This window comes from Lutjanus erythropterus, chromosome 11 (genome assembly GCF_056507025.1).
Source record: "Lutjanus erythropterus isolate fLutEry1 chromosome 11, fLutEry1.hap2, whole genome shotgun sequence".
NCBI lineage: Eukaryota > Metazoa > Chordata > Actinopteri > Lutjaniformes > Lutjanidae > Lutjanus > Lutjanus erythropterus.
In genome coordinates, this window is record NC_139327.1 from 31,867,696 (window position 1) to 31,932,500 (window position 64,805).

At 38.7% G+C, this 64,805-nt stretch overlaps 10 protein-coding genes, 1 long non-coding RNA gene and 2 pseudogenes across 11 annotated transcripts in view; 8 read left to right on the top strand and 5 right to left on the bottom strand.

Annotated features, from left to right (window-relative positions):
* Positions 1-6,143: 6,143 nt before the first annotated feature.
* On the bottom strand, positions 6,144-25,822 carry nipal4 (NIPA like domain containing 4). The gene is made up of 11 exons (XM_084729973.1): positions 25,347-25,822; positions 21,671-21,772; positions 18,348-18,485; positions 16,870-16,926; positions 16,210-16,300; positions 15,776-15,936; positions 15,459-15,626; positions 14,738-14,817; positions 13,467-13,679; positions 12,863-13,106; positions 6,144-6,269 (listed from the first exon to the last, which is right to left on the bottom strand). Exons 1-10 carry the CDS (start codon positions 25,384-25,386, stop codon positions 12,891-12,893), a joined length of 1,266 nt encoding a protein of 421 aa, XP_084586099.1. The 5' UTR covers positions 25,387-25,822; the 3' UTR covers positions 6,144-6,269; positions 12,863-12,890.
* LOC146319365 (uncharacterized) lies at positions 10,272-11,017 on the top strand. The gene is made up of 2 exons (XR_014771543.1): positions 10,272-10,366; positions 10,455-11,017. It is a non-coding gene; the product is annotated as an uncharacterized LOC146319365 (long non-coding RNA).
* A 1,562-nt stretch (positions 25,823-27,384) lies between the features above and the next one.
* Positions 27,385-29,036, bottom strand: ins (preproinsulin). Its single transcript, XM_084729981.1, has 3 exons — positions 28,889-29,036; positions 27,851-28,046; positions 27,385-27,763 (listed from the first exon to the last, which is right to left on the bottom strand). The coding sequence occupies exons 2-3, from the start codon at positions 28,032-28,034 to the stop codon at positions 27,597-27,599; spliced, it is 351 nt and encodes a 116-aa protein (XP_084586107.1). The 5' UTR covers positions 28,035-28,046; positions 28,889-29,036; the 3' UTR covers positions 27,385-27,596.
* Positions 29,037-31,239: 2,203 nt separating this feature from the next.
* On the bottom strand, positions 31,240-35,366 carry LOC146319367 (E3 ubiquitin-protein ligase RNF26-like). The gene is made up of 2 exons (XM_084729974.1): positions 35,126-35,366; positions 31,240-33,156 (listed from the first exon to the last, which is right to left on the bottom strand). Exon 2 carries the CDS (start codon positions 33,148-33,150, stop codon positions 31,903-31,905), a length of 1,248 nt encoding a protein of 415 aa, XP_084586100.1. The 5' UTR covers positions 33,151-33,156; positions 35,126-35,366; the 3' UTR covers positions 31,240-31,902.
* Positions 35,367-36,472: 1,106 nt separating this feature from the next.
* LOC146319368 (histone H2B-like) lies at positions 36,473-36,984 on the top strand. Its single transcript, XM_084729984.1, has one exon. It carries the CDS (start codon positions 36,513-36,515, stop codon positions 36,882-36,884), a length of 372 nt encoding a protein of 123 aa, XP_084586110.1. The 5' UTR covers positions 36,473-36,512; the 3' UTR covers positions 36,885-36,984.
* A 1,249-nt stretch (positions 36,985-38,233) lies between these two features.
* On the top strand, positions 38,234-38,597 carry LOC146319369 (histone H4). Its single transcript, XM_084729983.1, has one exon. The coding sequence runs from the start codon at positions 38,234-38,236 to the stop codon at positions 38,543-38,545; it is 312 nt and encodes a 103-aa protein (XP_084586109.1). The 3' UTR covers positions 38,546-38,597.
* A 3,008-nt stretch (positions 38,598-41,605) lies between these two features.
* LOC146319370 (histone H1 pseudogene) lies at positions 41,606-42,570 on the top strand (annotated as a pseudogene).
* A 2,943-nt stretch (positions 42,571-45,513) lies between these two features.
* On the bottom strand, positions 45,514-46,384 carry LOC146319371 (histone H3). The gene has a single exon (XM_084729978.1). It carries the CDS (start codon positions 45,980-45,982, stop codon positions 45,572-45,574), a length of 411 nt encoding a protein of 136 aa, XP_084586104.1. The 5' UTR covers positions 45,983-46,384; the 3' UTR covers positions 45,514-45,571.
* Positions 46,385-48,575: 2,191 nt separating this feature from the next.
* LOC146319372 (histone H2B 1/2-like) lies at positions 48,576-48,991 on the top strand. Its single transcript, XM_084729980.1, has one exon. It carries the CDS (start codon positions 48,576-48,578, stop codon positions 48,945-48,947), a length of 372 nt encoding a protein of 123 aa, XP_084586106.1. The 3' UTR covers positions 48,948-48,991.
* A 1,175-nt stretch (positions 48,992-50,166) lies between these two features.
* LOC146319373 (histone H4) lies at positions 50,167-50,533 on the top strand. Its single transcript, XM_084729982.1, has one exon. The coding sequence runs from the start codon at positions 50,173-50,175 to the stop codon at positions 50,482-50,484; it is 312 nt and encodes a 103-aa protein (XP_084586108.1). The 5' UTR covers positions 50,167-50,172; the 3' UTR covers positions 50,485-50,533.
* A 2,713-nt stretch (positions 50,534-53,246) lies between these two features.
* On the top strand, positions 53,247-53,678 carry LOC146319374 (histone H2B 1/2-like). Its single transcript, XM_084729979.1, has one exon. The coding sequence runs from the start codon at positions 53,260-53,262 to the stop codon at positions 53,632-53,634; it is 375 nt and encodes a 124-aa protein (XP_084586105.1). The 5' UTR covers positions 53,247-53,259; the 3' UTR covers positions 53,635-53,678.
* Positions 53,679-58,443: 4,765 nt separating this feature from the next.
* Positions 58,444-59,506, top strand: LOC146319375 (uncharacterized; annotated as a pseudogene).
* A 4,746-nt stretch (positions 59,507-64,252) lies between these two features.
* The window catches only part of LOC146319376 (aquaporin-11-like), a 3,619-nt gene continuing 3,066 nt past the window's right edge, over positions 64,253-64,805 (bottom strand). Inside the window, exon 3 of the mRNA XM_084729975.1 lies at positions 64,253-64,397. Within this exon, the coding sequence (XP_084586101.1) occupies positions 64,291-64,397 (107 nt within the window). The 3' untranslated portion in view covers positions 64,253-64,290. The remainder of the gene's footprint in view (positions 64,398-64,805) is intronic.

Consider the following 64,805-nt stretch of genomic DNA (forward strand, 5'->3'; position numbering starts at 1 on the left):
TAAGCTTGATTTATATCTGCATTCAGTCACATAAGTGCACATAAGACAAATAAAATGCATATATTTAGGACACAATGTCTTTTCTGTTCATACAGTTAATACGTCTGTAGAGTTCAGTCAGTCACAGTATGATGGAGAGAGAGACACGTTCAGCTCATCTGACGCTGATATTACAAAATATATTTTAAAAACTCAAATACTCAGTCATCGTCTTAAGGCCCTATGTTAATGCAGAGAGTCGTCCCTGATAACAGACAGAAAGACGGCCTGCAGCTAAGCTGTTAAGAGGGACAGACTCCCTGAAATATTCTGCAGAAGTGAACCTTCCTGACCCTCTTTCTGAAACACTCAATCTTCTCTTCAACAGTTGATGTTTTTGTTCTTTATTTATGAAAGTCCCCCCAAAGCGGCGTCTGTGTACGTTCAAGTGACAAAGACCTCTAGTGGTGAAACAGATCGTGACTCTTCATGGCTCCGTCTGGAGCAAAGGAGGAAATAATGTAACGTTATTATAAAGCCACAAAGTTTTTTGAAGGAGGAGGAGGTTTGTTTCCTGTTTTCCACCCACAGTAAACTTAAGTTTCTTTTAACCACACTGTTTCCCAAACCTGGACCAGGTTATTTTAATGTCTCCCTAACCGACCATACCATTTCTTGTGCCTAAACTTAACCAAACCTTAACCCTCACCAGAAAAAAAACAACAGTATATGTCATCTGTGCAAGCAGCTTATTAGGACCCATATTTATGTTTATTGTTTGGTGGTACTAATTATGACGGGAGCAAAGGAGGAAGTCCGGTGAAAAGAGCAACTAAGTTCATGCCACATCCAAAACTCATAAAATGCACAAGACTAAACAGTATGAATACACAATGGAAAAGCTTAAAATGTGTAGACATGAGGTGTAATATACTTAAAAGTGGCTTGCTATTTATTCGCCATCTAATAAGATCATGTTGTTCCCATTGTATAGCTGTAAGTTAGCTTGTGGCTAACTTCAAACTGGGCATTTTAAAATGTAAGTCTGGTGACATTAAGTATTTTTCTTGAAAAAAAATCCCAACAAATCTCAGACTCAGTCCCACATGGCCCAAAACACTGACAAGCCAACCAAATGTGTCTTGTCCACTGTTTAAAATAGTCCCCAACAAATGCATTATTCCCTTTGTTAGTGTAATGTGTGTTCCATGTAATTTTTTAGGATATTTTGGTGTTAATAAAGCTTTATGTCTTCAGTAGGAAAAATTGGGTTTAGAGATGAGAGACAGAGACAGAGAGACAGACAGGCATGTTGTTGGTTTTTGACTTTTTTAATGAGATTTATTGACTGAAAATCTAAAATAACATTATTTAGAATATTCTTATCCTTTAATGAGACACTGTTGTGCTTGAGTATCTCTGAGACAAATCTTGAGTTCCACTGATCTCTCGTACATATTGACACAGAAAAGAAACAAACGTAATAACAATGATAACACTATAAATCTATTTAATCATTTTATCTCCTCACTCTTCGTCTCCATCTTCCTCCATCGGCCTACTTCTCCTGCAGAGTTAACAGCCCAGGGTTATAGGAGAGACATCTAAAGGAATCTGATTAATGTAAGGTGGATTTTCAATTAAAAATAACACAGCACACCCCGGAGAAACTCCTCATTCCTCCCCCACCGTCTCCCTCCACGAGTGGCTCTGTCTGCCTCGTAGTGGGGCGTTTATAGCAGGCTTACAGACACATTACACCCTCTCAATCCAGGATCTCTGTCAGTTTTTAGGGGCTTCCGTCACAGTCTGCCTGCTGGGGAAATAACGGCTATGCTCAAATCAAAACAGCCCCTGCCTCCCCGTGGCTTTTAAATAGGCGGATATGCAGCTATAAATGGAGCCAAACCGGTCTCCTCCTACCTTTCATTCTCCCCGTGGCGTGCAATTGTAAAAGACACACAGGGATGTTGTCGCTCCGTGGTCCTGGAGGACACAGTGTGACATGATAGAGACAAAAGGTGTAATGAAAGACAAAAGGATAAAAGATAAGAGTTATTTAAACATGTTTCAGCCTGAACATTTATCGTTATAGTCAATATTCTGCCTAATATACTAATATACTGCCCTACTGTCATGTACAGTTTCTTTGAGCTAAACAAAATGCTAACGTCAAAATGCTAAGATACTCACAATGTCAGTGCCAACAATAACAAAAAAAACCCATCCTGTCACCGTCCTCAAACATGTCTGAACATGTCCAATAAAGCCGCTAGATGGAGCGTCCATGTTTCAGGTTGCCACTTTTTAATCATTCAGATTTGGCTGGATGGTTAATGATAGATTTCTGTGGTGTGACAAAGTCAAAACACACATTTATAGCTGCTTTACAGTATCTTTAAAATTCATCCTGAGGGAAACACACGTCTGGAGATAATCAATCCGATAGTTGTTGAGATTTTTCACTGGGATTCCATAGTTTTAGTAACTCGTAAGCCGGGTTTCCATCCACATTTTCACAGAATTTGGACAAAGTCAGCAAAAGAAAATGCAAATTAACTCTCGTTTCCATCGCCATTGTTATAAGCAATTATTAGGAGTTGGTTTATTGAAATAAGCAGTGGTGGCGCCAAATATAGAGTCAGGTGTGATTTTACCTTTCCAGAAGAAGAGGACACAACAAGACAAAGTCATTTAAAAAGCTACCTACTCAGCGTTTAATTTCCAGTAAATTCTTCACAATAAAATCCCCCATTATGTTATTTAAAAGCTTTTGTTATGAAGCAGCAAAATCATCAAATGTTGAGTTCTCATCGGCCCCATCTTAAAATGACTCTTATAAAGATGAACGTGAGCATGAAACAATAAAATAAGGCAGATACCTTAAAGCAGTGGTTCCCAAACTGGAGCACACGACCAGGTGAGAAATAAAGAGTTATACAAAGTTGAATGAATATGAATTATGTAGGGGGAATAAACAAACCAGTGTTTGCTGTTGCTATGCTGCTGACTTTTATTTCATTAAAATTGAAATTTTGAATCCTTTTTTATCAGCTACTTCCCCAATTATTGTTAATGACTGATCATAATTGTGAGGTGGGGGGTGCCTGAAAACATTTGGGAACCACTGCCGTAAAGTATGAACATCAATGCAGGAGAGAAACTGAACTTCAAACCACAGAGATTCAGTTAGAAGCCACAAACGTACTGGGACCTGAACACAGACGTGTCTTCCTCTCTACTCTCCTGCACATCAGAAAAAAAGCAAACACATCTACAGGCAATGGGAAAAGGTTCAATCACATATTTCTGGCATGTTTAGTCATGATTAAAAATCTTGCATAAACATGCAAATTTAGGTGCAAAGACAGTATAACAGCATCCAGGTCTCTGATCCCCTGTGTGAGTTGCATCCTGATCTCTCACCATCTCAACCTCTCTTTTCTGTAGCAACAAAGGGTGGTCAGAAACCAGGATACGGTGTTTACATGAGTGTGAGCATATCCAGGTTTCTCCAGAGGATGTTCACATGTGAAAAACATATGGATTTAAACACACTCTTTTTTTGTTCTTTACCAATAGCGTACTTCATTCATGTTCTTTTTTTTTCCTTTTTCATGTTCTTGTGTGTCTAGGAGGAACACAGTGGACCAGAAATCAGTCGTCATCATAATACACACTTACATAACCACATTAACACACATTTAACAAGACACACATACATACAAGCGCACACACACAGACGCAACAGTGTGATGGAGCTCTGCTTTGTACTGAGGGATTAGAAAAATCACACATGACACAACATAATGACGAGTCGTGGAAGCAGATTTACGAAGGAATTACGGAGGAACATCTGTTGAAAACTGTCAGATAAGAAGAAAAGTGAAGCTGTCGCACTGCCACAGGAAGGAGAGAGAGAAAAAAAATCAGCTTTTTGTGTTGGCGTCGGCGAGGCAGCCGGTTCAAACTCTCAGAGAGGATTATGGGGGGTTTAAAATGACCATCAAACATGGACGCAAGTTGAGCAGCCTAGACACAGGAACCGAGCTGATTGGCTGTCAGGGAATTAAGGAAAGCCAATCAAAGCGTGCAAAATGTAATTATGGCTTTTGGTTTACGGTGACTTGTTCCAGCGGAGAGTGGTTATCAGCAGCAGCAGATAGAGCTGTGATTATTATTATCATCGTGCGCTGAATAACTCGAATTATTGAGCTGCAGAGATGACAGGAGGAACTGATCATCATGAAACCTGCAGCGGACTCTTTACTGAACATTTCAGACAAAAATGCACGAAATGTACAAAACGAAGCTCTTATTACATCTTAAAATTAAATGATAAGTCTGCTGCTGTTCCATATTTTTTGTTAGCATGAACAAATTTCATTAGAAGACCAAAAGAACCTTGTGAGACGACTTGTAGTGGAGATTCAGACTCAACACAGTGCAGAGGTTTGTGTTGTAAAAGGTACAAATGAGTCAAGACATAAGATTGTTGCATTTTAATGAGATTCAACAATTAATCTGACCCAAACGTCAGTATTCGACGACCTGGGAATGATGTTTTGATTTGGAAGCTGGCTCTGATTGGTTGTTTTTATTTGGGAGTTGTGGATTCTTGCAAATGTCATTAGGAGGAACCAGGAGAACCCGATTTTTCACATATCTGTCTGGTGTACTGTTGTCAGGATATAGTGACAGTTTCAGCAACCATGGCAAAAAAAATAGTTTTATAGAACTTACTGTAGCTTCAGTTAATCAATAATTATAATCAAGTCATATATATACTAATCTGCAATGGGTCATTTTACTTTTTGGTACTTTTAAGTATATTCTACTAACAACTGCTGTTGTTGTTTTCTGTTTTCTCTGCAGATGAATAAGTTACGTGTCTAAGTTGTTTATTCATAAACAGAGTAATTCTTAGTCTTAGCCTGTTTCTATACAGTTAAAAGACAGTTTACTTACTTGTAAGTCCCAACAGTTTCCTTCAAACCTCGTCTTTTTTAGGATAACTTTTTTTTTTTTTTTAAGTACTGTGAATCATATACAATAGAGGTTGTAAATTAGTCTCTCATCGACCATGTTGACTGCTGACTGGAGGAGAATAGAAACAGACAGAATTTCAGTGTCGATTTTGAACAAAGAATGTAGGTTGGAGGTGAAGCAAGAGTGTGAAACTTTACAAAAATAGTACCGAGGTGAGAGGTTTTTCAAACAAGCGACATGCCGCTTAGCCTGTTCGCTGACGTATGAAGCAGGTTAGGATTTCTTAACTGAGAAAAACTGAAACAATCTCACATCCGTCTTTCTCTTATCTGTTTTTATTACCTCGTTTTTGTCTTGTTACATCACTTCCATGTTATATATACCGAGGATACACCAAGGAATCGTCTTTTCTGTGTCCATTTAGGCTGAAATTGGTCTTGATGTTGGCTAGGTAGCATGCAAGGATGCAAATTAAAAATGATCAATAATTCCTCTCAGATGCATTAAAACTACAGTTTTTTCTAAAGTCTGTTTTTAAAATGTAGGGAGAACATATAGATATCTGTGTTGAAATGTAGAATAAAATCTGTCAGAAAAAAAAAAAACTGTAATGAAGTACAAATGCCTGAAAAACCTACCAAACTACAATAACAAAGTATTTGTGCTTTGTTATTTCCAACCTCTGGAAGCATCTCTTCCAGACACTAAAGGGCACCTTGTGCATCAGTATGAGGCACAGAGGAAGAAGATCCTGACATTCAAACAAACAGTGCAGAGTATTGTTTAAAATATTACGATACCAGCACCAATACCAGTACCCTTAAAGTAATACTGATACCAATAGCGTACTTCATTCAATACCTTTTTTTTTTTTGAAGATTCTCCTTAATGAAGAACACTCGTGATGATTGGCTGTGAGCAAAACCATATAAACAGTCTGTTGACCACTACAAAGACCTTCCTGGGGATGCTGGGATTCCTTATGAACAGCCTGATGAATATTCAGGTCACTGTTCCCACTGCTCATGTCCACTGATGAGGTGAGTCCAGGTAAAAACACATTTTCCCTTTTCTGCAGTTCTGAATACCAATTACCACACAGCAGGAGATAAAGACTTGCAGACCAGACAGGTGGAGGGTTTCGAGCTTTAAGGTATCTACAGGTTTTTAATGAAGCTGTGTGTTTGATATTTTATACATGCAGTGTGATTAAAGGTAATGGCGGGAGCCCACCTCGTCACGCTCGCCTGTCAGTGGTTGATGTCTTGTATCACAGTGACACCAAGTGGACGTCTGGAGAACTGACAAAAAAAAAAAGAAACTTGACCCACAACAAACTGATTGATTTTGACGTGTTATAGCAGAAAAAGCACAGGTGTGAATAATAGAACGATTAATTCCATTCAGCTGTTTCAGTTTCATTTTTTTTACTACAGTAAAATGTATAAATATAACACTGTTATAAGTAAAAGTCCTGCACTGGAAATGTTAGTTCAGTAAAAATGTGTACAATGAGGAAGATGTACTTAAAGCATCCAAAATGAAAGTACAATGTCATCTGCGACTGTTCTACATATGATCTCATTAAATTATTCTCACTTGTGCATTAATGTAAAAGCAAGATTTGCATGCTGTGGTTGGTTGAGGTGGAACTCATCATGAAGCATTTTGTATTGTACTGTAACCAACGATTATTGTCATTTTGGATTCATCTGCTGATTATTTGCTCCATTAATCAATTCATTATTGATTAAAAAAAATAGTGAGAAATGTTGTCTCAATGAGCCAGAGCCCAAAGTGACACCTTCACAATGTTTGTTTTGCCAGCTAACTTCATTATCTCAATGTAGTACATTTGAGCGTTAAAAAAATAAATAAAGTTGAGAGTTGCAGGCTGCACGGCTGAGTTTGCTTTCAAAATGGATAAAGGAAAAACAATTACTTTATTATTTATATTATCTTAGTTTCAAAACTCAAAAAATATAAATATTAGCACATCAGATAAATATTATAGCTACATGAACTGGAATGAACTTAATTTGATTTTCTATTCAGGGAGATTAAAGCACCGATGTCACTCATTTTGAGTTTAATCTCAGAATTTGTGTACATTTTTCACATGTGGCCCAAATCCTCTTCTATACTCATCCGAGCTGGTGATTCACACCAAACACTACTGAGCTTGACAAAAAGTGCATTTACACTGAAGGTATAGTAAAGGATTTTTTTAAAGTGAGGTACTTGTTGATTGTTAGAGTATTACCTATAGTAGGTGGTGGTCGACACATCCCTTATTTGGAGAATCAGAGAGGAGTAACAGCATGGAAGCAAAATGTATTTAACCACTAAAAAAAAGCCTATCTAAAAATATCAACATCAGTTTAAGCGTATGCTATATTTAGAATATTTTCCTTTTTTTATCTTGCTGTCAGACAGTCTTTTCTGAGAGGTAGCTGCTTTTATAAAGCTATGTAGCCTCCGTTAACCTCCATTAACTTGTGTACAAACATTAAAACAAATCTAGACTATTTTTGTTTTCATACAAAAGTTGTGTTATTTGTACACAGATTGAAGAGACAGGGCTGATCCAAAACACCTCTTTATCTTTGTCAGTTTGTCCAAACTCCTGCAGAGTTAAACTGGAAGTGAAGGTCGCTCTTGTGGAAAAAAAAAAAAAAAAAAAACATACAGTAGTTTATGCTCACGACTCTGTCCTCACTGAATCTCTGTCTGGCACTTGTAAATCTGTTTATGACATGTGGAGTAATTATGATTCAGATTTGTTTTTAGTGAGTACTTTTATAGTTAACAAGCTGTGGGTGTGGCGTTCACTGACTGGCTCAGGCTGCGGTGCTGCTGGATGTCATTCTGTAGTTTGCAATCCAAATTCCTCTGCAGCGCCAGAGTAAAAGTTAGAGGAGAGTGAGGAGGAACATCGAGAGACTCTGTCTCACAAACTACAGTTGAGTTTTCTGTCTGACACTCAGTCTGTCTCCCGATGATTCTGCTGCTGGATAATTAGTCCGCTGAGGTTTCTGACGAAACACCTCGCTCCTCTGTGAGACAATATTCCCCCACAGGAGACGCGGGAGAGTCGGAACAGTGTGTAATGATCAGCACTGCTCAACAAGCAGAGAACATCATCGTATGGAAAAGTAAATAAAGAAAAATGACAAAACTAATGCTGTAATTATTCATCTGTGAACAGCACTTCTTCCATCACGTCTGACTGTATTGATTTGTAGTGGCTCAGATTTTGTTATGCGCAAATTTAATCATCCTGCCTGACTGAAAATGTGAAAGCTAAATAAACAAGAGTCTACAGTCAGGCTAACAACTCTCTGAAGCTGCACTTGGGCAGATTTATGACCTCAGTAAACAGTTTCCTAATGAGTTTATTATCTCAATTATTAGTTTCAAGTCTCTTTCTACATAGGACAATACTCGTTTAGTACTTTATGGTCCCATTTAGAGTAAAACAGACCATAAATCAGGGTGTGTTTTAGGGCGTGGACACCTTGTGATTGACAATCAGATCCAGTCAGGATATCTCTCCTGCTCCATCCTCTGAAATACGGTCACTTTTGGCTCCAGAAGAACAGGATTCTTGATTTTATCGCTCCATATTTTGTGATTTTGAACACAAACTATTTTTATATACTGTGTCGTATGTCTCTTATTCCCTCTGTCTCTTTCTATTTTCCTCTTCCTGTAAATCACTTCGTAACTTTTGTTTAAAAGTGCTGAATAAGTTCGGTTGCTTTACCTTTTAAGTACTTGCTTTAACTTTTATAACTGTTTACTTGCTTGACTTTTATATTGACAGTTGAACAGTTTGAAGACTCAGTTTTGACTCTAGTAATCTCATTTGTCATTATGTTTGACATATTTTTCCATCAAAATAATAACTGATTAAAAGAGGTACTTATCCTCGGAGAGGACCAAAACAATAGAATAAACAACAATAAATAGAACCTGGTCATAGGTTTTTATTGAAATGTTCTGCATGCGTTAAAAATATAAACAGATATGTACAAACAGGAAATAAAAGGTTTAAGGCATCAGAATCATGCAACTATAAATAAAAGCAAACCACAGTTTTTGTATTTTGTTTGAGTGGTCTAACTTCATATCACACACACTTTACATAAATGCTGCTCTATTTCAATAAACAAATGACATCGGAGAGTAGAAACCTGCAGCAGAGAGATTTAAAAATACAAATCAATGAACATCATGAGTTATTTTATGGACGTTCTGACAATTAAATATGAAGCTACAGCCAGCAGCCACTTAGCTGAGCTTAGCTTAGCATAAAGAATGGAAACTTTTCTAATGCAAACTATGTAATGTTTGTTAAATCAGCTGAAACCTGAAAAAAAAAAAAAAAAAACTGTGGTATGTTCCTTCAAGCAGTTTGTAGCAGCAGAACACTGAGTTTGTAATCAGTTTGGTTTGTTTGTTCGTCTGAGCTTCATAAACAGAAGAGTCTTCAGCTGCAGACACACACACACACACACACACACTGTTCACTACTGAGCATCATTCAGTGTTTATACACAACTTGTCAGCTTCACAAATTATCCAGGGTTGAGGCAAAATTCTCTTGAAATAAAACCAAAATGTAAAATACTGAAGCAATAAAATTATTTTTTAAGTGATGTTATTATCCTAAATGCTAAGTGACCACACCCATAGTTTTCTGTAACTAAACTTTTTTTTTTTTACTTATTTTGATTTACAGGCTACTGGTGTCGGTATCTTTGACTTTTTGCACGAGCTGTCAACCACTGTGTTCCCACCATCATGTACAGGTGAGGTTTACATACCGTTTTACATCTCTTTGCGGTGCTGGTCTGTCTCTTTTAGAGATGCACTGACTGCTTGGCTGATTCCAGCGTCGAGTTTCCACAGTCTGACCTGCCGATTCCGATTTATTTTTTCTTTCCAAGAACTACTCTGACAGAATACACAAACATTTTTGTAACTTTTATTTAGTGGAATATTACACCAGAGGGAGCACGATCTCACATGGTCTCATGGGGAAGCAGATCTAAATAAAACAGAGGCCGACATGGTGCAACAGTTTGCTGTAGTGACGCTTTACAGTGAGAAAAAAATTAAAGCAGACGGCTTAATGAGTCTGGATGAGAAAACGTTGTCGTTTATTCTTCAGCCACAACTTGAGGTGAAATTTTAACTACTACTACAGTCTATGAACAGTAGCATGCTGCTAGCTAACATTAGCCCAAAGAGCTAGAAACTTGCAGCCATTTCCAGTCTTTGGCCGGACGATTGGCATGAACCTTAGTCTCTTTGCAGTAGTTTCATGTCTCTCTGCGGGTGTTTTCTGTCTCTATGCGGCCATTTTAATTCTCTCACTAGTCGGCAGTGCAAGGTTGTCTGGTGAAAAGGTTGAACCAGGCTCAACTTCGGTGACCAATCACGTTCACCAGCTTAAAAAAAGTCCACAAATTTCTGCTTAGGTAAACCAAAGTTAAAGCTGACAGTCATACTAAACACTGAATGATGGCCCGTATGTATCACAGAAACAGTTTGCGTAGTCTGGCCGCGTCATAGACTTCAGTCATCAGCTGAGACGAGAACGGTAACAATCGAAACACGAGCGTTAAAATCAGACTCAGACAGAAACGTCCACTAACAGAAGAAGAAGAGGCACTCTGCTCTCATTTCAAGACAACACAGCAAACAAAAGACTCCTCTAAAAACAAGGTTGAGCTCCTGATATGTTATTTTTCTTTCAAATAAATCAAACTCATCTCATCTGTTTGCCTTCAGGGCCTCAAGTTTGACGCTCTTCGCCCAGGTGGTGCTGAAGTATTTCATTAGTGGTCTAAGTTTTAACAAATATGTGAGAAAAACTCACTGCATAAAAAATATAGAAATGTACAAGGTAGACATACAACACTGAGTGAAAGAGAACTTCCATCAGTTACTATGGAAATAATTAACATTTTTACAATAAGCAGAAATAAGATCATTTATATAATTAATTATTAATAACTCAAAGTAAAGTCAAGAGATAGGCCTATGGCAAAAATCCAAAGAAATGAATAAAGTGCTATCTCGGAAATCTTGCATTTGTTTATAATGTTTTCCACCAAACTTTTTTCTTTAAATGTGAAATATACACAACACCCTAGCATTCAAAAAGTGGTACTTTCAAAATATCAGAGCGAGTTGATCAGCTGGTTATAACTCTGTCAGTTGTCTTAATGATTTCTCACAGCTCATAAACAAACATTCGGCATTAATTTTAGCTCCATGTAAAGTGAATAAACAATAAATCCTGTAGCACTGTCGTCGGAGAAGCCAGTATTTCAATTTATCACGTATCTCTAATCTCTGATGACACATCATGATCTACCTTACATATGTTTGCTTTCAAGTATAAGTCTATATTTTTTTTACAGTCAACAAATTCATGAAAATATCAAAAACAACAGTGAATTGATTGATTAAAGCGATTAAGTTACGTTACTGTCGGTCGGTCCTGAATATCTGGTGGTTCAGAGTCACACTTTTGTCACAAAGTCTTCACTGACTCGAGTAAATCGTGACCACAGAGCTGAAGACTCTGCTCTCAAGTTACACAACTGCCCTGTCTGTGTGTGTGTGACCTAAAAATACTGTAGGCCATTAATTATTCAGAACTGATCCCCATTCAGAAAAGGGTTTCAAGTGGCATGCCTTAATCGCAGCTACTCTAAATACTTTACACACATTATCAGATGTGATTATCAGCTGCAGTGTTGAGGCGTTTAAGAAACACAGACCAGGAAAACAACTCTACCCGTTTTACTGCCGTGTGCAGTTTTGTTTTTTTCATGAGATTTGTTGACAATAAGAAATCGTGACCACCTCCAGCCTCCTTTAAATCCTGAATAAAAGATTTAGGGTACCGTTTAGATAAAGAAAGCTGGTTATTAAGGTCACTGATGGTGAAATGTGAACCGTGAAATCTATGCTTTCATTTATAAGACATTTTTTTTGCATTATAGAACACATCTCTCCTCAGAGAGAAAAGAAACAGTAGATAGGAAAATCTGAAGATGTAGCAGAACACCTCCTTATATTTTTAAAATGACAACAGACAGTTTACGCTTGCCATTTCAAATATCTCATATCTGGAACCAGGCGTCATTTAATGCACCTTTATTTATGCCAAACGACTTAACATCTCTGTAGTTATTTTTGTCTCTTTGTACTCATATTGTGTATCCTTGTACTTATTTTACATCTCTTTGTAGTTCTTTTGCATTTATTTGTAGTTATCCTATGTCACTGAAGTAATTTTGCATCTTGTTGTAGTTGTTTTGCCTGTTTTGCCTCTGTTTGTAGTCATTTTACATCTCTTTGTAGCTATTTTGTCTCTGTAGTTGTTTTGTATCTCTCTGTAAGAGTTTTTTATTCTCTTTGTAGTCCTTTGAATGTCAATTTAAATGTCTCTGTATTAATTTTGCATCTCTGTAGTTATGTTGTCTCTTTGTAGTCATATTGTTTATTTCTGTATTCCTTTGGCATCTGTACTTATTTTCTCTTTGCAGTTGTTTTGCATCTCTTTGTAGTTATTTTATGTCCCTTTGTAATTATTTGGAATCTGTGTAGTTGCTTTGCATATCTTGGTAGTCGTTTTGCATCACTGTGTAATCATTTTGTAGTCATTTTCATTCTTTTTTGATATCCCATAATTATCCAATCATTTGATGCATGAACTGATGAAGTGTAAATGTGTTCATGTGAAAGCTGGTAGACCTCAGTGGTGAAGTCGAATGCCGTCAAACTAGAGACCGGGACCTTTAAAAAGTGCACAAGATTTATAAAATCAGTCAGAACAAGTCTGAACTACAATGCCCAGACAGGAAACACAAACCTGTGTCTCTGTTCTTCTTCTGTCTCTTTCAGCTGATGATGAAGACTCTCGGTCCGTCCTCTCTCATAGGAGGGAGACTCTCTATCACCATGTTGTCCATCAGTCCGTATTTATCCTCTTTTTTATTCCTCCTTCCTCCGTCGCCTCCGCTTCCTTCTGTTCGTCCAGTGGCTGAAATCTGCTCCTCGAGCCCCGCCCTCTCCACTGGCTGAGAAAGCTGACTGGTCAACTCCTTCATTGTCACCTGCAAGACATCAAACCAGGTTTTAGTCCCGTATCACATCTACGTGTTTTACTTCGTAGCCCTACAACCTGCACCAAATATAGATTGTCACAATTTCTTTATGTGAATTTTGATAAACTATACTCTGCAAAAGCATAGACCTGTGTGGAGACCAACTGATCTGATACAGTCATACGTGATGTTGAGGATGTCATTAAACTAATCAGCTGCGATACTTCGCTGTCTGAATATCCATTATCCAGATATTCATTGGCTACACTGTAAGTGCCAAAATATTGGCTATTGCTACTGTCATCACTTTGAGTGAAGCTAAATTTAAGCCACAAAATTACATTAATGTGGAGGGGTGGGACCACCAACCTGCAGCTCTCTGAATAGGTGGAGCATGGCCACGCCCACCACAATGACCAGGAAGGCTCCCAGCGTTGTGACAATGTCCACAGACGCCATACTCCTCCACTCCTGGAAAAGGATGATGGAGGTGGACAGAACCACAGAGGTGAAGAAGACGTAGTAGATGGGGTAGACCAGCAGGGTGGTGAAGGTGTCCAGAGACTTGTTCAGGTAGTTCACCTGCGAGAGCAAGAAAAACACTTTTGTGAGATTAGTGAACAACTTCCTGTCATATTCCACTGAATGGTACGGCTCGGCTGGACTCGACTTCCAGTTTCAAGTAAGGTGAGCCAATGCTAAACGATGGAGTGCAGACCACTGATTGGTTAGAGCGAATCATCATTTATGCAACGCAGACATCCTCCACACTGACTGGAAGTTGTGGAGGTGTGATTTGATGCTACGGTGATGTTTTTTTTAGATGGAGAACATGAGCAGGGTGGCTGGTGTCCTTAATGATGTTTTGGGATTCCAGTTTGCAGAGAGTGGTGTAAATGTTGTGAAGCTGTGGTAGTTCTGTGCCAGTGATTTTTGCTGCTGCTGTCTTTACAGTCCTTTGAAGCAGCCTCCAGTGACTCCTGAGCAGTCAGGCTGCTGAACGGCACTGTAATGCAGCCTGTCAAGACACTCTCAACGGTGCTACGATAAAAATTCACAAGAGCTTTGGTTCTCATTCCAAACTTCTCGAGGCACATCGGAAAATACAGTCTCCGCTGTGTTTTCTTGAGGATGCAGCTGTTGTTGAGAGACCAGATGAGGGTGTCTGTGATGTGTAAACCAAGAAATCTAAAACTTCAGTGGATGACCCGCTGACTTGCTTTGATTTTTCTAAAGTTAATGATGATTTCTCTTGCCTTGTTGACATTTAGAGAGTGGCTGTTACACAGCACCATCTGGTTAAATCTTCCACTTCCCGTCTACAGGCCCTTTCATCATTTGTCCAATCAACTTTGGTGACATCTGCAAATTTTATGATGCTTTTGTTATATTTAGCAACACAGTCATGTGCAAACAGACTGCACAATAGGGGACTGAGGCGGCAGCCCTGAGGACTGAGAATAAATGTAGAGGAGTGTGTTGTACCTGTTCTCACAGTCTGGAGCCTGCCTATCAAAAACATCAAACCAGCAAGCTGCAGATAGAGTTGCCCCAGACCAAGACCTCTGAGGTTTCAAGACCAGTTTGGCGAGTTTGGTTTCTTTGCATAAGACCAGGATGTAAAGAACTTTACAGCTCACCTGTGTTATTATGGAAGCGATGAGAGTGAACAGCAGGATCCAGGTGAGAGGACTAGCAAGCACTGAAATGTCATAAAACACTAGATAGAGAGAAGAAAGAGAGGATCATAAGTATTAAAAGAGTCCTCCACAGATTTATTGTTTCACTTCTGTAACACTGCCAGACAACAAAGGACAGTTAAAAAACAAAAAAAATCAAAATCGATGCAGATTGGGGTGTAGTTTGCTAGTTTCGAGGCGCAGCTGCAGAGGTCTGCTCAGCTCACTTCTTTCTAACTCCACACCGATAGACTGGTTTGTTTTCAAACTTTTACGCCCAATTTACACCTGGCATTAAAATGTGATCTGTATCCAGATAAATTATCCAGATGAGCGAAGTTCAGAATGTGATCAGATCTGCCTTAACACATCTGGATCATCTGTTATGATCTTAGGCAGGTGTAAACACAATCCGTGCAACAATCTGGATAATGTATGCAGGTACCGATCAGATTTTAACAACAGGTGTAAATGACGTCACTTGAGTACATTTATAAAACTCTCTAACTGGAAACTCAAAGCTTTATGCCACTTTTTTCACTCATGCAGTAGAACTCAACAACACCTGGAAACACACACTAATGCTTGGCTTTTGTTTAATTAATTAATTAATCAATTAAACAATTAAAAGATATTCTGTTTTTTTATGTGTAAAAACACAGTAATGTATTTGGTCTCTCACCAGTGTTGATGGCGATGGCGAGGCCCTTCACGGAGGAGACTGTGAAGGCTCCGAGCAGCGAGCAGATGCTGATGTAGACCAGGATGTTAGAGTGACCGAACCGAGGAGAGACATACAGTACGAGAACCACACACAGAACCAACAACATTGACATGTATACCAGGAAACCTAATACACACACACACACACACACACACACACACACACACACACACACGCACACACACACAGTTATTAATAAAAACATGAGAAAACTAAACATCCAATTTAAGTGAAATAAAAAATATGAATCTACAGTTTATTTATACAATACTCACCAGGTTCCAGCAATTTGTTGGTCATGTCCTGTAGTGATGTCACTTCCTGTTCCTGTGGGGCGTGGATCACCAACAAGATGCTTCCGAGCACGCACAGCACACAGCCGAGCTTCCCCACTATGTTCAACACCTCCCCCAACAAGTGGGACGACAGAACTGCACTGAAACACACACACACACACACACACACACACACACACACACACACACACACACACACACACACACACACACACACACACACACACACACACAAACAGTCAATTTTAAACTAAACTAAAATATCTTATTATTCGTTCGTTTTGGCTCCAGAATAAAGTATCTGTCTGTCTGTGCGATCTGCAACAGTTTTTGTATTTACCTTGAATTTCCAATACTTTAGCGCTGATAAAGTGCAGTTAAACTGAAGCTAGAATTGAACTGAGTACCCCTACCTGATGAGGACACTCAGAGCGCCCAGCGGAGTCACCAGCGTGGCCGGAGCAAACATGTAGGCGGCAAAGTTACAGGCCTCTCCTGCTCCCACTGCGGAGACAAAGAGCAGTGACTCTGCTGAGCAATGAAGTCATTTCAACCCTGATAACATCTGTAATGACGTTACACCACAAACAAACTTTCTGGAAAACACAGTATGCTTGTTTTCTCCAGAGTCAGATGATAAGAAGGCCTCATAAGTCCGGGTACATGTTCAGCCTAACTTAGCACAGAGACTGGGAGCAAGGGTGAAACTGTTAGCCTACAGTTCACAAAACCCAGCTGCCTTTTGGAGCTGAAAGCAGAGATAAAACATGAAAATCAGGCAGCTTTGGAGAAGTTAGAAGGTATGATCTAATTTAAGGAATTCTGGATCGTGCAAAAAGTTTTGCAAAAAGCATTTTCCCACTTTTGATGGGGATGACGTAGCCGTTTCTCTAGTCTCTAGTCTTTGTGCTTAGCTTAGCTAAACAGGTTCTGGACCTACAAACTGAGATGAAAGTGATATCCATTGACCCTGTTTAATCTATAAACAGACATCTGCATATAAATGTAGAATCTGTTGGCAAAGCAAAGAATAATAAAGCAAACGAAACAGCAAAATAAAATAAAATCCTTACTGGTTAACAAGCCTCCCCACCACAACCAGTCCTTCAGGTAGCCATGACCTCCATCACCTACAAACACAGACACACACAGAGTCATATTTTACATGTTAACACATTACGCTACTTTATTGTTTCATTAAGTGACAGTAAAACTTATCTTCAGGTTCAGAGATAATTCCTGATCATAAGTTAAACAATGAATATTAGAAATATAAAAGCATATTTAAAAAGATTAGGTAATTAAGGTTTGATCTTGAGACAAAGATCGCCATGGCCGTTTGTAATCCATGATTTTAGCTTTCATTTCCTGTAAGGCAGCTGCTCTCGGTCAAGTGGAAAAAAAAAAAATCAAACTGTAAAAGCTGGTTTGTCCAAGTTGAGCAACTCTCTATTTGACCACTTGTTTCATAACACACAGAGGCTGAAATCATGAGTCCAAACAGGTTTTATCTCTAACTTTTCTTCTCTCCGGGACATTTACATCACAGTCTTATCATTCAGTTGTAGAACTCTAACATCCATAACAATGTGTGCACACATGTTACTGAGGTGACAATTTCAGACAGTTATTATAAGATGACATTTAAAGCTACAACAAAGAGTTTAACTGCTCCTGAAACATTCTCAGTTTAATACTGATGTCTCTATATGACCTACATACGCAAATGAGACCATCCGTGAGAAGTCTGGCTATTTCTTTATAGTTACTCTTAACGAAAGCCATCGGGTCAGATGCTCCTTAAAATCAGACATAACGGGACTGTGTTTACATTGTCCCATGCAAAGTTACAGTTAGAGTTACATAAGTTAATTGAAATGAAGCAGATTTGTTTAGATAATTTCATTTTTTGAGTTATATTGTGTTTTATTCTCCCTAGCAAATTGAAGCCTTTTTTTTCTGTTTAGCCTCATTGATAAGTGGTTTTCTTAAAGCTACAGTTGTTTAATCCCAATCCCTTGAATTCTCTTCATATTGTGTGGAAGTGCTCTTACTTCACTATTTAACATAGCTGTCAGTCCCACTGTTGATTTTTTACAATTTGATTTTACAAAACGTTAAATATTATCAATATAAATATAATGTTAATATTAATTTATTGACATAAATGGCACCCCATAGTTACTTCCAGGCATCTGTCATTCATTACAATTTATTCATTTATTTATTTATGAAACTCAACATGCAGAGGCCTGAGCCTTCCTGTGGATAAATGATGAACATTTTGCCACTTTCCTTTTTTGTCAATGATACGTACAGAGGATACAGCTGTTGAAACACTGATGCAATTAAGGACACACTGCCAAACAAAATATTGATGACAAAATGCACATCATCCTTTTCTAATGTTTCATGAGTTTGATTTGTGAAATAAGTGTGGGACTTTTACACCACAGCTAAATATGTCTTTAAGGAGTGAGACCAGTTGAAAGCGCACACACAAAAAAAAAAAAAGAAAGAAAAAGCGATCAAGACATCGAGTTCTCCTTACCTGCTCTGGTGTGACCGGTGCTGGCCAATCGGAGCAGAGCTTTCTTCTTCAGAATGACGCTCCCACCAATCAGGAAGGCGGACAGCAGGGCCAGAGCGAAGCCCAGCCACACGTTGTAGGTACTGTTTGTCTGCAGATCTGGACACAAACATTCAGTCAGCTAAGTGTGTGTTCACGAGGGTGTGTACCTGCAGTCTGTGTGTTTAACAACTTTATCAGAGCTGAACAAAAAACTAAGAATTTACTGAATGAGATCTCCTGATAACAAGACGCTGTGTTTGCTTTAATTTACATGTGAAATTTCTCATGTGATTGCTGGCTATGAAGTCTGAAGTGTACACTGGAGTGATTATAGTATTTTGATTAGTAAACTCCAACCAGTCAGGTCCGCAACTAATGATTATTTTCATTATAGATTAATAAGTAGATCTTGATGAATCGGTTACTGATTGTTTGGTCTATAACTGAGGGTTTGAAACTATGAGGCACTGTGGGGGTCAAAGCAACAGAGGGATGCTGGTGACTCAGAGGATCTTAGTTATTGTAGTTTGGCTGTTGATTTAGCCGCTCCCCTACAGACACGGTCAGCAGTCACAGCTCAGAGAGGTGAATAATGTGGTTTATAACACTTTGAATCATAACTCGCATTCCTTCTTGGAGTCATAAATGAGTCAAATCTGGTGTTTCTGTGCAACGTTCAGCTCTAACTCTCCTGTCTGTTTTATGACAATGTTTAATACAATAAGGAAGTATTTGTACTTCGTTACTTCCCACCTCTGAAAAGTAATGTTTTTAAAATAGTAAAATATCCATTAATCTATAGTATGAAAAGTACTGATGCTCTAAAAATTATGTAAGTGCTCATTCAAAACCTCAGTTCGGTCTTACTTGATTGATCTTGCCTGAAACGCGGCTTGCAGCAGCAAAACCAGACAGTGATCAGTGATTTTCAGATCAGAGCTCTTGCTGTTGCTGCATGCATGCTGGACTTTAATGTTTAGGGAAACTACGAATGGCCTCGGGACAAAAGGACAAACCTCTGGTGAACTTAATATCATACATGATCTGCCCTCCAGATATGATAAATAAAGGGTTCCTCTGAGAGTCACATTTGCATTCTTCTTTACATAATAAAACCCTGAAACCCACTCCTGATGTTATCGCAAGGGATTGTCGTCACTCCGTTTCCTCTTTACTGGAACACAGCACAGTACAGACTACAGAACTGGCACAAAAGCAACATGAAGACTAATTTTCCAACTTTTTTGAGATATAAAACACTTTCACACTCATCCTGTGTGTGAAGTTTCCTTGAAATAATATAAAAACAATAAATAATATCAGTCTGTGGAGAAGAGAGTCCTTATCTTTGAATCCTTTCACTATTACAAAAAGTGAAGCATTAAATTCTTCCATTAAAACAAAGTGCAAATCCCAAATTTAGGTAGCTTTTCCAACATTGTTTTCAGGTGCAGCTACTGGTTCATTCTCTCCTCTCTTCTGTATGTAACTTTCATTAAATCCTTGTTATTAAAAGGTTCACCCCATAATGAAAATTCCGACTGAAGGTCAGGTTTAGTTTTTTAGTCCACAAAACGCTGCTGCAGTTTCACAGGAAAAGTGTGTTGCGGAATGTCCCAAACAATTTAAGTGGATGGTGACCAGCTTTCAAACGGAAAAAACAACCAAAAAATAAAAATAAAAACAGGAAATGCCTCTATACTGCTTGTCTGTAAGCAAATATACCAGTCAGATCAGCCCCAGGAGTCTGGATGAATTAGTTAAATAATCCACTCAATATAATACTTTACTAAGTTAGCCAGCTAGCAATTCGTCCGCAAAACACGTGAAAGATAGTTTAGTTGGCAAATGTTAGCTAATGTTAGCAAGCAAGTTAACATCCCAACATTCACATGCTTTTTAATATTTGCTTTGACTTTGGACTTGAAGTTGGACTAATGTTATAGTTGCACACTGTTGGTGCTGTAGGGAAGCTGTGGAAAGGCAGGGCACTGAGGAGTGCACATAAACATCATATACTTTGGCTTGTCGTGGAAAAACAGTCACAAGTCCTTCACAAGTTAAAGCAGATTGGCAATACAAAGTCATTAATACATAATTAAAAAAAAAAAAAAAAGATTTTGGCCATTTCCAATTTTCAGTCTTTCTAAGAACTATAACTGACAGCATTCACAAACAGTTTTGCAAACTTTCTTGTAAGTTTCATAATTTCATAATAAGACACTGACTATTAAATAACTTGTACATTTTCTCCAAAAGTCCTCCAGGTTACAGCCAGGCCTTATTATATTATTATATTAAGATTATGTACTAGAGGGAGCACGATCTCACGAGGTATGATCTCGTGAGGAAGCAGATGCAAACAAACCAGAGGCTGACATGGTGCAACAGTTTGCTGTAGTTAAGCTTTGCAGTGAGAAAAACAAAAAGAAGAGTTAAATGAGAAAATGAGTGTGTGTGGCTGTGACCAGTGACAGTCTGTGTTGCTGCGTGCATGACGCGATCATCGCGCAGAGCATGTGTGTGAATTTCAATGTGGTTTCAGTCTCTGGCCGGTCGATCGGTGAATCCCTAGTGACAGCAGTGAATTTTTGACAGATGATGCGATTTGTCTGTTTCTACAGACTGACAGAGATGTTCCAACAATACGCATGACGTGTTAAAACTAACTCATCTGTGTCTGCTTGGATTTGGATCCTCACTTCAGCCTAATTTCTTGCCACCTGTGACGCAACAGGCTCTGACTCTGAGGTATAATATAAACAACGACCGTTCAACTGTGGTAGAAACTGCTGCAGTATACTGTAAATAGCGGAGCGCTGGTTGACTCTAGAACCAGTTTGTGTCTCTCGGGTGCGTCTGCAGTCAAAATAACAATGAAATATCACAGTCACCTCATTAAACCTCATTGTTTTATTTAAAATTCAGTCTACTTGATGAAAACAATGTGTCATTGTTCTTCTTCTTTCTGACTGCATTGTGCCTGTTGAGGAAGTATGAAGAGGGCTCGATTTTCCACCACAACAAAAAACAAAAACACATGAATTCTCTTTGTTAGCACCTTTGTTCTCGTGACACGGGGATCCACTTAGTATTCAGTCTGCCGACACTGTTTCAGCTTTATGTTTAAAGATCCAATCAGTTGTTTTCAGGCTGTTAGTATTATTCGTTTTATTTCATATCACACAGACAAACACAGAGACGTAGATTTAGATTAGATCCTAAAACATCACAAAAACAAAGACGTTTACACACACGCATTAACACAGATATGGAAGAGGTGTGTGTGTGTGTGTGTATACCTGTTAGGTGAGTGTTGTTGCCCAAGGGTGTGTAGAGCAGCGTCTGGTCTCCAAACACACACACTGCAGACTGAGACCTGCACCACAGCCTGACCACAGAGCCTGCAGAGACACATCAGACCATCAGAGCCAGTCAGCTGTGATATTCTGGGACAGTTTGCTCAGATGCTAAAAGTAAACAGGAAAGAGTTAGAAGAAGAGTTACGGAAAATATAAAAAAAAACATAAATTACGGCACAAACAAACATTGTTGCTGCAATAAGGCAGGAGAAGAAGCGATCGACTGAATGAGACCTTAATGCCTAATGTTTTTACTGACATGACGACTGCACATTAAACAGTTAACCTTCATAAAGCAGATTTAAACACGATGCTGTCAGTCTGACACTGTCCCATGATGACAGAGACGTGGAGATCGCTTCAGTTTTTGGCCAAATCAAAGCTTCATTTGGTGATATTACAAACGTACGGCTCAGCAACTTTTCATTTTTAACGTCTTCCCTCAGTTAACGATCTTTGTTGCTCATAAAGAACTTTTGTTAGGGAAAGAATTGACCCAAGAGTGGCGCTTCTTACAGCCAAAACTCAGAACATAACCTGCACCTGACCAGGTTATGAGTTCAGCATCAGTTACCATGGAGATCTGGCCAGGTTAACAGAGAACCACCTTCGTGACACTGAAAACTCTGACTTCAAACTCAACATACCTTGCTAACACATTAACCTTACTTCTTAGTACATCCCTCTGAGCTCATACAACGTGTTATTGAGTACAAAAAAAAGACAAAAAAAAAACATAACGTACGGTTTATTTTGACTATAACAAACACACAGATGAAACATTTTGTGCTATTTATCACAGAATACTCCGTGTCAAAGTTTAACAAGGACATTTGCTATGAAACCATTTCAAATTAATGTTTCTCCTGTGTTCCCAGGCAAAACTGACCAGTATGATTTTAACAGTAAAGAAATGACATTGGCCCAAAACTCAACATTAAGCTAGGTCTACTCAAGAAATGCTGCTTCAACCTCAGGCAGACAACAAAAAATTTCTGACCAGACAGAAATACAAACAACCAATAATCTGCGAGTCAGCTCATTGATCGATTAGGTGATTAACCAGACGTAATGACCTCAAACTGAAAGTCAAACAACAACTAAAACCGTCAGAAATCGAGCCGGATTATCCAATTAATCGACAAGTTCCAAATTAAAATCAGGCTTTATGTGCCCAACCCACCCATCAGATTTTAACAAACCGGAACAGTCATTCTAAGCGGGAACTACATCACTGATGGAAAAGTTTCCTGAGTGTTTGCCGAGTGCGTTTCTGCTGTCTTTGAACCCGTTCATGTGGCTGGCGGAGGGTTGAGTAATACTGGTTTGACCGCTACAGATTAGAGTAACATGAGGAGAGGAGACAGAACAGTCCAATATTTACCCTGTCAACACTGAGGCCCCAGTATACACAGGCTATGGTAACACTGACGGAGCAGCAGTCTGGATTACTCTTCACTAAAATAACAAATTAAGGTGTTAACACTTTAGCTAATATCGACTGAGGAAAGTTAAATATCTTGAGAAGCTAAAACATACAGGTGAAATACAAGAGATCAACTCAGCCTCGCAAATTATAAGAACAAAAAAAAAAAAAGTTTCTTTATTTCTGATGCTTTTTAAAGCTAAATCTGCCTAATATGTCTGTTTCCTGTAATGAGCTAAATCACTTCTGGGCGCCCTGGTGACGCACACACCCCACTAGGGAGGTGGAGTCCTCTGGAGCAGCTGAGGGTTTGATTCCCACCTGTGGCCCTTTGCTGCATAGCACTCTCTTCTTCAGCTTCAACTTCAGCTGTCCTATTAATTAAAGGCATAAAAGCTTACCAAAATATTATAAAATATATAAAATAATAGAAAAAAAGAACTAAATCATGTAGCACCAAGTTCAGAGCAGGTCAGCTGAACATGCAAACATGTGACACTTGTTTGCAGGCAACAGAGCTGGGTATCGGTACTCGATGCCTTTAAGGTATCGACGGAAATAACCCAGTACCAAGAAGGGTTGGGTAAATGTACGATACCTTTAAAATATATCTGTATTTCTATAGTTGTAATTTATACACACCCAAAAGTAAAAAAAAATACAATAAAAAATAAATAAAAATCATAATATTCCTACCTCCATTAACTTGTTAATTGATTTTTAAATCTATTTAGTGTATTGCATATTTTAATTTCTTTTCCAAAAATTAACTCCTTCAACTGTTATAAATCTGGTCATTTTTCATGAGTTTTAATCTTTGATTTTGTATTGACTATAAAGTCTGGATGTATTTATATTTTATACATTAACTGTAGAGTTTTGAAGTACATAAAATCTCTAAATTTGAGAGACTGAGTTTATAAATAATACATTAGTTGGTTCATGATAATCACCTTTTTTTTTTTTTTTTTTTTTTTACAATTCTTATAGCTCTTTTCTGTAATATGAAAATCAGGTAACCTTGTCATGTCATTTATACATACCTTAAATATACATATGCACATTAAATCATCCATCTTATCTCACTGCATCATAGCCTTTCTTACCATCAGGTGTGCATAAACTACAGGTTACATGAATTTGTTTTTAAAATACAAACATTGTGAATGGGACCGATCCAATTCAAATATCTGTATCTGGGCCTGATATAGACATGGATATCACACATTGTAAATTCTATGCTGAGCAGTGCAAATAATAAGTTGAATAGAACTTTTAACTCCTGTTCTGTATTAGCCTATAATGCTAGGGTAACACGTGTTACATTATACAAACTAAACATACTTTCCAGATGGTGAAACTGGATGGACATCAACATCGACTGACATGTAACTTTTGACTACTGAACAAGTTCCGTTTCAGCCTCATGTAATCTTACTACTATTACAAATATTGCAACAACTACTATTATGACTACTGCTACTACTATTAATATTGATAATAATGATAATAATAAGAAAATAGATCTGTTATCAGTATAGTATAGGTATTGGAAGATATCCAGATTAAGAGAAGAGACTCTTATCCCAATTGAAAAAAGTGGATCAATGCATTTCGAGTGAAATTATCTTATTGGTATCGGTCATTAGAAACATGTGGGCTAAACAGCCAATCAGTTATTGTCTTCACCGAAAACAATCCATATTATGGATCCTTAGAAGTGGTGGTACAAGTATTTTAAAAGTGTTCTTTCGTACTCTACTTAAATGAAAATGTATAATGTAAATGTAATGATTAAATGCAGGCCTCGACTAATTACTTTCCACCGTTGTCCCCTACAGCTGTCAGGTAAACATATAGTGGAAAAAAGAATTGTTGCTGAAATGTAGTGAAGTAGATGAATAAAGTACTTAAGTAATGACCTGCATTAAAAAAAAATACCTAATTTAATGCTTTTTGTTCCTAAAAGCGGCACTTGGTCCTGATACTTCTAGGCCTAGACTCTATTGAGCCCAGGGGACAATTCCTTTCCACGGCACTGCACACATTTCACAAACAGTCTAAGACAGAGATAGAGAGACCGATACAAAGATGATAAGATCGATATGAGATCGATAGATAGCTGTGGAGCACTGAAATCTCGCACCTTGTAGGTGAATTATTGTGAAGTTTATTAAAAATCCTTCTTACCGTTCCTGCACGTCTCATTATTAAGCTGAACATCTCGCATCCTGTTGCTTTGTTGAGGAAACAATCCACAGAAACAAAGCACCGAAACTCAAACAACAAAACAAAACAAAAAAAAAAAAAAAAAAGTCCAGAAAGTCTAGAAACCGAGCAGCACTTTGTCCCGCAGGTACATCGGGCCGCTTGTGACCACGAGCAACGGTTCCGCCGACAGTAATTCACCTGGTGGGAGCATCGAAACGAAGCCGTCTTCTCTGAGGGTTTAACGGCTCAGCATGACTTCACCAACAACGCCGACTACCTGAACCCACGGCGCGGAGGTGCAGGAGGAAGGGGGTAAACAAAGCGACACCTGACCCCGCCCCGCCCAGCAGCGCCCCGCCGGGCCAAGCCGGTGTCACACAGCATGTGTATCACCTTTCCCTCCCAGCGGCACAAACACAGGAAGTACAAGTGGAAAAATATCTGATATACATATTTAAAAAAAACACTTTCTGGGTTCCTTCTCTGATTTGTTTTTTAAAGCCTGGCACTTATACAGAAAGTTTTACTTTATTCTCAGTATTTATCCTTATTTTCTATATTTCAAGTAAAAAATGCAAAAAAAAAAAAAAAGTTAAGACCTTATGTCTACTTAAGAAACGCACTTAAAGGGATAGTTCACCCTTAAAGACTTACCTGTAGGTTATTTATCCATGTAGATAGTTTTGGTGTGAGTTGATGAGTTTTGGAGATATTAGGTTTGTTTGAGATCAACTGCATCTCGCCTGGAGAGTAGCTTTCAGTGTCAAATCTCCAGGATACGTCTAGGTTCACCAGAGTTATTAAAATACTTCACTATTTACAGTTCAGTATTGTTAACAGTTTACACTTTGTATATACTGTGTATTAGTGTGTTGTTAGTACTACTGATCATTTTGATATAACCGTTTGCAATGTTGGCTCTTTTCAACACTCCGTGCTTGAAAGAGCAGCACAAATTGAATGTGACTGATGTACAACGTATTGTGAAAGCGAGCGTTCACGTTTGCTGCTGTCAAATTACGAACTTATTCCACATCTGTCAGCTGTTTTAAGCTGGTAGAGGGAGGTAGACAAGCGGACTCTTTTTGCAACCCTGAGTGCTGTGTGCACTAAACAGACACAGAATACATGGTCAGTATAAAACACAAAGCCGGGTTATGGGGAAGTCTTTAGGATTTCTGTGTAAAAAGGGCATCTGTGGAGCTGACCACCCTCCTCATAAACTTCGCTGTGGTTTTTGTCATGTTAACAGCCAGCTAGGCTAAGCTCAATATTTAAAAACACCTTTGTGATAATCAAAATGATCAAAAATCCAAACTGTAAACACATCAAACAGTAAACTATTAACAATATGTACAAATTTAACTATAAAATGTGAAGTATTTTAATAACTTGGGGATGAAAAAACACTCTAGTGACAATAGATGTATACTGCAGATTTGACCAGCTCTGCAAATCTCAGCTGGTTGCATCTGGCAGTTGTGGTGACTTTGCAGAAGTTGCTTCACCATCTGTTGTCTGGTGGGGATCGGTACTCGAGTGAGTGACCTATGCTAGTTAATGTTTATCTGCATTTATATCCAGTAACAATTCAGTCATAGATGTTGTCTCTCAACACTATCTCCATTCCCGTGTCTGAGGTTGCTAATTGGACTGTAAACAATGACTGGCACATGGAAGAAGTAGTCTTAGCCTGGATATCCATTATATGTTATCTTGCTATCTGGCTACACCAGAAGCCCTGAAATACTGGCTATTGCCCCTAAGGCTAAATTGTCAGATGATAGCTGACTTACATATTAAACACATCTGAGTTTGTTTGGCTGCACTGTAAACAGCGTAAGCTCTTCTGTTAACTACATCTGCTGTTTCCACACTGTAATATTAAGGGTTATACATCAAAATGTGATTCATAAAACATGGAAGATGTCCTCATTTTGATTTTAGTCAATAACTTTAACTTATGACAGTAAATACAGTAATAAATAGTCAGAGCATCAGTGAACACTCAGTAATCTCTCAATTCACAAAACTTTATTTTCTAGGAAAAATAGTTTCATCCATTTCTCAGCGCTTCATTTGACAGCAGTTGGTGTTTCAGAGAGACGACAGCACTGCCACTCTCCTGATGCAAGGGTGGGGTGGGGTGGTGGGGTTCAGGCTCAGTTAGCCAAGAAGCGAAGCAATGCTAAGCTAGATAAGGCTAACCGAAGCCAGGCCAAGCAGTGTTCAGTTGCAGTAGTTCTGCAGGTCAAAGATGTTGCAGGGTCTGTGGCAGCACTGCTCCACGATGCCTCGCCTCACCAGCATCTCCATCTGGTCCTTGAAGGCGTACTCAGGCACCTCGTTGTCACCACCTGCGGCTGCAGCTCCACCCGCCTTTGGAGGCAGGAAACCTGACGGGACAAACAGGCAGATGTAACTCTGGCATTGACTCAAGACCGTTTAGTGATGCTGTGCAGTTTTCAAGTTGGTGATCTCACCCATCAGAGGGTCGACGTCTCTCTTGGGGTTGTAGAAGAAGCCTCTGTCCCCACAGACCAGGTACAGGGCGTCGACCAGGTGAGAGCCACACAGGTGCTGTGGGGGAGCGACGGCCTGGGAGCCCGGCCACGATACAACCAGTAAGACCAGCAGAGAGACAGACTGGAGCCACAGAGCCGCCATGCTGGAGGAGAGCTGAATACAGACACGCATTTTTTTTTATATCAGCTGATATTCAGACATTACAGGTAAATAGGTTAAAAGTTTAGATATCACCATGAAACTTCCCCAATTGATTACTTAAATTAAGATTTTTGTAATTTTGTTTTCTGAAATGTTGTGTCAAATATGCAAAATGATGTATATTCTAATCAAATATGATCTAATTTGCTCTTTCCATTTCGCGTTTTACAATTTACAGAAAAGAAATCTGAATATTGAGGGTAAAAAATTCACTTCCCAGTTGATTACTTGTATTAAGAAAATTATATTTTGTATTGAGAGTTTTCTGAAATTTTATGTTTAAATCTACAAAAGGGTCTTTTTCTGATTAAATATGTGCTAATTTGCATAGAGATTTCCAGAACAGAAATCTGAACTAAAAAAAAAAAACAAAAAAAAACTTTTTCAACTAGTCTGAAAGAAGACATGATGTAGAAGAGAAATAGATCAAAACCTCAAAATTGACCAGTGCATTTGCCTGTAGAGTCTCTCCATAAATTAGTTCAGAAAATTCACCATAACACACACTGATAAGGATATTTTACAGTGTAAAAACAAACGTGTGAGTCCTCTCAGGTAAACAAACAACCAACAGCAACGCAAGATTGTCTTATTTCTAATATAACTTGATCTTGATTAATTGGTGTGCATTCAATTCCATGTTCTGATCGACAAGAAGGAACAAAAAATGAGAACAAGTAGATGGAAGGACAGTGGAGGAAGATTAGGGGAACAACTCACCTGTAGAGTCAGAAGAAGAGGAGGAGATGGAGGTGTAGATAGACGAGCAGTGGAGGAGGAAGTGAACAACTCACCTGCAGAGTCGGAGGAGGAGGAGGAGATGGACAAGGTGTCTCTGTGATGAAGATGAGGAGCGGGAGCAGAGCAGCTGAGAGCTGGTTGGTGTGAGGCAGAGCAGGCCTCCTCTTGATTTATACTCTCATCACCACCACCTGGACACACCCACTGCTCTGTGTGCGTGTTTGTGGTCAGCACACATTAAGTGATTCAGTTACTTCTGATTGACCGGGTCCAGCACTTTGTACAACAAACAGAGCTAATGAGCCGACATGATCTGATCACCTCTTATAGACAAATATTGATCACTAATCAGCCTCGTGCTGCTTCTCGTTGAGATTAGAGACCTAACACCCTTTTTAGCGTTGATATCTGAGTTGACATATTGGTGCTTAACAATTATTAGCACTTATATCAGGGCTCTTAACAATTTTTAGCATTGATATCTGGGTTCTCAAATGTTTTCAGTGTTGACAATGTGTTTTTTTTAAACCATTTTTACTATTGATATCTGGGATCTTAACCAATTTTAGTGTTGATACGTGGCTTCTTAGCCATTTTTCGCGTTAATATCTGGGTTCTTAACCATTTCTAACATTGATATTTGGGTTCTCAACCATTTTTAGCACTTACATCTGTGTTTTTAAGTTTTTACTGTTGATTATGTTCTTTACCAGTTTTAGGATTGATATCTGTGTTCTTTAATTTTTAGCCCTTATATTATATGGGTTCATAATCATTTTTAGCACTTAGATCTGGGCTCTTTTCCATTTTTAAGGCTTATATCTGTGTTCACAACTCACTTTTAGCATTGATATGTGGGTTCATAATTTTTAGTACTTAGATCTGGGTTTTAAACAGAATTACCCTTCAAGTGTAAGAGCAAGGTACTTTATCCAACCCTAACCCCCAGTGAAGAGAGGCCTGAGTACACAGAGACCCGGAGCCTGAACGAAATCCCCCAGCACTCACATGAACAGTGCTTAACGGGTGTCTTGCTGACAGAGCTCTTGTTGCAGCTTGTTTGTCAAAAACTAAACTGACCGTGAGGAGCGTCACCGTAATGACGGAAACACAAAGTGTCTCTGAGAACTTCATGAATCTCCCAGAAATCAGTTCCGCTGACTAAAAAAAACTCCATCTCAGTTGTCTAACTGTCTATAACCGTTGTAACTGTAAATTTGTAACTAATCTATGTAAGCTGCATGATAGACTCATGTAACCAGTACATTAAACATATATATATATTAATTACATATATTCATTATTTCTTGATTGTTTAAAAGAAATATATCAGTATAATTCTCAAAAACCATTAACCTTTGTGTTTTGTTGATCTGCTTTATCTCCACTGCTGCTGTTTGTGTAATTGCAAAATCAACCTTCCCTCCCTTTTAATATAATTATTTTTCTCCAACCTTATTTAAACCCATGACAAGAAATATTGAAGTGATAACTCTTAACTTTGCCACAAATTGAGTTTGCACATTTAATGCAGAAATTTAATGCACAATTTTAAGCATAAAAAGCTTATGCAAATTATACCCAAGTAAACCGAGAGCTGCTCTTTAACCATCTGGAGTACATGCGTGGTCTTGGTCTCCTTTGAAAGGTAACAGTATTAAGTTTTTTTTTTCCCCCTCAGTAGTCAGAATCACTGGAAAAGCTCATGGCACTGAGAAATAGAATTAACACATTTAATTGGAGGGTTTGTATTTCCACCTGATTTTTTTTTTTTTAATTGTAAAAAAGTGCCTGCAGATGACTAAGACTGTGTCTGATACCTAGTCCCTGTTTAAATGTGATAACAATACCACAGAAAATGAATACTAACCTATTTTTTCTAAGGATATGTGTAGGTATTAAAAAAAAGGCTTTGATACACCCCCAAAACCTCTTGCTTTGAAGTGGCCGGATGTGAAAATGAATCCAAATAAATAAAATCTGTGCTGTCACAAGGCAAGAGTAGATCCACGCTTCCTTCTGCTTGGTGAGTTGTCGAGTGTAGTTCTGTAGAAAGACAATAGTACATAAAACTGCTCACAACAAGGTCTGTGGATTATCTTGAGGAACCTGGTTATTACTCTGGAAAGAGACACTGCTTCTGAATTTTTGAAGGAATTATTAAACTGCTAAACTATCAAACTAAAGTTTTTAATTAATGAAAAGACAAAGTCCAACATCCATAGCAGATATTCAGTCTGATATATTTATTAAGTTTTATATTTCTTTTTTAAATAAATGTTCAAAATATAAATAACTTACATAAGTACAAAAACAACTATAGCAACTGTGAAGTCTTTGGCACAAAACCAGTGTTAACAATCAGCAGCCAAGTGTTATGAAATGAGCGTCCACACTTCTTACGTATCAAGAGATTCAAGAGCTTCAGGAGCTTCTTTGTTATTTTGGCATCTCAAAGTTAATGGCAAACAGAATTAAGACACATTTATTTATAATGTCAAGTTTCAAGAATAAACACCAGGGTGCACAAATACTGTTCAGTAAAGTTACAAAAGTTTCCTGGTTGCGATTAGAAAATACTGGAACAAAGAATAAATAATAAGGGTGCTCTGATTAGGACTTCAAGTGATCATGATCACAGATCATGATAAAGTGTTTGTCTGTTTGAAGCCTTCTAATTATTGTGTAGCATTACTTATTACTGATTTAACTATTCTTCAAATGTACTGACCAAACAGAAAACTTACCCGCATTTGTTGTTTGGTAGGTGTTAATTTCAGACCCTGGCCACCACATCATATGATTGGCTCCTCTGATTGGTCTTTACAGACACCTCCAATCAAAATATATAGAATGAATACTGGCTGATAATGATCGGTGTGGCCGATCGATCAGAGCACCCTTAATAAATAAAACACCAGTAGTTGGCACTTAGCGATACTCGATTGTACAGACAGTTCACGCAGTATGAAGTTTGACGCTGAAACCTGCTCATAATTAATACATTTAGAGAAAAAGCAATTTTTCTGTTGTGTGCTTCAGTTTGGAGTTGATGTCACCGCTGCTCTCAGAGGAAGACGTCCATGGTCTGTGTGATTGGCTGCCGGCAGAGCGGACAGCAGCGCTGCTGGATGTGTCGGTGTTGGGTCAGTATGTCGGCGCAGTGTCGGCAGAGACAGAGGTGACGGCAGGGCAGCAGCAGCACAGTCTTACTCAGGTCCTGACAGATGACACACTTCTTCCTCTCCTCCTGCTCCTTCAGCAGGCTGAGCAGCTCGCCATCACTCTGAGGGCTGCCACCATCCACCGGAGTCAAGTTTAGCTGGGACGCACTTGTCCTGCTGCTGATCTCTGACTCGTCATCCTGCTGAGAGTCCGGCTGACTTGGCTCATTCGCTGGCCTCAGGTCTGTCTCAGCGATTAAAGTGTCAGTGTGCTGGAGCCTTGTCGTAATCACGTCCTGTGCTGTCCTGGTACGGACCTCCTGATTGGCCAGAGCTTGTTCCAGTATCGTCTGTACACCACGAGCTCCTGGCAGAGCGTTGACGAAATGAAGGCTCAGCTGACCGGCGAGGGCATTAACCCGGGGATTCAGTAATAGCAAAGCCACGGTGATGATGGCTGCTGTAATGAGGACGCCATGTGAGTCGACCATGAAAACAGTGAAGATGCGACCCAGTGCTCCCAGCAAGTCCAGCAGCAGCTGGCAGGGTGTCCACAGCAGCACAGAGGCGCCGACGAGACAGCTGTACAGGAAGGTGAGCAGAGTCAGAGCCAGGTCGACCACTTTGTGCACCGGGTCAGCCACTACTTCCCAGACGCCCGCCAGCACAGACAAACAGTTCTGTGTGCTGATGAGGATGACGTTGACCACAGTGTTGACAAAATAGAAAATGAGACTGAGCACGATGCAGACACCTTCGCACGTCTGACGCAGGATGCAGCTCCCTGAAAGGAGCCCACGGTGCAGCACATCCTTGACACGCCATGCCACATGACAGAAAAGGTGTCCCACCATCTTGAAACTCTCAAACACGCCTCCCAATGTCTGCAGCCAGCCATCCACAATGTGCAGTGCTCCACATGCAGCACTGGAGACGGCTTCACTGGCAGTGAGGAAGGAGAAAACAGCAAAGTTCCAGTATTCAACTAAAGTGGATCCACTCAGGACGACCAGTGCATTGTGCAGGGAAGCACCCATGCCAGACAAGAGGCGAAGCAGCCAGCTGAACGTCCTGACGAGCAGGTCGAGCAGCAGGCAGCAGGCGTCCAAACATCTCCCAACAGCAAGACAGACAAAGTTCACTTCATCCATATCAGGCTGCAGAGAAGAAGAGAGGAGTCAGAGCTGAACAGTCTATCCACGCCAGTTAATGACAAGTTCAGAATACAAAGTCTATATTTAAATCCCAGTGTGCTGGATTTCTCTGTGACTCAAGATGATGTCTGACTCTGCAATGACCTCTGGTGGCAAACACTTGATTTCTACAGGACACAGCAGCTCACTGAATGTTAAACTGCAGCATCTGAGAAATCAAAATGTGATTTTTTAGTACCGGTGTGAGAAGCAAAACAATGTACTGCTGTGGACATGGTCAGCACCATTTTTTTTTTAAATTATTTTAAACACCTAAACAAATAACTATCAATTGTGTACACTATATTCATAATAATTTCACCACTTCAACTTGCTTTCAGACAGTCTTTTCTGATAGGAAACCACTGGTATTTAAGCCAAATATTGCTCTCTCCAACTAGCAATTAGGCTCCTCTGGCAAAAACAGTAATTTTGTAATAATTGGTAATTTGTTACACAAGAGTTCCTGGTCTACCGCTGTTTATACTTGTGACTTTAAAAAGTTAGTTCAGATTCAGCAAAACAAAAAACAATGCAGCAGACCTTTTATAAAATAAAAATAATGAAATACAATAATTAATCATGTAATATCACAGTATATATTGTCACAGTCTGATACCATATTGAGACTTTTTTTTTCTACTATTGATATATTCTAACAACTCTCACGTACTGTGAGGTAAAATTACTTTTAACTTTTAAATTACTAACACATGGGTGGGTTCCCATCAGTAAATAATTGTTTTGATGCTGACCTTGTCCATAGCAGTACATTTCTTTGCTTCCTACACTTGTACTCCTGCTCCTTTTCCAAACTGTAGGTGTGTCGACCCCCATCTACTGTAGGTAATACAGTGACTATAGAGAAGTACCTTATACAACCCCAATTCATATAATACGAACTATCCCTTTAATCTGCAGCTAAGGCAATGACACAGCAAAAGCCTCATGAAGGTCATTGTTCTTGATGTTGACTTTATAGATTTTTCGGGGGATTTTCACCTTTATTTGAAGCAATAAACAGTGTAGAGACTGATAGGAATATGCGGAGATGAAGAGCAACAAGGTGACATGGTACTGGCTTTAACCACCAGGCTTCTACACACAGTAAATGTGGAGATATGTGGAAATTCCTATCAGTACACACATATGTTTGACCCAACTGCTGTGTGATGCTAATAAAATGAGTGATTTATTATGTACCCCTGTTATTTAATTTGCTTGAAAATGACAGTGTTAAAATATTAACAGGACTGTCAAGCAACAAAATGTTTAAAATAGCACTCACAATGTAAAGATCAGTTGATTCAACGCATTCAATGCTGAGCATAGATCCAGCAAAGAAAACAAAACACAGCAGGCAGAAAAACCCTGTAGGGCCTACACACACTGAACTCCAGCCAATTTGGTGTGTTATTTTAGTGGTCAGAGACAGAAGAGATGAATAGCAAGCAAACAATATTTTACGTAAAAATACATTTAACAAGTATTGTAGTACATAGTGTACATGCCGAGTTTAAGAAAACCTATTGACTATTAAGGTGAAGTATTTAATTGATCATTGTGACGTTTGTACAGTTTTGTAAACTTAAAATTGACTAATTTATAAATGGAGTTTGGTATCAAAACGAAACTTTTGCATCCGAGCTAATAGCAAACGTCAGTTAAGGTAACGTCGTGTCGATAGACAACGCAAATCCCATTAACCTTTACAAACGTCGGTTAGAAAATGATCACATTCACTTCTCTCTACATATATATATATTTATCCTGTATGTGCGAAGCTCATATTGTGTTTGACAGCAACCACATGCTAACGTCGCTAGCAGACCACACCCATTGGAATTAGCTTGCTAGCTAGCTAGAAATACATATAAAAACAATGTTTCTCAGAATAATCGGCTGATGACCATTTTAAGTGAACATGACTCACCGTGGCAACATGACGCAGAGAAATTTAATCGTCTTCTTTAGCCTATTTTCATGAGCATCTTCTATCTTCTGCGAGATAACAAATAAACGTGAAAGGTGCATATCGCCTCCTAGTGTATCGGAGTGTGTAGATTCATTACATTAACCTGAATACTGAACAAGATTATTGTGCAGTAATCTCTCCTCTCTCCCACAAGAGTACCCGTAAAGATGGAGCGCCGAATAAGTAACAAGATACACGAAGAAGACTAACTTCCGGTGATGCCTTCCGGTATGCAGTAGAGCTATGGCGGCGCCCTTGTCCGCTATCTTCCCTGCAGACAGGTCCCTTTCGTAGTTACCTAAAACGAAACTAATACTATGTGTGAAAAAACGTTTTTAGTTACCTGAAACGAAAACTTAACTTCAGAAAAAAACGAAAGCTAAAACGTTTTCATCTTTCAGTAAAATAAAATAAAAACATTCAGGAAACAGGCTTATCTAGTTTTAGCCATTGTAAATTTGGTCAAATTCATCAACACAAATGCGAAGAAGCATTAGTGCCGATAGATGCCTGCATAAGTCAACTGCCTTCACAAAGTGTTCACATTTTAATACTGATTGTATAGTTCTTCAACCTTGCCCCCAAACTAATAAACTATAGACCAACTACAACTAGGCAATAAAAATTAAAGTAAAAGCAAACTCACAGTGGAAATTAAACTGAAATAGAAAACAAAACAAAAATAATCTCCCATAAAATCATATATTTTATTATATTTAAGTTTGCTGCATAAATCACCCTGGTTTATTTGTGAATGTTGATACTGAGTAATAATGAAATCTCTGTATAATAATTTGTAATATTCATCATTTGTTTTGCCTCTTCCTTTTTCCACAGAGCAATTCTGAAAATGGTAACAAGTATTTTTTGTTTTGTTTATGTTTTTCAAAGTCATTTATAATGTGTCATCAAGCTCTATAGACCTTGAACCACCATTGTCCTTGACTTTTTATAAGTTCCCCTTACTGACTTCCCCGTTTTACCCCAGATCGAGTTGATACTGTTTATTTAGTTGGGTTATGATTTTGCTGAATGGAGGAAAGATATTTGCAAGGAAGTTTTTTTTTCAATCTTTGATTAATCACTACTTTTAAAATCACACATTTCTTTCTATTCATCTCATGACATCGTGTTGCGAGCAGTTACAAAGATCATCTTTCACTTCTTGCTTTGTGGTTTAACGGCTGTTTGAAAGGCGCACGCTCAGGCTCATCCTAAACGCGTTTAAAAAATCAGCCAATCCTGTGCGAGTAACAGCGCAGCACAATTTACATAGAAGAAACTAAATAACACCACCCAACACCGACACTGATTACACGTTGAAGCGAATTCAAGCGAAGACGAAATGCCTGACCCACCTAAAGCAGCGAGAAAAGGCTCCAAGAAAGCCGCGTCTAAAAGCGGCTCCAAGAGCAGCAGGAAGAAGAGGAGACCAAGGAGGGAGAGCTATGCCATTTATGTGTACAAGGTCCTCAAGCAGGTTCACCCTGACACCGGCATTTCCTCCAAGGCGATGGGCATCATGAATTCTTTCGTGAGTGACATCTTTGAGCGCATCGCTGGTGAGTCCTCCCGTCTGGCTCACTACAACAAGCGTTCAACCATCACCTCCAGGGAGATTCAGACCGCTGTCCGCCTCCTGCTGCCTGGTGAGCTGGCCAAGCACGCCGTGTCTGAGGGCACCAAGGCTGTGACCAAGTACACCAGCTCCAAGTAAACCTGCTCTCAACCAAACAACACAAAGGCTCTTTTCAGAGCCACCCACTGCTTCAACTAAGAGCTTTATTCTTCCTGATTTTTGTACGTGTGTGTATATATAAAAATACATAATGAATCTGTGTATTAAATTTATTTGCAATACAGATTTGTGCAGTGTCCAATTGCAGTTTCTCATGTTTTTATACTGTTAATATACTTGAAACTTGGTAGTTTGTTACAGTTCTAAGATCACCCACCATTTCAACTTAATGCCAATATTTTGTCATATTTAAAGGTTTGAAATTCATACAGGAGCTGGAAATCATTAAACAAATTGTAATGTATTTTCAAGGTTAGTGGTGTTCAGATACACAACTTGCATTACTTTAAACTGATATCTAACACTGAATAATTCACTTTTTATTTTAAATAGTTGGATATAATTTCAGCTAGGTTTATAAGAGGATGACAAGTCTACTTACATTCTGAAACATGGAAGTTTCTCTCATTTGTCACCCTAATGTTGAATGCTACTATGAAAAGAAACTTAATTTTGGTTGTTTATAACACAACACAATTCAGTGACGTGAAATGGTCATTGTGTAGAAGTATGCACATAAATGTGTAATCTACCATAGTTTACGGTGCTTGAAAACTTGAAAATGAACTTGAAATTGAAAGTCGTGAAAAGCTCTTGAATTTGAAGGCTGTAGGTAGAGCACGTTTTCCATGAGAAATTTATATCTAGGGTTATTTTCTGGCAGTTTGTGAGGGGAACAGACAACACTCGTTGATCAACATTTCAGTAAATTTCTAGTCTTTATTCAACAACAGAAATACAGTATAAAAAGTGTACAAACGCACAAGCACAGCCACAACACTGCACTGATCCACTTCATAAACCCATAGTTTATTATAAGATATAGTCTGAGGGTTTTTTCTGTCATATGTTACTTTCCCCCTCCTTTTACATGCTTTAGAACGATATTCAGAATATCAGTATTAAATATATTAACATATATAAACAGTATTAAAAAAGGTAGTCAATTAAAGCTCCACTCTCAATACCTCAATAACTCTTTTAAACATTTGTTCTACATCGTGATATAAAGATTAAATATAAATATAAATATAAAGTCACATAAGTGGCTCCGTATAAAGATGACAGATTGTTTAATTGTTGTTGAATTATATCTTTTAGTTTACGTTTTATGTAACATTCAGCTGACTTCACCCAGGAAGCAAAGTAGCAAGTACCACCCAACGAAACTTGCTATAGCTGCCTTCTCGTACGTCCGCAGACGAGACATAAATCCAGAGCGTCTCTACAGTCGTCATCATTCTTGACTCAAAGAAGAAACGAACAGAATGTCTGGCAGAGGTAAGGGAGGTAAAGGACTCGGAAAGGGAGGTGCTAAGCGTCACCGTAAGGTTCTTCGCGATAACATCCAGGGAATCACTAAACCCGCAATCCGCCGTCTGGCCCGCCGTGGTGGTGTGAAGCGTATCTCTGGTCTGATTTACGAGGAGACCCGCGGGGTTCTCAAAGTGTTCCTGGAGAACGTGATCCGTGATGCCGTCACCTACACCGAGCACGCAAAGAGGAAGACGGTCACCGCCATGGACGTGGTGTACGCTCTGAAGAGACAGGGTCGCACCCTGTACGGCTTCGGAGGTTAAACCTGATCCTCATCTGATTCGGAAACACAAAGGCTCTTTTAAGAGCCACCCACTTCATCTGAAGAGTTTATCCTGTTATATTTTATGATATAGAAAAAGCTTGTGAGGAGTTCATTTAGCTGAACGAGTTGGTTATGTGCAATGCCTTCTGTATCATGAGGATCAAAATTATGGTGATTTAATTTTACTGTTCAGTGCTCATGGTTAATATTCTGCAGGTGTTATCTGGCAAGTGCGCCACCTACTGTCATAACCTAGAAGTAAAAGAATTAACTACAGTTAATAAGGAATATTTATTTACCTTAAAAATCTCTAGATCTCTTGTTCTGCAGATGGAAATTACTTCATGAAGACAGATAAGCCATGGAACAACACTGTTCTACACTGTTCTTTCTTTTCTTTTTTTCTTTTGTTTAAAATTGTAGTAAATGTGCAGGTATTGGTAAGTGACTTTATTTATGGGGCTGATTATGAATAATATGTAGTAAAAACCGTTTGAGACAATTTCTTTAGTTTCTACGCTGGTAAAACCCCCTTGATGGAACAGTTTTGGCTAAAGACATTAAATAGCATTATGAGATACTGGAATTCAGACATTTGTGCTTTTTGCTCTTTTTCACTCAACTGAGTGGTGGTCTCCAGTGGGTGTATTTCTCAAAATCTGTACTGTGTAAAGGATGCTTGAAATGCTTTATTCTTTTTTGCTGCTTGTAAGGGGGTTAAATCTTTTATTATCTACTTATACTCCACTAGGTGTTGTAACTACATAGATTATCTCTGAAAAAAGGACACAGGAAAGTGGAAAGACAGTGAGGGTATGGCATTAAACACAGGTCACTGCAGAGGACTAATGCCCTCTACATTAAGCACAGGCTCCACCTACACAGGGGCAGCCTGTCTGGTTTATTATAGTATATTCTCACAAACTGGTAAAGTGAATGTCAAAGTTCTGTTTGTGTGCATTTTCAACACCTTCATTTTTATATATAAGTATATTGTCCGTGCTGTGACAACTGTTACTAGTTTACTATATCCAGACTGACTAATGTGGTCTAGTCCAGTATGTTCCAGGGAAGATGCTGATATTAACCAAAGATCTCCAGAGGTCAGTGAACTATGCACATGAAACTGATCAACTAAAAAAGGTCATGCATATTTTCCTCCAACAGTCTATAGTTATATGATTGAGTTATAGTTTAAAGGGGAAGTTCATCCAAAAATGAAATTTCAGTCATTATCTACCCATCCTCATTCAAGCTGAAGGTCAGGTTTAGTTTGTAAGTCCACAAAAAACAGCTAGAGTTTCACAGGAAAACATAAAATGCTTCATTACTGCTTGTTTGGAGTAATCAATTTCTCCTAAAGCCCCAGTGTGCTGTACACCATGTAGATAACTGCAGGTCCTTAGCTTGGACAAACAGCATGCTGGGACTTTAGGAGACTTATTCCAGATGAACAGTATGGAGGCAAACAAAGATTTTTTTTTGTTTTTGTTTTGTTTTTTAAGTTTGAAAACTGGTCACCTTTCACTTACATTGTTTGGGAGATTCTGCAACACTGTTTCCTGTGAAACTCCAGCAGTTTTTTGCAGATTAACAAAATAAACACAACCCATAACTGGCATGAGAGTGAACCATCCCTTTAAATTAAAAACCATAACTTGCAATATACACCAGACCTCCTGAGCAATGTAATGTTGCTGTTTTATCTATGTTTAAAAATCCAGTCCAATATTAAACTGTTGTATAATAAAATCTCCATGCAGTAATCAGAGCCATGTGTGGCTCTTCTTCGTCTTTAACTCATTTAGCATTTCTGAAGATGAAGTCATTAACTTCTTCCAGTTATTATAGTGAACTAAAACTAAACTAAAACCTTTGTGTAAAGAAATGAAGAAAAAGGAAAGATAGTTCTTTGACATAAAAATAAAAATTTTAGAGTTAGTTTTTAGAAAAATACAAACAGCAAATGAATGATAATGTTTACTTAAAAGAGACTGCAATAAAAGTTTCAGTACTGTACTATGATGACATACATGATATTAAATGTTTAATTATTCTCTTATTATTTTTTATTTATTTTAGAAAAGAACTGCTATTGACTGCTTTTTTCTTTTTTTTTGAACTTGTGTGTAGCTAATTCAATTGCCAAAGACAATTCATGACAATTTTGGCACTTGTTAAGGTTATGGCTGGTTACTTGAAGTTTGTTTTATTAAAGAAGGAAAACAGCAGCACCATAAACTTGTCAAATTAGTCAAAGTTGACAAAATAACAATCATGGGGTGAAAGTGTGCAGATGAAATCGAGATGAGGATGTCAAAAAGGAGTAAATTTCCTTTCAGAACACGTGATTGTCTTGTACGTGGATGTATTCAATTCACCTTTGATAAATATCCCTCATTTTACAATAAAGAACTCAAACTAGTTCAGAAAACTAATAAAAACTAAAACAATCTAAAACTTAATATTTTCAGACAATAAATTAAACAGAAACGAGCAAACCCACAACACAAACTACCTCAAACTAAACTGAATTGAAAACAAAAGTTAAAAAACGAATTTATATATAAAAAAGACAAACTAATGAAAATATAATAGCTGTTTTATTAACTCTCGTTTAATGACTTCGACAGTACTACAGTTTGTCAAAGTGATCATTTTGTTGTTAGGAGGATCGATGTTAGTCAAAAAGAGGACTAATAGGAAGTGTGTCACCTCGGCGATCATCAGTGTGTTTGCTGCGACCAGAATAACTTCAATTTATTAAAAACTGATCATCAACACATGGTTGTTTTTACTTCTAGTCTCTGAACATACTTGTGGACTAGCTGGAAAACGTGTTTTGATGGAGCTCTGGTGCATTTTAAAACATTCTAGGAGAGAAATGAGTGAGAATAGTCGCTGAGCGGTGCCTGTCGCGGCGCTGAATGTGTGAGGTTTGGAGGCTCTCTGAACAAAATACAGAAAGAATCAGAGCTCAGCATGAGTTCAATGCGAAGAGACACGAGTCCACTATCGATCTTTTAACTGTCAGCCCTCGGCATTGCTTCCACGGTTAGTTTTGAGTGATTTATTGATGAAGAGAAAACACAAGTGAGCCGACAGTCAGGCTGCACAGAGGAAACACGAGCTGAGTTGATTCTCTACGGTTCTCATGATGTGTTTAAGTGCAGCCCCTTACGCTGAACTGTCAAACCGTTTACTCGGACTTGAAAGAAGTGAAAATTGAAGAAACAATGGCAGAAGTTGCTCCAGCTCCAGCGCCAGCCGCCGCCTCCGCGGCCGCTCCGGCTAAACCAACTAAACCGGCCAAGAAGAAGGCCCCCACCAATAAGCCGAGGAGGGCCGGCCCCAGCGTCAACGAGCTCATCGTCAAGGCTGTGAGCGAGTCCAAGGAGCGGGGCGGTATGTCTGCGCCGGCCATCAAAAGGTCTGTGGGTGCTGGAGGCTACGACGTGGAGAAGAATAAGGCCCGTGTCAACACCGCTATCAGGAAGTTGGTGGCAAATGGGACCCTGGTCCAGGCCAAGGGGACCGGGGCATCTGGATCCTTCAAGCTGGCAAAAGTCGCTCCGACCAAAGTAGCTAAGAAGACCGGCAAGAAAGCCCCTCCCAAAGCCAAGTCACTGGCAGCGAAGAAACCAGCAGTTAAAAAGCCCAAGCCAGCGAAGAAGCCAGCAGCCAGCAAAAAGACCCCGACCAAGGCTAAGAAGACTGCGGCAACCAAAAAAGCAACCGCTGGTCCCAAGAAAGCCTCCAGCAAGACCACCAAGAAGGCTGCCCCGAAGCCATCCAAGAAGCGTGTAGCTCCGAAACCCCCCGCAAAGAAGGCCGCTGCGTCAAAGACCAAGAAGACTGCAGCCAAAAAGTAAGCTGTCATCAGTTTCATTAAACCAAAGGCTCTTTTAAGAGCCACCCACATCATCCTAACAGAGCATATTCCTGTTAACTGTCACCAACAGCAGGTGCACTATTCACACTAAGAAATGTATTATGAGGGAAGACAAAAAAAAGAGTGATACATGAAATTCTAGGGCTACATGTGTATTTTTTATTTTTATTTTTATTTTTTGTATCTATTTATTTTAAATTTAAGAATACAAAAATAATTATGCCTCAGAGGAGATTCAGTGACATTTGTCCCAATTGCTACTCTGTATTATTTTCAAATTTCCAACTTGCACATTTCATTGTTTTAATGGTGCAAACTTGTGCACATTTCTGCACAACTTTACAGCCCTTTCATGTAAACAGTATTGTATTCATTTTTTAGTACAACTATATTGTATTTTTCCTTGTCTTAGTGGCAATTTTCTATCCTATTCTATCCTTGACTTGTATTTGCTATTAATTCATCATTTTGGTAAACCTACCTGGCACTTAACTTGTGATTATTGTATTTCTTGTTATGTGATGTATTAATAGGTATGATTGCTTTAGGTGGTAAACGTTCCCTTCGTTTATCAAAAAACACCTAAATTCCTATTTTGTTCCATAAATGTCACAATGAATCCAGTATAAAACTAAAGTAGTGGATGACACTGAGTAGCACAATGGTAGTGATGTGCTGCAAATTTATTTTTTTTGTGCATTTATATAAAGACCACATGTACTTATTTCCTTAAATTGCAAATCTTATTTTTATGTTTATTAAAAGTGTGATTTAATTATGTTTGTTTGCACAACCAAATATTCACTATAACAATGAAGATATTTGGAAAAATAAACAAGTAATGATGAAATCTGTTAAATCTTAAGACTTGAATGTAACAAAAGTGAAAATTGTATTTTATAAAATGACCAGTAGAGGGAATCAAGAACTGACAATTCTCACTCAGAAATCATACATCATTGCTCATAACACACTTACCTACAATACACAAAGAACATTACATAAATTATGAACCTTTATTTTTGAAGATAATTAATTCTTCACATAAATCAGTATTTAGTTTATTTGATTTATAAAGGGATGGTGTGTAATGATAGTAATCATTTACAAAAAATTAAAACATGGTTACACCAAATTTAGCAAAATGACAATTTAGCACAATAACTACCTTATGAAGTGAGCAGGTTTATCAGTGCACGTGCCTTACATAATAAAAACAGTAAGTAAACACTGCACAGTATACAAGTATACACAAAAAATACCTTTAATAATGACCACTTTACCAAAAAAAGAAAAAAAAAAAAAAAAAAAAAAAAGCAGTAAGTGCACACTGCATGGTCAAAATACTGACTGCCTGATGGACTGACTGCTTAAAATTCAGTTTTTCACATCCCAGCAGAAACTTTGGTAACTTGTGATATTTATTTCATTGTGATGTCAGAGAAGGAATTCACTTTAGTGGCTGTACAAAATTATATGTAACAATGTATAGAATAGATCATAAATGCAGATTTTTTTTTGATTTTTTTTTTCAAAATATTTTATTCCTGGGCTGTTATAATAATTAGAAAAAGTTATTTAGCACACATGTTTATGGGAAATTATGTTATAATTGTTGATGTTGCCTAAATGAACACCAAGCACAAATCCTTGTTTTGATCCTGCATTTCAATTGTCTCTGCTTTTCTATTTTATGGCCACAAACAACAACAACATACAGTATGTTAGATGGTTTGGTACAAAGAAGTTGCAATGTTTACATGCTTTGAAAAATGTTTTATCTGTATTTTGTTACACTTGCATTTACAGCAGTGTGTTGTCAAGAGTGGGCCAAAGTTATTTTGCAGGGCTTTAAATCTTTTTAATTACATGCAGTTTGATAAAAAATCTTGGTTATCATATCCAAAACACCAGCTAATTGTCAGTACATGAAATCCACATCTGAGATGGGATCCAAATGGTTCTGAATTTTGGCATCATATTTGTCCAGATCTAAACTGTGAAATACTCAAATGCAGCATTTTGGACAGATCAAAAGTTTGTTTATTATTTATTTTTATCTAACCTACACACAATTGTTTGTTCAAATATGTGAAGTAAACATACAAAGTAGACGGAACATATATTGACCACTAAATACGTAGGTACTGTTCATTACAGTTGCTGACTTTTGATAAACCAGCTTGTTTGCTGTTACTGTAACATTCCTGAGGGTGGCAACAGAGGGTCATTAATTCTCTTTAAAGAAAGGAAGCATTTTATTTATTTTTTTTACCATCAAGAATCCATTTTACTTTGATGTGACTGTGTATTTCATTTTTAAGTAATACGATCTTATATAAAAATAGTACCGCAAAAATCACTTTGAACTACCGTGTTTTATTCTAACAAACCCTCATAGCGCAAAGCGGAAGCGCTACAGGTAAGCTCTATGCTGATTGGACGATCGTAGTGCCCACAGCGCCCCCGTTTCTCAAACGTGACACGAAGTCACGCGGCTTAAACAAACAGTGTTTATAAGAGCCACTCACTACTGATTTAAGAGTTAATTTCCTTTGTGAAATTACGTGCGACATTCCCCAATATTCATCTAGAGGTGAGTAGTCTAAAAAAAATAACTAAAACTGAAGTATTTCAGAGACCTTCAAACGTAATAATCGCCAACAACACGTCTAATATTTGTATATCATCTTTCTACAACTTGTGAGGCTCCTACTGTTTAATCTATGTGTGAGGGTACGGTATATGGTATGCTTAGGGTGTTGTTTTTTGTCTTGAGCAATTATAATTCAGTTTGTTAATCATTTATTTTTAATGTGGATATTAATTTTTGTCTTCTACTGGTATGATGTAACACTACAGGCGTAGTTTTACCATTAAAGTGGCATTCAAGGCCTTAAAATGTCTGAAATACTCAAGTCATCAAACGGTCCCAAAACATGATCTTCAACGAGTTTTGCTATAAAATGTAAGTAAGTAAGTGTCATTTGAATGTATGATTTTATCCCAGAATTTTAGTAGTTTTCTAGAATTATAGCAATAAGTTAAAGGACAAACTGCTCTGTCAGAGTATGTATGTGGCTCTTAAAAGAGCCGTTGTTTTGTTGGTGTAAACAGATCTCAGGTCAGTATTTAAGCCCTCTCTCCACGGATGCGGCGGGCCAGCTGGATGTCTTTGGGCATGATGGTAACCCTCTTTGCGTGGATGGCGCACAGGTTGGTGTCCTCGAACAGACCGACCAGGTAAGCCTCGCTGGCCTCCTGCAGAGCCATGACAGCAGAGCTCTGGAAGCGCAGGTCGGTCTTGAAATCCTGCGCGATCTCCCTGACCAGGCGCTGGAAGGGCAGCTTGCGGATCAGCAGCTCAGTGGACTTTTGGTAGCGACGGATCTCTCTCAGAGCCACGGTACCAGGCCTGTAACGGTGGGGCTTCTTCACTCCTCCGGTGGCCGGGGCGCTCTTACGGGCAGCCTTGGTTGCCAGCTGCTTCCGTGGAGCTTTTCCTCCGGTAGATTTACGGGCTGTTTGCTTGGTTCTGGCCATTGCAGTTTCTAAGGTTTATCTGCGTTCACAGGTAAAGACTGAATACCAACTGCATGAGAGCCGTAGCTTTATATAGAAACTCTCCAGTGACGTCAGCGCTGATCGGTGCAGCGCGCGCTGTAGCTGATCAACTATAGGATAAAAGAATTTAAAACTAACCAATCCTCCAGAGCGGATGTCTAAAAGCAAACGTCACATGAAAGATCAGCGTTCATCACGTGTCTATTTACTGGTAAAGTAACCTCGAACAAATGTAAATAGGTCTTTCTAAGACTTACATCCCGAAACGTGCTCTCATTTATTTTGGTCTTGTAAGTTTTACACATGTAAATGTGTGTAAAGACATAAATAATTTATTATTAGACCACAGACGTGAAAAAAGATGCTAATACTTCTTTCTTATTAATCTAATATTGCTCTTTGTATATTCTTAAATGTTAAATTTAATCTGTATATCTTTAACTGAGTCCTCAGAAAACAATAAAGCTATCAAAACCATTAATGTCTGTGGCCACTTTGATGTTTTTCACTGACATTTCTGTCACACTCTCACAATTTTTCTTTATATATTTTATCCATTTTTCCCCTTTCTTTAATTTACTTTGTTTCATCTGTGTTTTCATTATCCCCAGCTATGTGATAGTCTCCATGCTGTGTTTTCCTTTTCATTGCTTCTTTCTTTATTTGATGCTGAATGTACCTTTACATTGTTTGTACTGAGTTATTGAAAAAAAGTGTCTCTTTACTGGTGTGGAAAAAACAAAAGAAGATAGTTTGTACTTGAGTTAATTTGACAGCGAAAAACGCAAATTATAAAAGTTACTTGTAGGCCTGTGAAGTAGTACTTATTAAACAAAGGCAAAAATGAAAAAATAAACTAGAAATAGCCTTATTCTTGTCCTTGTCCTTAAATGTTACACTTGAAAAACACCAAGGGTTAATATTTATTCATATCTTATGCCTCTCATACACTAGAAGACTAGTATGGCTGCAGAAAAAAAAAAAGTCCCATTTTTGAGCCACCAATTTGGCAGTATTTGTTTGTTTTAATTAAGAATTTCAAGCATCAACATGCAGGAGGATGCAGAGCAGGAGCCATAAATGACAGCGCCCCATGGGAACAAGGCATTGTGAGATTGAATTAGTTTAATGACTGTATTCAGTGACATGTGAATTTGACTTAGCTAACTGTGAAAATGTGTTTTACATGTATTGTTGCTTTAGCAGCCAGGCAAATGTTAGCGTCTTCTAAAATGCTTACATTCGAATGCTGGCCTTCTATCTTCTCAAGAGATTATTTATGATCAGTGATGGAAGCTTGTGGCTTCCCAAAAGCCTTTATCCATATGGTTAAATGTCTGTATATAAAATCAAGTGTCCATGTTAATGTGAATGGCTTTTTAACAGACCCTTTCTGTGTTGAGAGAGGAGTCAAACAGGGCTGCCCACTGAGCGCTGATTTATATGTTTTGGCAATAAGCCCCTGAATTAAAATGATTAACTGTGATCCTCTTATTTCTGGTATTCATGTTGGAAATTTCTGTAATGTTAAAGCTATGGCTTACCCTGATGATGTCACAGTCATTATTAAGAACCAGTTTGAGTTGGATGTTTTAATTAAACACCTGAGTTTGTATGAGCTGGCATCCAGCAAAAAAAAAAGAGACTAAAACCTTGGCACTTGATAACAATTTAAGTGTATACACTGTATTTTTGCTAATTCAATTATGTAGTATTGTTGACATTTGATGATGTTGTATTATTTTTATGATATATTATTGAATTTGTCTGTTTCATATTATTTTGTATCCATGTAAATTCTCCCCTCTTTACTTTAATAAAGTATTTAAAAAATCAATGATCCAATAAAAACAAATAAACATAAATAATAATCCAAAAGAATATAACATACACATCAATAAATAATTAAACATCACAAATTAAATGTGAGGACAATTTCTGTAAAGTCGACAAGCTCTTCATAATATGTACTTTTGCATTGCTGCATACCACAAGATCTGTGGGAGTACTGTCTGTTTTTCATGTTACGTAACAAATCTGTATACCGAACCCTTTTAGTTTATCTCAGTATTATCAAGTCAGAGACACAAGAGCTCAAAACCACCCCAGTTTATCTGTATTTCTGTATAATATTTTAATAGGGGTCATTTCTTGTTTTGCCTTTAATTAATAATATTTCTCCATAGCTCTGCAGAGCCTTAACCACCATATACACTGCCTTTTAGTTTGTAGTTTTTACTTTCCTGGTTGTTCCCCAATTCAGCTTGACACTGTTGTTTCACGTGGATCATTATTATTATTTGGGTGGGTGGTGGACAGATCTAATTAATTACGTTTTTAACCCGTTTCTGTACCCGCTCTTAAATTTCACTGATCCTACCCGTTTTTTTTTTCTCTCTTTCAATTCCTTATCTTGCAAACGGTTGCAACGGTCCTCTTTCACTCCCTGAACGGAAACTCAGCCAATCCTGTGCGAGTAACAGCGCAGCAAACTTTGCATAGAACAAACTAAATAATACCACCCACGAACATTAACGATTATGTGTTGAAGTTATTTCAAACGAGAATAAAGATGCCCGATGCACCTAAAGCAGCGAGAAAAGGCTCCAAGAAAGCCGCGTCTAAGAGCGGCGCTAAGAACAGCAGGAAGAGAAGGAGACCCAGGAAGGAGAGCTATGCCATCTACGTGTACAAGGTCCTCAAGCAGGTCCACCCTGACACCGGTATTTCCTCCAAGGCCATGGGTATCATGAACTCTTTTGTGAGTGATATCTTTGAGCGCATCGCCGGTGAAGCCTCCCGTCTGGCTCTTTACAACAAGCGCTCCACCATCAGCTCCAGGGAGATCCAGACCGCTGTCCGCCTCCTGCTGCCTGGTGAGCTGGCCAAGCACGCTGTGTCTGAGGGAACCAAGGCTGTGACCAAGTACACCAGCTCCAAGTAAACCTGTTCTCAACCAAACAACACAAAGGCTCTTTTCAGAGCCACCCACTTCACCCAAAGAGTTTTATTCCTATTGATATTTAAACATGTAATTGAATGCTTTTCATATGCTGTCATTAAAAAATGTCCAAGAGAGATTTAAATTTTGTCAAACTAAAACTCAGGCTCTCTTGAATAAAAGTTGAGCACCAGAGCCTTTCATGGATTTGTATTAGAGTGAAATGTTACAATTTGTATGACTTTCCAGGTTAAAATGAAAACAAAGTATAGATGAACTTACTTGGTTAAATTAACTTTTTATATTAACTATACAGGTTTTATTTAGTCAAGTCAGTATCTTATTTTAAGAACACAACTAACAGTAACTACAGCTGTGTGTAGCGGAGTAAAAAATATTTCACTCTGAAATGCTGTGGACTGTATTTAATGAACATCTTATTTTCGTGTCTGGTCATTTGTATGTCCATAATTGGATTGTTGTTCATAAACACATTAACTAACAACAAACCAAACATTCCAGCACATGAATCCAGCATCATCTAAAAAGCACAATTCAACATCATCCAAAAACTGACTTAAACATAAATGTCACACAAACGTAATGGGAGATATTTAATTTAACTTTATATATAAAGTCACACACCTTGATCAACATTGCAGTAAAATCATTCTGTAATACACAATACGTACATATACACATAAAGTGTCTGTATCCATTAATGCCAAACACTATTTAATCCAGTTTACAAATCAATAGTTAGTTGTAATTGTAAAACAGTAATATAATAATAGAGCTGGGGAATTTTCCTCCTGACACGTGCTTAAGGAAGATATTCAGAAACTACAAAGAGGTTGATTAAAAGGTTTTCAATTAAACCTTCAATCTCAAGTACCTAACAAATATTTAAAAAAAAGGGACATTAGCTGTTTTTTAAACAATACTTGTTGTAAGTCGTGTTATAAAGACTATGAACTATGAAGTAGGTCTAATAAGAAGCTCCATATAGAAAAGACTGTTGCTGAATCATGTCCGTTAGTTTACTTTTCATTTAACTTAACATTTGTCAGCTGACTTCACCCAGGAAACAAAGCAGGAAGTAGCGCAGTTTGCCACCACCCATCGAAACTTGCGACATCTGCTTTCTAACACGTCCGTAGACACACTATAAATTGAGAGCGTCTCGAGGGCAGTGATCACATCTGACTCACACGAGACAAGAAGGAAAATGTCTGGCAGAGGTAAGGGAGGTAAAGGACTCGGAAAAGGAGGCGCTAAGCGTCACCGTAAGGTTCTTCGCGATAACATCCAGGGAATCACTAAACCCGCAATCCGCCGTCTGGCTCGCCGTGGTGGTGTGAAGCGTATTTCTGGTCTGATTTATGAAGAGACCCGCGGGGTTCTCAAGGTGTTCCTGGAGAACGTCATCCGTGATGCCGTCACCTACACCGAGCACGCAAAGAGGAAGACGGTCACCGCCATGGACGTGGTGTACGCTCTGAAGAGACAGGGTCGCACCCTGTACGGCTTCGGAGGTTAAACCTGATCCTCATCTGATTCTGAAACACAAAGGCTCTTTTAAGAGCCACCCACTTCATCTGAAGAGTTTATCCTGTTATACTTTATGATATAGAAAAAGCTTGTGAGGAGTTCATTTAGCTGAACGAGTTGGTTATGTGCAATTCCTTCTGTATCATGAGGATCAAAATAATGGTGATTTAATTTTACTGTTCAGTGCTCATGGTTAATATTCTGCAGGTGTTTTATCTGGCAAGTGCGCCACCTACTGTCATAATCTACAAATACAAGAATATTAACTACAGTTGATAAGGAATATTCATTTGCCTTTAAAATCTTTAGATCTCTTGTTCTGCAGATGGAAATTACTTCATGAAGACAGATAAGCCATGGAACAACACTGTTCTACAAACTGTTGTGTGCACTTTTATTTTTTCCAATCTTCTGTTAATGTTTATTAACCTAAAGTACTTGCTATTAATTATTGGTACTTGACAATAGACCTGATTTTGATTATTTTGTCTTACCATGTGATGTATAAATGGACTTTGTTCTTGTATGATTGCTTTAGGTAGTAAACTGTTAACAAAATACATTTGGAAATTCCTCTTTTGTTGCAAATGTCACAATGTATAAAATGTAAGGATCACACTGAGCAGTATAACATGACTGGTGTGCTGCAAATCTTGTCTTTTGTTTATATTTATCTTTTTGTGTATTCAATTAAAGACCTACTGTGAACTGTCCTTTTGTCACTGATGTTACGTCTCTCTCCTTTGGTAATGAAGCTTTTATGAAATGTTTTTGAGTCTTTGGCACAGAGTCACCGCACTTCAAACGCACCTCCTCCTTCACTTCCATATTCTGTGAAGATCAAGATTTACCTATTCACAATGCTTAACATTTTAATTATAAATAAATCAATTCAATACATATTGATGATGTGGTCCTTGCTAGTAAAATATTTATTTGCAACAAGCAAAATAAAACTTAATTGTATACCCACATGTACTGCACAGCCCTGTTAAGCCACTTGGGTGGGCTTTCAGTTGTGGAATACACTTTTTACAAGGCAAATTGATGTTACATTAGTTATATTTCTGTAAACTTGAATATTGAGCTGTGTAAAAAAATACTTTACATGAAGAGGGCATGTCTATAAATTTATATCTGACAGTGGTTAATGCATTATCTCTATAACTATATATACTTTCATCAGTCGTTAGAGGCTTGACCAAGATGGCAGCTTGAGTAGATTTTCTTTTGCGGCGCTGTGCACCAGATTTTTGAAAAGTTAAAAAGGTAAGTAAAAAGTTTTCTATTCTGTGTTTTTATTTCCTGCCCGCTGTTTTAGAGGAGTCATTTTGCTTGACATGCAGTTTTTGTGCGGCGATGGGGAAAAGATGTGAGTCTACACGCCCTCTGGCATTTCGAAGAATACTGCAACAAACAACGTGTTAAGCATAAACGTCTCCACACTGGCTCATGAGTCACAGATGAGAGAACGCAGGTTACGTATTGTAACCCCAGATTCTATGTGTATAGGTGTAACCCTCTAAACTGTGGGCCCCACTGGAGAAAGCTGAAGAAAAAGCTGGCTTAACTGGGAGCAGAGCTCGGGTCACGCAGGTGTTATATACTCTGGATGTAGACCTGAGAAAAGTGTACACAGTGTACAGTGGTACGAAAGAAAATCTTGTGTGTGCATGGGGATAAACCCAACAGCGACGGTTCTTCGAAGGCGAAGCCTATATGAAATAGAACAACTAACCTTGAGACAACCGTTTGCTAAGAGCTACCACCTCTCCAACAACAAAGACCTCACATCACTTGAACTTGCAAAGAAAATTTCATCAGTGTCAAACAGTGCCAAGGTTGTCTCTGTTTCGTTGTATGGAAACCCATTTCACCGTCACCAATGTGATGAAAACAAATGATCCGTTAAGTCATTATCAGAAGGTACACTGGTGGAAATGGGCTTCCATAGATTTAGTATTCGATCAAATGTTAAAAATTTAGTCATAAGGTTCTTCTATCCACCTCCCCTTAACTGACTTAAACTGGGCACTGTACGATTATCGAAATATTGTTCTCCAGCTCCTACTGTTTGAGTACATTGTCTACGATGTAAAGCCAGTGGCAATTTCAGACACTCTTGTTTCCAGCTTCACAAAGGTGCAAAGAGAAAAAAAGGAACTGACCCCAGGAAATCAACCCGTGACTCTGCTTCCACTGTGTGAGAGCCTGACAGCGGGCCACCCAAAATTTCTGACGTGTCAGAAACAAATCCAAACGTCCGACGGCCGTTTGGGAGCAGCTGACAAAGCTGAAATTTGTTCCTATTCTAACGAGAGTCGTGGGGCTCAAAAATTGGATCAGAAATATGCTCAAATTGCACAGCTTTAGTCAGAAATTAGGCTTAGCACCCTAGAAGACACTTTTGTGGCATTTGTATCACAGACCTCCATGTTGATTTGTTTAAAACATTTGGAGGAACCCTTGCTTTAACATACAGGGATCTTAATATTTGAAGAAGGTTTGATCACAGCCCACTGGGGATCCGTGGAACTGAAATGCAGTATTACAAACATCTGCCTCTCTGTCTCTCACTCCTGCACCATAAAACTCAGTGCAGTTGGCAATGCGGATATGACTCATACAACAAGCTGAACTTGCATGACTAGCTCAGCCAATCACAGGCAGGGGACTACACAGCTGCGTTTGCATGAAACCTGTATAAAGAGAGTCACTCCTCCCTACTCAGCTCATTCGTAGCTGCAAGTACGAACAAGGAAGGATGCCTGAACAACCAAAGACTGCGCCCAAGAAGGGTACGAAGAAAGGCGTGACGAAGGCTGTCAGCAAGGGCAACAGGAAGAGGAGAGGCAAGAGAAAGGAGAGCTATGCCATCTACGTGTACAAGGTCCTCAAGCAGGTCCACCCTGACACCGGTATTTCCTCCAAGGCCATGGGTATCATGAACTCTTTTGTGAGTGATATCTTTGAGCGCATTGCTGGTGAAGCCTCCCGTCTGGCTCACTACAACAAGCGTTCAACCATCACCTCCAGGGAGATCCAGACCGCTGTCCGCCTGCTGCTGCCCGGTGAGCTGGCCAAGCACGCCGTGTCTGAGGGAACCAAGGCTGTGACCAAGTACACCAGCTCCAAGTAAACCTGCTCTCAACTGAACACCCCAAAGGCTCTTTTAAGAGCCACCCACTTCACCCAAAGAGCATTTCCTCATGTCATAAACCAATACTCTGTAGTAAGAGTACAGAAAAAGACAGACATGTGTAACATCACTGGAGTTACTTTCATAATCTGCTCTTTTCTATTTCAAGAGTGTTATTCATGCTCTCAATATATCACTGTAATTGTCTGTATGTTTGGTTAGATCTGTTGTCCCTTTGACTTCAGTCAATCTAGAATGTAGTTGCTTGACTTTTAAGAGGAAAAAGGAAGTGTGATCACATAACCCCAGTTTTGGCCCCTCTCCACTGGCTTCCTGTCTAGATGAGGATTGATTTTAAGATTTTTATTTTTTTTTGCTTGTTTTGAAAGTTTTAAGTGGGCTGGCACCACCGTATCTATCCAAGCTCTTACATCTTCATGCTCCACTCAGGGTAACAAGATCATCTAACTGGTTGCTCCTGGACGTTCCTAGATCCAGATGTGAAAATGGAGGCCACTGAGCCTTTGCAGTGGCTGCCCCTAATTTATGGAATAACTTGCCTGTCCATATAAGAGCTGCTCAGAAACATTTGAGTCACTGTTTAAGACCCACATCTTCTCTCTGACATTCAATTCAGGCTGAGTTAATCGCCTGTGCTGCATATGTGTGTTATGTATATATTTTTGCTGTTTTAGTTTACTTATCCAATTCTTATGCCTTATTATGCTCATTTGTTTTGTATTTTAAGCTTGTAAAATGTTTTGGTGAATTGACATTAACATTGCTCCACAATTACAAATATGGGCAAGTATACTACAAGTTATATGACAGCACATTCAATTGCAATAGAGGACTAACTAAAAACGCTAAATTAAAACTTAAAACTAATTACTAATGACAGTCCTGAGGTGAGGGCTTGTCACTATGGCCTTTCCCTCCAACAAGCAGCTGAACGAGACCCTTTTCCTTTTAACTACCTCGAAGGGCACCTCTGACTGTTTCATAGAAACAGGAAACTCAGGGGTGGGTAGCCAGAGGTGCTACCAGATGAAACAGTCTTTGTGTTAGATGGAAGATGGAGCGGGTTGCTGCTGACCAACCAAACGCAGAGCTCGGGCTCTCACTCGTGCTCTCATATCTCTGGTCATCATCACTGTATTGACATCCGACATCACAGTCAATGATTAGATCAATTAGATCTCTCTTTCTCCTCTTACCTCACAATAAATGTCCTACTGTAAATAATGTGTGTCTACTGTCAGTGTCAGTTAACAGGAATCTGCTCTTTTGGGACGATGTGGTCGCTCTTCAAAGAGCCTTTTGTTTATTCAGACGGCTGACAGCTTATTTCCTCTTAGATACTGCCGTCTTGTTCTTGGGCAGCATTCTTTGCAGTTTTCCTAGCTGCAGGCTTCTGGGTCACTTTTTTTGGGCAATGTCGGATATGACTCATACAACAAGCTGGTACTCATGTGACAAGCTCAACCAATCACAGGAGGGGAACAACACAGTTGTATTTGCATAGAGGTTGCACAAAGACAGTCACTCCTGCTGGTTTGAGTCAATGTTGCTGCAGAGGAAATACTCCTGAATGTACATAAAAAGGCTGCCAGCAAGGGCACCATGAAGGAGAACTATGCCCATTTAGCCTCAGAATGTGCATTATTATGTACAGTTATTGTTTAAATAACATTTTGTTTTAAAATATAAAGAACAGTGTTTTTCAGGTCGAATATTTCTATAAATTCCTGGAGTAAAAAAAATGAAAATTTATGTAGAATTAAATAGCAATAAACAGTATAACATAATATGAATTACACATTAAGTATAGTTTAAAAAAATACTTAACAGACAGAATGAATCAAGTTTGTGTCCACAAGTTCCACTGTGTTTTATTGCATTTGGAAGGATTTTATAATGACAGGTGTTCCCAGGTCCTACGCGGTCTCGAGGGTCAACTTAGGAAGGTGTGTTTGTGCTTGTCAGATCTAGCAGTGGCAGGTAACCGTCCCATCTACGTGTACAAGGTCCTGAAGCAGGGCCACCCTGAGCGACATCTCTGAGCGCATTGCAAGTGAGGCCTCCCGTCTGGCTCACTACAACAAGCGCTCCATCATCACTTCCGGGGAGATCCAGACCGCTGTCAGCCTGCTGCTAGAACAAAGGCTGTGACCAAGTACGCCAGCTCCAAATGCACCAACAAGAAACATCAGCAGAACTAAGATTCTGCATCACTTAAACAAAAATTTCCATGTTAGCAATATCAAAGAATACAAAGACTGTCTCTGTTGCTTTGTATAGAAGTGCATTACCACCAGTGTGATGACAAAAAAATCCTGTAAGTTATTCACAAATATGCATCATTCATTTTCATTTTAGGCAGCTGTTCCAAGCACCAAGTGTAAAAAAGAGCCATAGCAACCTGATGTTAGCTTGTTGCTAGCTAACATTGCTAACAGTTATTATCAAAAATATTAACTAAACAGACGATATACATACAACATGACTGGCAAACTATTAACAATATTTACAAATCACACTGTAAAATGTTTTTTAAATACCTTTTTTAAACTTTTAACAAACTAAGCCTATACCGCAGACTTGACACCGGAAGCTAAGTGACCGACAGTCTATAAAGTAGATGTACGTCACACTACGTTGTACAAGAGGAGAATAAGGCAGCACAGTTTGCAATAAAGAACCTTTCTGTTATAATGGAACATGGGCTCATGGGCCATGTGCTTCGCGTCATGGTCCTTCAATATCCTGCTGGAATTCATTTCACAATAATGACCAGCTCACTGTACATTATCCCTTACATAATTATCAGGGCAAATGTGGCTCATTTTTTTAAGAGACAAAAAAAAAAAAAAAAGAAACACAATGAAACACCAATGGCATACAAAATTGGTCTTCACTGGTATAACCATAAAACCAGTGACAGTTTAAGTGAAATAAATTACAAAATGGCTGCTACAGGGGATCAAACCACATGTTTTGAATTACTGTATACTCACTAAATTATGTCATTTTATCCATTTGTATTCTATATACATTATAGCATGTATTATTATACCAGTGACATAAAAGCTTCATACTTAACTAGGAGGTTCTTGATATTGAAATCTCTTTCAAGGGAGACTTGGTCAAGACCACATGCCAATTACAGTTTAAATAGCAATAAAAACATACAGACAGAAAATACAAAAGTCAAACACACAAGGAATAGACTAAAGATCAAATAGATCAAAATGATTAGAAACAAAACGTAAAAATGATGGCTTCAGAATGTGTAATTGTTCAAATAACATATTATTTAATTTTAAAATATTGTAATTAGACTTGCACCGATTAATCGGCAATGCTCGGAATCGGGCCGGTTTTCACATGACTGGCCTTGACCGGTGACCAGCCGGTCAGCGTCACAAATCCGGTTCTGTGCCCGTCATTGTTACACACATGTTCTGCACGATGGTCACGTCATGCGCGCAGCAGACAAACTGACCGTGACGTCAACACAGCACTGATAACAGCTACACACTCAGACACACGTCTGCATGAAGCTGGTGTCAGCGACAGATTCCAAGAACAGGATAAAGAGAAGACAGACAGTCTACAACGAGACAGAGCAGCTGACAATGTCGCAAAACAGCCGTAAACTCTCTCGCACTTCAGGCTAATGCTAGCAAGCTAGCAGCAGACTGCTGTTCACAGAGGGACAGTTAAAATCCACCTACTGTTCTGGCTGAAGAATAAACAACCTGTGTTGATGTGTCTCCTCAAACATTTTCTCATCCAGACTCGTTTAACTTCTGTGTTTTTTTTTCTCACGGCAAAGTTTTACTTCAAACTGTTGCACCGCGTTAGTCTCCGGTTTGTTTACATCCGCTTCCACAAAAGATCACGTGAAATCGCGTACCACGAAATCCCGCGAGATGATCTCGCGAGATCACATTCACCCAATTCAGAATCTTAATATAAAATTATAATAAGGCCTGGTTGTAATCTGGATGATTTTGGAGAAAGTATTAAATTAATATTTAATAGTCAGTGTCTTATTATGAACATATTTACAAGAAAAGTTGCAAAAATGTTTGTGAATGCTGTCAATCACAGTTCTTAGAAAGACTGAAAATCGGAACCGGCCAAAATCGGAATCGGTAGGTCAGACCCCTTAAAAATCGGAAATCGGAATCGGCTCAGAAAGTTGAAATCGGTGCAAGTCTAATTGTAATATTGAAAATTAACTGTTTTTCAGGTAGAATGTTTCTGTCTGTATTATAAAAAGAAACAGCAACATGGCCTCAAGGGTAAACCGATGAAGCTGTGTTTGTACCTGTCAGATCTACCTGTGACAGGTCACCGCCCCGGTTCTCCTCTATCGACCTCCGTGTGTTTACCTGCACACAAAACTTCTCTGATTTATACCAAATGAGTCACAGCTCTTCAGTGATTTCAGTGTTACTGTGTCCTCACACGTCTCAGCTGACTGGAGCACCACTGTCACCAGTGACACAAACCAGTTCGATCCAGTTTTAAAGACAAAATGTGTAGGAAAGTGTGTGTGAGCTGCATAGAGTGAGCGTGTGTCAGAGAGGTTTGGGAGCTGTGGGAGGTTAATAAATAAGACTTGGTGTCCAAACATGAGATCAGAATGAAGGAAGGAGTCTTTTCTGTCTCGTCCAACAACTCTACTTAGGTAGAACAAGCATTTTCTGTCAATTTTAGCCCCAAACTTTGGAGCACAAAACACACCTGAGCTCACCTGACAGCACACCTGATAGTGTGTGTTCACTCTCCACGGTTCTCATGTGCTTCATAAGTGCCACCTCGCGCTCTGACAGGCAGCTTCAGACAGACGCAGCAGAGCTCAGAGACAGCAGGAAGAAGAGAAAAAGATGGCAGAGGACACTCCTGCAGCAGCCCCGGAGGCGGCGGCTAAATCCCCAAAGAAGAAAGCGGCTACCCAGCCCAAAAAGGAGGCACAGAGAAAGTCCCTCCAACTGATGGTCATCAACATTGTGTCCAAAGACCGCAAGGGGACATCGATGCCAAATATTAAGAAATGTCTGAAGGCTGAAGGGGTTGATGTGGTGAAGGACAACAGACGCATCAACAACACCGTGAAGAAACTGGTCGACCAAGGAACCTTGAACCGGACTAAAGGAGCGGGGGCCTCTGGATCCTTCAAACTCGCCAAGACTGACACCACACCTGCTAAGAAGACCCCAACCAATGCCAAGAAGACCGGGACCACAAAGACCACACCCAAGAAGACCACAGTCAACATGGCCAGAGTCAATAAATCAAGCAACAGGGGCTTAGCCATGAAACGAAAAGCACCCAGAAAAGCACCGGCAACAACGCAGAAGGCGGCAGCAGCGAAGACGAGTTCTTCGAAGAAGAAGACTCCTTCTAAAAAGGCGAAGCCAGCAAAGAAGAGCACTGCGAAGAAAAATGCAGCAAAGAAACCTGCACCCAAAAAGGGCAGGAAGAAGTAGCTGTCCTGAACCCAGAACCCAAAGAACCAGAACCCAAAGAACCAAAGGCTCTTTTAAGAGCCACCACAGCTTCTACTGAAGAGGGTTTACTGTTTTTTTAATATACCAGCAAAAACAAAAAAAAGTATAGTCATACATAATACAATATATACCTATATCTGTACAAGAGAAAGGCATATATAGGTTTTAATTTTTTTCATGTTGCATGCTGTTTTCTTTTCACTCTTGAGGAGCTGTGACAAGTGAATTACCCAGTGGGATCAGTGCAGCTTATCTTATCTTATCTAATCTTATCTTTGTCTGTTAGTTGTCACTGAGGATTTATGCAGAACAACTAACAAATATGCATTAATACTAGATACAGTTCAAATTAAAAAAGCATTGAGATCATACATAAAAATAAACGATTACTAATACGACGCTTCAAGGGAAAAAGGCAGCGTGTGCAGAGTTTTCTTGCTGTCGAGCCAAAATAGTTGCAGGCAGATAATTGCATATGTGGCATTTTTAGAGCTTTATATTTGGTTATTCTTTATTCTACACATTAATCCTGACCTCTGATTTGACCTTTGCAGAGCTTATCAAAAATATTGGGTCATACCAAAGGAAAGGACAGTAACTTCCATTTTACCTGATTACTTTAGCTGTAAAAAGCAGAATGATGATAAACATGGTAAAATCCTTACAATGTCCCAACAAACTGTCTCTCAGTGACCCACTTCCTGCTGTCCAAGCTGCTGATGCAACATGATGGTATTACTGTACAAAAATAAACATTCACCATTGTTCATTAGTGACCATCAGAAACAGACATGAGTTACATTATTTACAGCCTCATATATTATGAGCTTATTTTGCATTTGTAATATTTCCATGATGTTCTGAAGGCAGCATGGAAAACGGAGTATATTGGCGGGAAGCACAAGCTCCATGACACCCCCCAAACTCCACTTGTATCTAAGGAAAGCTGAGCCAGATTGTAGAGGAGGTTACTTATTAATCATTAATGAATTAATAGCCAAAAAAGACTTTAACCTATTAAAACACGTATTGATTAATAATTAATCAGTAGTCACTAATATGATGAAGAGGTGAAATAATAATTCTGTATATAAACATAAAAAAAAATCTTGAATTTGAGTTTGGAAAAGGGGTACAAACCCTAAAATTGTGATTTTAGTTAATACGTCCAAATCTGATTTTGATGACCTCAGGACAGACAAAGTCTTGTGGACCCCCTGTGATTTCTGGCGCCCCACTAAAGGCGGCCAGGACCCCACCCTGGTTAGGAACCAGTGCATTAAGTGAAAAAGAAGGGAGTGTGTGCCCAGTGTCAGGATAACAGGCTTAACTTTACTTTGACAGACAGTTTACAGAGTTATATACAGCTGATCAGCTTACAGTGAAGGACTCGTCTTTGCCTGTTATTGTCAATGTACGATGTTTCATGCATCCTGCACTCCTGCAGCCTCTCAAACAATCATATTTTAAATAGGAATTTTACCTTATTTAATATGCAGTTAGTGTCTCTAACTCATTATTTGGATTGCAGGAGTCACACACTATTGCTCCTTTAACATTGTACTGCGAGAGGTATTTTCAGCCATTGACTGACAAAGTATTTTGTGTGGCTCACAGTTGCTGCAGAGTCACCACCAGCCTTACAGCAGTCACGCCAGCAGCGGGGGAGCACATTAAAGAAACAGGACGCTCCAGTTCCCTCCAGCTGCCAGTAGAGGACGTCAGTGTGCATACAGCATTTTTCAGCTCCCTTTGAAGTCCACACCGACACCCTCCTCACGTTTTCATGTTAAGCAGCGATGTGGAGTCGGTCACACGTTTGTCATATGGTGTTCATTTGTTGAATGCTGTCTGTGCTGCAGAGTGAACAGAGGACCTCTTATTTTGGTATTTGGCTGAGTCAGACTGTGAGCCGGGGGGGAGGAGAGGGCACAAAGGTCACGTTGTGTAACAGATACCATGCAGGCCAAAGTACCAAGTGCTCTGGAGGTGGACAGCTTTTTCTTTTTGGGATTATCCAGACCTCCTTCAGTTGCAAATGAGATTTATTTTGTTTTTGTAAAAAAAACAAAAACAAACATTAATTGGTTTATGTGTTATGATTCTAAAAAGATAATTATTAAATACTAAACTATGGCCAGTTTAAAGTAATAATCACCAACATTTTAAGTGTCAAAAATAAACTAATCCTACTTGCAAATATTTCCCATGTAGCCAAAGTCTAATATAGCTTTTTATTCTTTTATTCTACAAACCAATACAAACATTTCAAAAAACAAGTTGGGATATTGTGTAAAAACATCATGCAATGATTTGCTAATCATTTTCAATTGATATTCAATTAAGTCCAGTACAGAGATGAGATATTGAATGTTCAAACTGATTAACTTTATTGCTTTTGTAAAGATACACTCACTGTTAATTTGAAACTTGTAACACGTTCCAAAAAGATTGGGACAGGAGCATGTTTACCACATAAACATCGCTTTTACTTTTACACAACACTGAAAGTGAAATTCTTTCTCATCCCTGCTTGATATACGACTTCAGGTAAACTGCTGCTGCAGTCGCCTAAATCTCATGAGGCAAATACTGGGCTGGAAAAAACTAAATTACAGTCAAATTATTGCAAAAAATCATCCTCTTGGGACCGTGAATATCTGCACCAAATTTTTTCAAATATCCAGACAAATGTTGTCACGACATTTCAGTAAAACACAAAAATTAAACTAACTTACAAACAAACAAAAGAAATGGCCATGCATAATCATGAATGTCACTCTTTCAAATAAATGTTTTTTTATTTTTTAATAAAAATATTTCACACACGATATTACAAATGCATTTAAATTACAACACTATACAAAACGTCTTATCTAAAAAACATTTTGTTGACAGACCCGGAGTCAGACATTTAAGAGAAAAAAAACAATGTTTATTCACATTCCTACTAAAAATAATCGTACAAGTATTATTCTACAAACAAAATGCATCATCATGATTCAGAATCTAGAGGTATTAAAGTTGTATATTAATTTGTGGATCACAGTGAAACAGAAGTCGCAGCAGAGATAAACAGTTCATTATCTTGACTGACAGTCAGACATGATTTGTGCAGGAAAATGTTCAGATTCAACAGACGACAAAAGCTTTGGTCATCCTAACTTCAAGAAGAGAAAACTCAATGAGCATCACAGCGTCTTCAGTGAAATCCAGTTGTCTTATGCCCTCATTTACATATCAAATGTACTAGAAACATTTTGGTGTCATTACAAACATCTGAAATTTGCTTTAACAATAATTGTGCGAAATACACCAACATTAATCAAACTAAAACTGACCAGACCACCAAACTTTTGTGCAGTTTCCCTTCTGTGCTAATCCTCTTTCAGCCCTTTTTTTAGGATTTAAAAGCTTGTGATTGTGACGTGATGTAATGTGGCTGAGTAAATGTCTTCTGTCACACCAGGTGCAGTTATACAAGTTCAATGCAGTGAGAATAAAAAAAAAAACAGACAGTAACAACACAAATACAGTTGGAAGCACCTTACTTAGATATTCATTGGAACTGCTGATGCTCATAAATCTACCATAATACAGTAAAAAAGACAAAGTAACGGGTGTAATGTCATACCTATTTGGATATTAACCACTTATTTTCTTCTTTTTCTCTCTATGTGCTTTGGTTAATTTGTGTACATTCAAAGTCGTGACAAAAGTGCTTCCAACTGTCTTTATGTTGTTCTGCTTTGGGGGATTTTAAAGGAAATACAACATGGTAATACCAAGGAGTCAGCGAATTATTTTTTGCCTATATTTACCTACATTTTGGAAAATTTGCACCACTACAAGTATATTAGGAGCTCCTGCTTGTACTGAACTAATGAATGTGCAGACGGCCATTACTGCGATACTGAAGACAACTGAAAAACACGACGATTCTCAGGTGAGTTCTGCACGTTTTTCCTGTGATTTTGAGGCACGTTAATGCGTTCATTTTCAGGCGACCCTGTTTTTTCAGAACAGATTTCACTTCACATGGTATCTTTGCCTCAAGGCTTCCATGACCAGCTGAACCCTCTGCTGTATTCGCCTGTGGAATTGATCCTTCTTAAGCCCCACCCCCTTTTTCTCTGTGCTCCAATAACAGCTGAGGAAGCTTGGTCCTCAGCAGAAACTCAACTTTCTCTTTTCCTGCGCTTAGAGATGGTGCCGATCCGATACTAGCAAAATCACTGGGTCGAATATCAGACAAAGAAAAGGTACAATCCACTTAAAAACTAGCATAGCACTATTAGCATTAGTGTCAAAAGTAACAGATAATTTTGTTGTTTGAATGGCGCTGTCCACTCAAAAATGCTTCTAAAAGCTGACCTTGTGAAAAAGTTCAAATAAAAAGGAGCAGCAGTATTGTTTAACTAGCCTATGTTGAAAAGAAAACCAAATTTTCAAGATGTTAGCCATTATTGGTAAAGCCCTAGCTAACTAGTTAAACAACAATTAATGTAGATTAGCTAGCTTGCTAACATTAACTATCAGATGTAACTGGCTAATTATTAAAATGAATTTGGATGGTTAGTTAGCTAGCATCTTGCTAACAACAGATGTCTTGTTTTGATGTTATTTATCGGATGTTTTGCTAACATTCGCTAACTTAAGCTGTCACTTTTACAGACGTTTTCTGTCCCTAAACCTACCCAGATCTTAATCGCAGCATTGTCATGTTATAAAACATAGTTTGTTTGTACGTGGTGCACAATGAAGAAACAACGCGCTGCCTTTCGCAAATCAAGGGTTCTCTTCTAGACATAGCCAATCTACATCATCTGTTAGCTACCTAGCTAGTTAGCTTCTGGAAACAGGAAAAGCAGAAAGTTCAGGTTCAGACACATGCCAAGCTTGCTCAACTGTTATTGGTGCTCACAGCAAAAAGGGGCGGGACTTAGGAGGGGTCGTTTGCAGCTTTGTTGTGTCTCCAAGAAGTCAGGGTGAAATCTGTGAAATGACAAACACCACCCAAGTTTTTCAATATATGTGGAGTACAGTGTGCTGTAAGTAACTAGGTGAGCTGCATAATTATCTCATGTTTGAAAAACTAAAAATGTGTACGACTTGTTCTGCCCACACGTCACTGCTACTGTGTCTTCTGTTTCTGTGCAGCTGGGACGTCCAGCCCGATGGTACTCTTTCCAGAGAGGAAAGGGACGATCTTCTCAAACAGCAGGATGCAGCTCGCCACACCTGGGGACACAAGTGCACGACACAGGAGGTTAGTTCGGTGGACATCTGGGAGCCAGTCGGGCTCGTCAGTTGTATTTAAGACATTTTAAAGGCCTAAAATTCAGATTCTTGGATGTTTAAGGGTCCATGGACACCCTGATATTTGATTTGCACGCCTAGTTTTGAGAGATTCTGCTGGAAACTGGACACAAAATAGTGGCCACCTAGTCACGATATTTCTCGCATTACAACTAAACAGTCACTAAAATATATTTCTGAAAACATTTTGGGTGATAACTAGACAATGCAGTAACATGATTTTGATCCACGTCTATTTAAATAAATAAGGGCACAAAATAAAAGTACTGTTTTAATTTACTGCCTTACATCAGCCTAACTTTTAAAGATAATGTGCAATATGTATCAATA

Bases quoted from the DNA above. Each gene is read 5' to 3' on its own strand.
- nipal4 (XM_084729973.1), bottom strand. From the start codon at position 25,386: ATGCGAGATGTTCAGCTTAATAATGAGACGTGCAGGAACG. The intron at 16,301-16,869 runs GTAAGGATTTTA...TTGTCTCCGCAG, and splicing joins GTGGGGAGGCTTGTTAACCA to TGGGAGCAGGAGAGGCCTGT. The intron at 13,107-13,466 runs GTTGGTGGTCCC...GATGTCTTGCAG, and splicing joins ACCTATTCAGAGAGCTGCAG to GTGACAATGAAGGAGTTGAC.
- ins (XM_084729981.1), bottom strand. From the start codon at position 28,034: ATGGCGGCTCTGTGGCTCCAGTCTGTCTCTCTGCTGGTCTTACTGGTT. The intron at 27,764-27,850 runs GTGAGATCACCA...TTGTCCCGTCAG, and splicing joins AGACGTCGACCCTCTGATGG to GTTTCCTGCCTCCAAAGGCG.
- LOC146319367 (XM_084729974.1), bottom strand. From the start codon at position 33,150: ATGGATGAAGTGAACTTTGTCTGTCTTGCTGTTGGGAGATGTTTGGAC.
- LOC146319368 (XM_084729984.1), top strand. From the start codon at position 36,513: ATGCCTGACCCACCTAAAGCAGCGAGAAAAGGCTCCAAGAAAGCCGCG.
- LOC146319369 (XM_084729983.1), top strand. From the start codon at position 38,234: ATGTCTGGCAGAGGTAAGGGAGGTAAAGGACTCGGAAAGGGAGGTGCT.
- LOC146319371 (XM_084729978.1), bottom strand. From the start codon at position 45,982: ATGGCCAGAACCAAGCAAACAGCCCGTAAATCTACCGGAGGAAAAGCT.
- LOC146319372 (XM_084729980.1), top strand. From the start codon at position 48,576: ATGCCCGATGCACCTAAAGCAGCGAGAAAAGGCTCCAAGAAAGCCGCG.
- LOC146319373 (XM_084729982.1), top strand. From the start codon at position 50,173: ATGTCTGGCAGAGGTAAGGGAGGTAAAGGACTCGGAAAAGGAGGCGCT.
- LOC146319374 (XM_084729979.1), top strand. From the start codon at position 53,260: ATGCCTGAACAACCAAAGACTGCGCCCAAGAAGGGTACGAAGAAAGGC.